The sequence below is a fragment of the Helianthus annuus genome, chromosome 5 (assembly GCF_002127325.2).
Source record: "Helianthus annuus cultivar XRQ/B chromosome 5, HanXRQr2.0-SUNRISE, whole genome shotgun sequence".
NCBI lineage: Eukaryota > Viridiplantae > Streptophyta > Magnoliopsida > Asterales > Asteraceae > Helianthus > Helianthus annuus.
In genome coordinates this window covers 86,846,940-86,919,028 of record NC_035437.2, presented here as the reverse complement: position 1 = coordinate 86,919,028, position 72,089 = coordinate 86,846,940, and the positions used below count along the sequence as shown (strand labels likewise).

General features: G+C 38.3%; 1 protein-coding gene and 1 long non-coding RNA gene across 9 annotated transcripts; both read right to left on the bottom strand.

Moving 5' to 3' along the window:
- Window positions 1-42,069: 42,069 nt before the first annotated feature.
- Window positions 42,070-44,615, bottom strand: LOC110910212. Its single transcript, XR_002575938.2, has 3 exons — window positions 44,445-44,615; window positions 43,911-44,192; window positions 42,070-42,635 (listed from the first exon to the last, which is right to left on the bottom strand). It is a non-coding gene; the product is annotated as an uncharacterized LOC110910212 (long non-coding RNA).
- Window positions 44,616-46,415: 1,800 nt separating this feature from the next.
- On the bottom strand, window positions 46,416-50,035 carry LOC110912330 (protein TIC 20-I, chloroplastic). Of its 8 annotated transcripts, none has more exons than XM_022157016.2 (3): window positions 49,901-50,035; window positions 49,535-49,700; window positions 46,416-47,204 (listed from the first exon to the last, which is right to left on the bottom strand). In XM_022157016.2, the coding sequence occupies exons 2-3, from the start codon at window positions 49,683-49,685 to the stop codon at window positions 46,570-46,572; spliced, it is 786 nt and encodes a 261-aa protein (XP_022012708.1). In that variant the 5' UTR covers window positions 49,686-49,700; window positions 49,901-50,035; the 3' UTR covers window positions 46,416-46,569. The 8 variants fall into 8 exon arrangements, with proteins under 8 accessions (XP_022012708.1, XP_022012713.1, XP_022012710.1 ...); XM_022157021.2 differs by having other exon boundaries at window positions 46,416-47,201; XM_022157018.2 differs by having other exon boundaries at window positions 49,535-49,697; window positions 49,901-50,026.
- Window positions 50,036-72,089: the final 22,054 nt, after the last annotated feature.

The window sequence follows — 72,089 nt, the reverse complement described above, 5'->3', positions numbered from 1 at the left end:
TTGATTTGTTCCGGGCTTGCTTCAATGCCCCTCTGGGTTACCATGTACCCTAAGAACTTTCCTGCCTTAACACCAAAATGGCATTTTGAAGGATTAAGTTTCATGTTGTAACTATCAAGGATATCGAATGCTTCTTCAAAGTCCCTTAGGTGATCCTCAGCTTTCTTTGACTTGACCACCATATCATCTATGTACACCTCCATAGTTTTTCCAATTTGATCCTTGAACATCATATTTACCAGCCTTTGATATGTTGCACCTGCATTTCTTAGTCCAAAAGGCATGGCAATATAACAATATAAACCGGTTGGGGTCATAAAGGCTGTATCCTCTTGGTCAGATGGTTCCATCTGGATTTGTTGGAATCCAGATGATGCATCCATAAAAGTTAACAGTTCATGCCCCGCTGTTGCATCCACCATAGAGTCAATGTGGGGTAACGGGAAAGGATCCTTGGCCGCTGAAAAGGATGTACCACAAATGTCTGATCCTCCGGATATGAAGTTAATCACTTGTGCGTTTGCCGGAGGTGCTGGAGCCTTTTCAGGGATCCTTTCAGGATCCTGGGTCCTTTGCTTTTTTTTTCCCAACAATTCTTTTAGATGCCCCTTGCTTAGCAGGTATCCAATTTCTTTTATTAAGGCTATGCAATCTTCAGTTAGATGCCCGAAATCCTCATGGTATGCACACCATTTGGACTTATCCTTAGTCCCGGATGGTTTATCATTCTTCCTGGGCCATCTAGCTTTTTCACCTAGATTCTGCATTGCAAGGATCAGTTCATGATTATCAACGGAAAAACAATATTCTGAGATTGGAGGATATTCTTCATCATCCTCTTCTTGGTCAACAGCATGCACATTCTTGTTCTCGTTTCTATGGTAGGATTTGAACTTGTTGCTTTTGAAGGAGGATCCTTGCTTATCTTGTTTTGAGGATCCTACTTGTCTTTCCTGGATCCTCTTGTCGTCCTCTAGCCGGATAAACCTGAGTGCTCGAGTTCTTACTTCATCTAAATTCCTGCATGGTGTCATAACAAGATCATCATAGAATAATGAATCCTTAAGCAGTCCCATTTTGAAGGCTTCAACGGCCGTAGCCATATCCAAGTTGGGAATGTCCAAGGATTCTTTACTAAATTTAGTTATATAATCCCTTAATGATTCGTTATGATTTTGAGTTATCCTGTACAAATCACTAGTTAATTTTTCAAATTTTCTACTACAAGAGAATTGGTTATTGAATAAATTAACTAAATTGGCAAATGAAGTAATAGAGTAAGGGGGAAGACTTAGCAGCCACTTAAGAGCTGATCCAGTAAGAGTAGATCCAAATCCTTTACATAGGCATGCTTCCTTCAATTTTTCTGGGATAGGATTGATCTCCATCCTCTCCCTGTATTGTGCTATATGCTCCTCCGGATCCGTTGTGCCATCATACAACTTCATGGTAGGGATATGGAACCTTTTGGGTACCTCTGCGTCACAAATTGGTGGTGCAAAACGGGATACCTTGTGGCTTCCATCCGCAATCTCTGGGATAGGCTTGACTACCCTTGGAACACTTGAGATCATGTCCTTTAGTTTCTGTAATTCCCTGGCCATAGCATGATTGGTACCTGTATCCTGCATGAATCCAAGGTTAGTAGTAGGATAATTATTTAAAGTGTTACCTCCCATTGGGTTCAAGTTAGGGAATCCATATTGCTGGGATTCTGGAACAACGGAGGGACCAGTGGAAGCAATGGTCTGCATTGGAATGAAGTCCCCTTGATGGACATCTAGACTTCCTGTTTGCAAACTTTTTAGGGATCCTGGCATCTGTAAGGATCCTGGTATCTGGGATGATCCTGGAACGAAGGAGGATCCTTGAACCTGGGATGATCCTGGAACAAAGGAGGATCCTTGAACCTGGGATGATCCTGGAACAAAGGAGGATCCTTGAACCTGGGATGATCCTGGAACAAAGGAGGGACCTTGGCCCTGGAATGATCCTGGAATAAAGTAGGATCCTGGAAACTGCTGTGTCTCCGGATAGGCTCCCGAATTCCTGAAGGATCCCATGTACTGAGGATAGGATCCTACGGGCTGAAAATGTGAGCCTGATGTCTGAGTCATTGCTGCCGAGTTGAGATGTGATCCTCTTGACTCCCCTATAATTTGCACGTCCGGGATCCCTGATGGCTGGGAAGTGATCATTGGAGTATCAAAGCTCAAGGATTTGGGCATCAGTGGAGAATGATCCTCTGCCGCTTTCTTTTGTCTTTTGAGATCTCCAATTTCCCTGAGGATCCTTTCGTTAGTTTCATCTTGCCGCTGCATACGATCCTTCATCTGCAAAATTAAAGCAAATACATCACTAGTACTGGGAATAGAAGAATTCATAGCAGAAGAAGATAGAGGTTTAGAGGAAGTGGGAGTTGATCTCTTCTCAGTATTTTTCTGAGATCCTGCCGGTGGAGGAGGCAAGGTGATCTGTGATGAAGTGACCGCAGACATCGCCGTGGACGTGTTCTTCAATGATGAAGCCATGTAACTCTCTGAAATGATTTCGAACAAAAGATTTTCTTATGAATGAAGCACCAATTGCCCCACGGTGGGCGCCAAACTGTTTTGGTCAAAAATCACACAAGGATAATGTAACCAAACTTTATGAAAACGGGGTATGATGCTTGGTTAATTATGAAAGTAAAGGATCACTTCTGTGATAAAGATGCAAAGACACGATGATTTATACGAGGAAAAAGCCCTTGATCAATGAATGATCTCCGGCATAAAAAACCTCGGGTGATGGCAACTACCGATCACCAACTTCCATATAACAAAAAAATATGATTACAACTTTGGATGATAATGAGCTGAGTACAAGGATCACTGAGTGTCTAAGTGTTTGAGAGTTGTGTCGTATGTCGTGTATGTTCTTCCGAATGAAGAAGAGTGGTATTTATACATGTGTAGGTGACCTATTTTAGGTAAAATGACTAACTATCAGCTCATTACCCCTTTAGAAATAAAGACAATCTAGCCTAAATTGCTGCCCATAAATCAAGCCTAGTTTCCATATCCTGTGCAACGTCTTTCTTCGATTAAGCTCTTGCCATATTTGTGGAGACGCGTTCCTGGATCATGATGTCTAGAGCATATCCTGCTAGATGTTCCTGCAAAACAATATTGTATTGAGTGGAAGTAGCCGTTAGTATGAGGATCACCATAATGTCCCATGATCCTGATCCTGAAGTTCTGCTGAGGATCACTGTCTGCCAAAGAAACAAGGATCACTGGTTAGGATCATGTGTAAGGATCACCTACAATAAAATCCAGCCCTAACACTGATGAATACAGAGCGTTCAGAATATAATGTAAGATGTCAACTTCTGATAGAGTATCTGATGAACTGTCCAATTTCAGGAGCTCTAACAAAAGAGAGAGAAGTACCAGAAAAGCTACTACAACAATTCGTTCACACCTTTGATAAAGTTGAAGAAAACCAAATCTCTGCTCATATATGGGAAAATGTTTTTGTAACATTAACTCCTGCAAGGGTAAGAGAATGGCTCGAACTACCTATTCTTGATAATTATGTTGAAGCACCGAGCAGAAAAGAGCTATTAAGTTTTATCATTGGGCTTGGTTACAAAAACAAGAAGATCAACAAAATTGGTTCAATCAGAAGAAATGAAATGCCAGCTATATGGCAAGTGATGATGGAAGTATTAAACAAATGTCTCACCTCAAAAATCGGAGGAACTGATCAGATCAATCAAGCTATTCTAACAATCATGTACGGACTCATAACTGGGTTCAAAATTGATTATGGGTTAGAAATTTTCAACCTGATCAAGAGGTCAATCATCACCAAAAATGGAAAAATAATCTCACATCTGCCATATCCGAGGTTAATTTCTATTTTCATTTCTGAAACATTTGCTGTAAGAGAAATAGAAATTCCAATTTTGGAGAATTTGTGGAGATCAAACACCATGAAGGCCTGGAGTTCTAATCAAGGATGGGAATCTGACAAAGATATCCCTGAATTACCAGAAAGCATGCTATGTCTCATTACACCAGATTCACAGTTCAGAATACAGCATGAAGCACTTCTGACCAAATCAGACTCTACAACAGAAAGAGCCAGCAGAGAAGTTTTCAAATGCTCTTCATCACTAGAAGGAGATGAAGAACAAAAGCCAAGATCATCCAAAGATGCTGGAGGAGAAGGAATTCTGATGATTACCAACTCACCAGAAAGTAAGTCAGATAATGCTGAAGATGATCAAATTCATGAAGGAAGAATTCATCCAGATTTTGATATGCTACAAGAGACAGCACAAGAACATTATGCAGAATCACATATTGCTGGAAGAATTCATGAAGATGCTGAAGATCATTATGAAGAAGCTCAATTTGATGGCACTGAAATTGAAGCAACTGAAGTAATACATCATGATGAATCTCATATCGCTGGTACATCTCTCTCAAGAACTATTTTATTTGATACTCACTCAAAACAAACAAAATCAGAAAGTTCAGTTAATGTTTCTTACAACTTAGAACATGAAAAAACTGATGTTGATAAAGAGGTTACTAGTGCTTTTAATCTCAACTCTGAATCAGAAAATGAGGAAGAGAATGAGATCTCAACAGATGGAGATCAGGAAACTGATCAAGGAAATCTGGAAAAAGGTAATGTGTTTACCTTAAAAACTTATGGAGAATCACATATTGATGTGATTCAAGGATATAAGGAAATCCAGAATGAGAGTATGTCACTCACCACTGGTGGAGATGATACTGGTAAACTTAAGGTTGCACCGAATTCTGGTAAAGCCAAAAGTGACCCTATCATTTCCAAAACAGCAGCAAAAGTGTTTGCAGCTGGAATGTTAGCAGGAACATCTGTTGTTCCGAATATCCCTGAAACACCCATGAATCAAGAAAATCTGGAAACTATGCTGGAAAATGTTTACAAAATCTGCAAAAGAAATCCAGTGGAAGAAAAACTTGATATGTTGCTGTCAGAAATACAAGGTCAAAGGGCTGATATGAAGACTTTGTCAGAATCAGTGGAAGCAATATAAAAACAAACTGATGATAACACTGAAGCACTAAAGTCTCTTCAGAAGATGAAAGAAAAGGCACCAGAATTCAACATCTCTGCATCAGAAATCCAAACGATTCTCACAGAAATAGAAAAGATCAAAGCACAATTTGCAAATGTGATGGAATCAAGGCAGTCAAGCAGTGGAAGCAGAGTTTTGGAAGAAGTTACTATTCTAAGGGCAAGTAACAACAGTATCACAGATGCCCTAGAGAAGCTGTCAAAAGAATGGGCTGAAATTCAGATGAAAGCTCAAACTGAATTCAACAAAGTTCAGAAAAACATGGCCAACAACTCAAAACTAGTAAGAGAAGTGCAACAACTAATGGAGAAGATGCAATTCAATATTGCAAGATTAGCCAAAGTGGATCCTCAAGAACTTATGAAAGAAATTCCTGTTGAAAGCCCACATCAAGAAGCTCCAAAGTCAACTCCTCAACAATCATCAACCACACCAATCACCAAAGCTGAAACCACAAAATGATGGGTCCACCTCCAAATATCCCAAAAGATGAAATGCTGAAAAGGTTAGCAAATGCAAAACCTCAAGTTATTACAAATTTGAAATTGCTAGCTGCTGTCCCAAATCCAACAGTATCTGATGACTCAGCAAAAAGTAAGTACATGAATATACAAACAATGAAGGAATAGGAACAAGAAGGTGATTCATTAGCAAAATCAAAGATTGGTAAGAGAAGTCTGTCATGGTTAAAGAGATTGCCAGGGATGTAATGACATTTCCTGAATACAATCTGGTGAGTTATTATTTAACAAAAGAAGATGAAATGTTAAGATCATTGTCTCCTGTCAGACTGGGTTTAAGAGAAGAAAGAATGAAAAGAGGGTCAGGTAGCATTCACAAACATAATGAGAATCCGGTAAAGAGAATTTTAAAGGTGGATGAAGTGAAAGTTGCAACTGATGATATTGGAGGAACTTATGTGCAAAACAGATACACACTTCAGAGAGAAAATGGGGATGAACAGAAGGTGACTGATGAAGAAATAGCTGACCAGTTGCATCCTTTAGACATTTTGTTTATGAAGGATCACTATGAAAAGGAAAAGAAGAATAACCAAGAGGTCAGAAGGGCATTAAATGGCATATCAAAGGTTGGAATATTGCTATTTGAAAGAATGGCTTTTTTCAGACTTTGATCTATGCATCAACTATGAACATGTGCACAACAAAAAAGGTGTATTTCAGATCACCAAAGACAAAAGTTCCCTCAGAAATATTGGAAGATGCAAGATCTAGAGACATCATTATGCAGACGAGCAAAGATGGAAAACAAGAATATGGTGTAATCTTCAGAGATTATGATAATAACAAAGCTGTGTTCAGAAGTGTTGACATATGTAAGTACTCAAATCAAACTCTGAGGTATATCTTGAAAACCATGAACAAAAGACAAGAACATCTTCAGAAGATAGAAAAGAACTTGGATGGAAGCAGAAAAGAAATTGAGCAAATGATTGAAGAATGGATCCAAGCAAGATAATGGTACAAAGACATGTATGTCAGCTGCAACAAATATATCTCCTACAAAAAGAAGACAAAGAAAGGAGATATGCATAAGAGAGTGAAACTGAATTAAAGAAACTTGCTTATTTTTTCATCTTTTATGTAATTTGTTTTTCAAAACTTTAGCAACTGGTTTAAATTTGTATATTAAGTTTCCACTGTTTGGAAATTTTATATTCATGAGGTAATTCATTTTCTTACAATACTTAGGGGGAAACTATTAGGAAACTTTATTTGTAAGTATTGAAGAAAATCTCAATCAACTGGATCTCTGAAGAGACAACAATCCTGAAGATCACAGCAAGAAGAAGAAGATCAGATAGGACAACTGAAATACAAAGTATATACTTCAAAGAATCACAAGTTGATCAAGAGTTGATTTGGATTATCAGAGAAGGTCATTTCTGATGGATCTGATGATATTTCTGATGAAATATCATCAGTTTCTGACGATTCTCATCATCAGACTTTCTGATGATTTGTTCACCAGAATTTCTGATGAAGTGGTTTATCAGAAATTCTGATGAAAGCCCCACTTGTCTAAAAATCACAACTCTATCCTGCCACCAATGACCGAAGCATGAAATTATTGGTTATCATGATTACAAATGCAACTTGAACGATGGATTCAATGAATATATCAAATTGCTACTTTACCCAGGACTTATTGCATGAATAAACAATTGTTTATTCATGTACACAGCCGTCTATAAATAGAAGGCTCGAGAGGCAGAAGATACTTAAGTTTGAAGCTTAGCATTCATATACAAACACCCAAACTCCACTGCTCTTCTCACCCACAGAATTCAAGATTCATTTGCATTAGATAATAATCTTACAATCACCTTGTTAAACTAATTTGTTTCAAAGTGATATAAACTTGATAATTCTGTAGGTCTTGTTTCTTGAAAGTCTGATTTCCATTTCCGCACATCTTTTTCACATATACTGAAATCACTTGCCATATTACGTAAAAAGAAGTTGTTAAGGCCTTACTGGGTCCAACAAAAACCATCAACACTTCAAAATTGGACTAGGTTTTATTGAATCTGGTCAGAAATTTCAAAAATGGTCCCAACACTTGTAAAACTTGATTTTTGGCACTTTTAAGCCCCGTTAACCCCATTTCAAAGGTATAAAATGATGTTAAAGTATAGGGAACTTAAAATATGCTCAAAAACATCTCGGATGTCGCTTCGTTTGGTCGTACGGTTGCGTTGTTCGGTTAACTACGACGGAAGTCGTAACGAACGCAAAAACGATCCAAATTAAGCGACGAATGGAATTTTATCATGCCAATCACTAAAATAAAATATTTTAATGATTACATAAATTTTTGGATGTCCGGGTATATTCAGAATGTAAGATATGCGCGAAAATGCAAACTTATGCACTTCTTGACGCTTTTAGTCCCTGCTGATCAAATAAGTTTATTTTTGCGCATCAAACACCTCAAATCCTATCTCTAAGCTATGTAAAGGATATTTAGGGCACATTTAACTTATGATCAAGTTCCGAAATGTTCGTTACAGTACAAATCGGCATACTTTCGCAGTTTGTCGAAATTAGTCCCTGTAAGCGAATAAACTTGATTTCGCCACACCAAACCCTCCAAAACTTATTTCTAAGTTATGTAAAGGTTATTTAAGGTATGTTAAACCTATTTCACTATTCCGGAGTGTTCGTTGCATTAAACTGGTTATATTTACGCATCAGTGCGCGTATAACCTTCCAGAAAGTGATTTAAAGCTTGAAATCAAACATGAATTGATATGTGCAAACGATACACATATTTTTACAAATCCCAAGTATGAAACAAAATATTTCATAAATTTGGTATTTGTTTGATGGTTGCAGAGGCACAGGTGTCAAACTCGTGTTCCTTTTTACTCTTGGAATAGATCAAAATATCGTCAATAAAGACTATGACGAATTTATCTAGATATGGTTTACAAACTCGGTTTATAAGGTCCATAAATACCGCGGGTGCGTTGGTTAACCCAAAGTGCATAACCAGGAACTCATAGTGACCGTACCGAGTTCGAAAGGCTGTTTTAGGGATATCTTCCTCTTGAACTTTCACTTGATGATAACCAGATCTAAGATCGATTTTGGAAAAGTAACAGGCTCCTTGCAACTGATCAAATAAATCATCGATTCGCGGAAGAGGATATCGATTCTTTATGGTAACCTTGTTCAGCTCTCGGTAGTCGATACACATCCGAAAGCTTCCATCCTTTTTCTTCACAAATAACACTGGTGCTCCCCAAGGTGAATAACTGGGACGGATAAAACCTCGGTCTAGCAGTTCTTGTAACTGAGATGATAGTTCTTGCATCTCTGAAGGTGCTAAACGGTAAGGTGCTTTGGCAATTGGAGCTGCTCCCGGTATTAAGTCGATACGGAATTCGACTTGCCGATTGGGTGGCAATCCGGGCAATTCATCAGGAAACACGTCTGGGTAATCACACACTATTGGGATATCCTTAATACGTTGTGTGACAACTCGAAACTTAGAACCTTTCGTTGTATCTCTATGTAACATGCTTGAACACTATGTGATTAGTTAACTTGTTGATTCAATGAATGACCTAAGTGAAATTATGTGATTATGCGTTATGCTTGTATGTATGAGTATGATTATGTGAATCGAGACACAAGGACACGACTCGAGACCATGCGGTCTCGAGTGAACAATGAAACAGTGGGCCGGATGGGCCACGCACCTCATTTTAACCCAACCGAAAGCCCTTTAGGGTGCACTACTTGGAACGGATATATAACCTTAGTAGATAGCCATGCTTGCCATTTCTTTGGACAACACACTCACTCTCACACACACTCTCCCACATTCTCTCACTAAAACCCTAGAGATCAAACTTCACATTTCCTCTCCTTCTTCTCGGATTCAATCGGCATCAACAAGGACTCGGTCAAGCTCATCACCAACACTCGGACACTCCATTTTATTCATCTTCTTTACCATCTCGGTGCCTTTCACAATCGGTTAGTGTTTCTAGATGCTCACTAGGTGTTTATGTGACTAATGATGCTACTTGCCTTGATGAAATAGCATGATGATGTTCTTAATGTGTATGGTGATGATAATCGGTTAACATGTTTTGAATTCGGATATATTGCATGATGGGTTAATGATATCTTGTATCTAAATGTGAGTTAAACCACTTATTGTTGATGTTCATGAAACCGGCTTGCATATATACTAGATAAGGTCATGTAATCGGTGTTATGTGATGGTTGAAACCATTAGATGAGTATGTTTAAGTGTTTTGATTGTTGTTCATGTTATGACTATGATTAATGCTAAAAACCCTAAAAATATGATGAACAAGTTTGATGATCAACATGAACATGACTTGAATATATGAAGAACAACATGAATGTGCTATGAATGTGTTATGAATATTTGAAATCTGATTGTTTGATCCATTTTAGTAAATTGTTAGACAAGAAAACATGTTTAAATGGATAGTACACAATTGTTGCATGAAATCAAATTTCCATTGGATAGTACAACTGTGCAGAATCAGCAGTTGCTGGGGGGTCGAGACCCCTGGTTCCGACTCGAGACCATGACCATGACAACTCGAGAACATAGATTGCGACACAGGTTGCGAGTCGAGAACCCCTAGTCTCGACTCGAGACCACACATGATCATCACACAAACATCATGACCCGAGACCATGCTTGCGAGTCCGGTTGCAACTCGAGACCAATACATGCATGACCCGAAACCACCTCGGTTGCGACTCGAGATCTTGTAAGCTACACTCGAGACCGCACAGTCTCGACTAGAGACCGCACAGTCTCGACTCGAGACCATATGCATGTACACACTATTTGGACTTCCACGCTGCTACGGGTTTGAGTATTTGGGCCGGACTTATGGGCTTCTTGTGTTACTATTGAATGCGTGTTTTGGGCTTGCGTGCTATTACGAGACCAACGGTTTGGGTCACACTTAGACTTTGGTTATTACATGAACGTTACTGTGGAACTTGTTGTGCACTGTTGATGAACTGCCATGCTAGACTTGTATGCCATGATCATTACTTGTGTCCAATGCATGTAGAACATACGTGCACTACTTGGTCTGAATCTGACATGAATGGTATCTATGTTAGGACGTAGTTGACCACTTACAACTTGATTGACTTTTCTGTGTATCTGCCGAGCAAACCAAGGTGAGTTCACACCCTCTACAAAGCATGGGATTCCCTGGGTTGGGAATAGGGTTAAGGAACGTAGATTCCTCGTCCTCCTTGGGTAGGACAGCAATGGTTCAGGAATGAAATTCCTCGTCCTCACGGGCAGATAACTCGTACTAGACCAAAACTCTATCACGAAGTCCCTCCTTTTATATCGACTTAATCGCCGAGCCAATGGCGAGCGGGTCATTAGTTAGATAGCGCTATTTAGGTCTGACAAACCTCACACCGTGCCGCAGAGGACGGGCGTGAACTAATGGATCCGGGGCACGTCAATGATGATAGACATTGACAGTTTCAGGGCACATAAACATGACTACAGTCAGCAGTCGATATGGTAACGAGTCTAGTGTATACATGGGGTAGCCCCCACGGCCGAAATGCCAGATAACTAACACGGGGTAGCCCCCACGGCTGGAATGCCAGAGTAACCGGGAATAAACAAGTCACGTTTTCAACTATGGGGTAACCCCCAAGGCAGGATGCCAGATTAAGGAAACTGTTTTCGAAACAAACTAAAACGAACACCCAACTGTGAACTCACTCAAATTGTTGTTGACTCGTTACTACATGCTTTGCAGGACCATAGGTACTTAGCTGGAGCTTGCACGGAGGAGAGTCGTTGTGGGACATGGATAGCTGCGTGCCATGTTAAACTTGGAAACAATTGAACTTATGTTTTGGTTTTAAATCTTATGCTTCCGCTTGCAACTTAAACTATGTTTTGTTTGAACACCAATTGTATTGGTTGGATTTTATAACTACTTATATGCCTGTTCAATATGATTGGTGGCTGGATCCTGGTCAGTCACTCCTCCAAGCGGTAGTACTCTGCATGTGGATTTTGGGGGTGTGACAGATTGGTATCAGAGCCATTGGTTATAGTGAACTTGGTTTTAATGAAGGAGAAACGTTTTTGTTAAAACCAGACTATAACCTGTACAGTGCTCAACGGTCCACAACGACGCTTCACTCCACATGCAAGGCTCGACATTCTAGGTGATATGATCTGTGTATATTGCCTACTTGTTAGTTACGTAGTACATTGCCCATGGTATGCTTGATTAGTATAGCTACTGTTGCTTGAACACGTGCGTGCTTACTCTATCCTATCATCGTACTTTCGCGAACCTCTCTCACTCATGTTTCCCTCTTGTATGAAGATCATGAGTGGACGCGTTAACATGACACAAGCCCAGTTGACGGCTTTGATTAACGAACGAGTTGCCGCAGCACTTGCAGCTGCATACGCAGGAGGTATATCCTGCAGTCCGAACTCATTCTAGGATCTTTAGGATCCTACTCTCGTGAACCAACCTTTGTGTTAAATTCTGTCTTTCTTTCACCTACCTTAGGTCAACATGCTCAGCCACCGGTGTGCACCTTTAAGACCTTTATGGACTGCCGACCCACTACTTTTAGCGGAACTGAAGGAGCAGTAGGTCTCCTCCACTGGTTTGAGAAACTAGAATCTGTGTTCGAAATGTGTGAATACCCTGAAGCGCGCAGGGTGAAGTATGCTACCGGTACTCTCGAGGGTTTAGCCCTCACGTGGTGGAACGCTCAAGTTCAAATGCTGGGGTTGGTTGCTGCCAACGCCACCCCATGGGAAACTTTCAAGGAAATGATCAGGGAGGAATACTGCAGTCGTGATGACATTCATAAACTGGAAGACGAGTTCTACAACCTCAAGATGACGGGGTCAGAAATTGAGGCGTATACTAAGAGATCGCATGAGCTCGCCTTATTGTGTCCTACTATGGTGGATCCTCCATATAAGCGAATTGAACTCTATCTCAAGGGCTTGGTGCCAGAAATCCAAAGTCATGTGACTTCAGCGAACCTGGCCACTATCCAGCAGGTTGTTCAGTTGGCTCACCGTCTTACTGATCAGGCGGTGGAGCAGAACAAGTTACCAAAGCGCATAGGTGCTGCAACTACTTCTGGTACTTCTAATGACAACAAACGGAAATGGGACGGAGCTTCAAGCAAGGGTTCAACTTCTGTGCAATCTCAGTCTCAGCAGAGAAAGACTGATGACTACAAGAGCCCCAGTCAGCAATCGTCTGGTGGTCAAAGTCATGGTGGGTACAAGGGGAATCACCCCAAATGCAATCGCTGCAACCTGCACCACAGTGGGCCATGCACCAGGGGCAACTGTCATCGGTGCAACAAGCCTGGTCACGCTGCAAAGGATTGCAGGAGCTTATACCCCGCCAATCAGAATCGTCAGCAAGCTCAACAGAATCAGCGGCAGCAACAGGGTAACAACAAGGGGTGCTTTCAGTGTGGAGCTGAAGGCCACTTCAAGAAAGATTGTCCCCAACTGAACCAGAACCAGAACCAGAACCAGAACAACAACAACAACAACAACCAGGGGAATGGTAACAATGGGAACCACAACAACAACAATGGTGCCAGGGGGCGGGTGTTCGTGATTGGCCAAGGTGAAGCAAGGAACGACCCCAACGTGGTGACGGGTAAGTTCCTTCTCGACGACTTTTATGTTACAGTTTTATTTGATTCGGGTGCCGATACTAGCTATGTGTCACTAGAAGTTAGTCAGATGCTTAAGTGTGTCCCAACACCCTTGAGCAACAAGCACACTGTAGAGCTAGCTAATGGTAAGAGTTTGGAGGCCTCACACGTAGTCAAAGGTTGCAAACTTATTCTCGCTAACCAGACCTTCTCTATTGACCTTATTCCTATCGTCTTGGGTAGTTTCGACGTTGTCATTGGGATGGATTGGTTATCCCAACACCGAGCAGACATCCTTTGCAACGAGAAGATTGTTCGTATTCCTGGTTCCGGTGATGAACCTCTCATAATTCGTGGCGACAAGAGAAGTGCTGTTGAGAACATCATCTCTCTCCTTAAGGCCCAGAAGTGCTTACGAAAGGGCCACACTGCAGTTTTGGCTCTCGTTACTGACACCTCAGAGAAGGAGAAGAAGATAGAAGATTTTCCGGTTGTACGTGACTATCCTGAGGTATTCCCTGAGGAATTACCTGGTCTTCCACCCCATCGCCAAGTCGAGTTTCAGATTGAACTAGCTCCTGGAGCTGCGCCTATAGCTCGTGCGCCTTATCGTCTAGCTCCATCAGAGTTGGAAGAACTCTCTACGCAACTACAAGAACTCTTGGATAAGGGTTTTATTCGTCCTAGCTCATCACCCTGGGGAGCTCCCGTGCTATTTGTGAAGAAGAAAGATGGTACCTTCAGAATGTGTATCGACTATCGTGAACTCAACAAGGTGACTGTGAAGAACCGTTATCCTCTACCACGTATTGACGACTTGTTCGACCAGTTGCAGGGGTCGAGCTACTATTCAAAGATCGATTTGAGATCGGGATATCACCAGCTGAGAGTTCGAGAAGAGGATGTCTCTAAGACAGCCTTTAGAACTCGTTATGGGCACTATGAGTTTTTGGTCATGCCGTTTGGGCTGACAAACGCACCCGCAGTTTTCATGGACTTGATGAACCGAGTGTGCAAGCCTTATTTGGACAAGTTCATTATAGTCTTCATCGACGACATCCTGATCTATTCTAAGAGTCAGGAGGAACACGAGCAGCATCTACGACTTATTCTGGAACTCCTTCGAACCGAACAGCTTTACGCAAAGTTCTCGAAATGCGACTTCTGGCTTCGTGAGGTCCATTTCCTAGGCCACCTGGTAAACAAGGATGGGATTCACGTTGATCCATCCAAGGTAGACTCTATTAAGAACTGGCCTGCACCTCGTACACCAAAGGAAATCCGCCAATTCTTGGGATTGGCAGGTTACTACAGGAGGTTCATTAAGGATTTTTCTAAGATCGCACAGCCTCTCACCTCGCTAACGCAGAAAGGCGTTGTTTATCGATGGGGAAATGCACAGGAGTTAGCCTTTCAGCACCTAAAGGATAGACTTTGTAGTGCACCTATCCTTTCACTGCCAGAGGGCACAGACGATTTTGTGGTTTACTGTGATGCATTAATTCAAGGTCTTGGATGTGTATTGATGCAACGAGATAAAGTCATAGCCTACGCCTCACGATAACTCAAAGTTCACGAGAAGAACTACACTACACACGATTTAGAGCTGGGAGCTGTTGTTTTCGCACTTAAGTTATGGCGACATTACCTGTACGGTACCCAGTGCGCCATCTACACCGACCACAGGAGCCTAGAGCACATATTCAAACAGAAAGAACTGAATATGCGACAACGACGGTGGGTCGAGCTACTGAATGACTACGAGTGCTCCATCAGGTATCACCCGGGCAAGGCCAATGTCGTGGCAGACGCCCTTAGTCGAAAGGACACCGCACCTAAGCGCGTGAGAGCTTTACAACTCACGATCCATTCTAGTCTCCCTTCTCAAATACGAGCTGCTCAGATGGAAGCACTGAAACCAGAAAACGTCAGGGCTGAAGCCCTACACGGGTCAAGACAACGCTTAGAACAGAAGGAAGACGGTGCTTACTACGTGACAGGACGCATTTGGGTTCCACTCTATGGCAACCTACGAGAACTTGTGATGGATGAGGCACACAAGTCCCGCTACTCGGTACACCCTGGTTCGGATAAGATGTACCACGATATTAAAACTACGTATTGGTGGCCTAGCATGAAGGCCCACATAGCAACTTACGTCAGCAAGTGTCTGACTTGTGCGAGAGTCAAGACAGAATATCAGAAACCCTCAGGCCTACTCCAGCAACCAGAGATACCACAATGGAAATGGGAGCAAATTTCCATGGATTTCGTTACTGGCCTACCTAGATCTCAGCGCGGAAACGATACTATTTGGGTGATCGTGGATCGACTCACAAAGTCTGCTCACTTCTTGGCTATCAAGGAAATGGATAAATTCTCCACTCTAGCGGAAATATACCTCAAGGAAGTTGTTTCGAGGCACGGGGTGCCCACCTCCATTATCTCCGATCGAGATGCACGTTTTACTTCAGAGCTGTGGCAAGCAATGCACAAGTCCTTTGGCTCACGTTTAGATATGAGCACAGCGTATCACCCTCAGACGGACGGGCAGTCCGAGCGCACTATCCAGACCTTAGAAGACATGCTTCGTGCATGTGTAATTGACTTTGGCAACAGCTGGGAAAAGCATCTGCCACTTGTGGAATTCTCGTACAATAACAGCTACCACACCAGCATTAAAGCTGCTCCGTTTGAGGCACTGTACGGGCGAAAATGCCGGTCACCTCTTTGTTGGGCAGAGGTGGGGGATAGTCAAATCACTGGTCCGGAACATGTGTGAGCGGATTGCTCAAATACGACAACGCATGGCGGCCGCTCGTGACCGTCAGAAAGCCTACGCCGATAAGGGCAGGAAACCACATGAACTCCAGGTTGGGGAGCGGGTACTACTCAAAGTTTCACCCTGGAAGGGTGTGGTTCGTTTTGGTTAACGAGGCAAACTTAACCCACGATACGTCGGACCATTCGAAATCATCGAGAAAATAGGCAAGGTGGCCTACAGACTAAACTTACCAGCAGAACTCGGTGCAGTTCACAGCGTTTTTCATGTGTCGAATCTGAAGAAGTGTCTGTCAGACGAGACCCACATAGTTCCTCTGAAGGAACTCACTATCGACGAACAGTTACGATTCGTCGAGGAACCGGTTGAAATCACGGACCAGGATGTTAAGGTCCTCAAGAGCACTAGAATACCTCTCGTTCGAGTTCGTTGGAACTCACGTCGCGGCCCAGAGTTCACCTGGGAGCGCGAAGATCAGATGAAACAGAAGTATCCCCAACTGTTCGCAAACGGTACGACCACTACTGAGGCTGAAGCTATGGAATTTCGGGACGAAATTCCAGATCAACGGGGGGAGGATGTGACACCCCAGGAAAACCGGGAAAACCATACAACTTAACTAGCTTCCTCAGTGAGTGCTTACCAAATTTCGGGATGAAATTTCTTTCAACTTGGGGATGATGTGACAACTCGAAACTTAGAACCTTTCGTTGTATCTCTATGTAACATGCTTGAACACTATGTGATTAGTTAACTTGTTGATTCAATGAATGACCTAAGTGAAATTATGTGATTATGCGTTATGCTTGTATGTATGAGTATGATTATGTGAACCGAGACACAAGGACACGACTCGAGACCATGCGGTCTCGAGTGAACAATGAAACAGTGGGCCGGATGGGCCACGCACCTCATTTTAACCCAACCGAAAGCCCTTTAGGGTGCACTACTTGGAACGGATATATAACCTTAGTAGATAGCCATGCTTGCCATTTCTTTGGACAACACACTCACTCTCACACACACTCTCCCACATTCTCTCACTAAAACCCTAGAGATCAAACTTCACATTTCCTCTCCTTCTTCTCGGATTCAATCGGCATCAACAAGGACTCGGTCAAGCTCATCACCAACACTCGGACACTCCATTTTATTCATCTTCTTTACCATCTCGGTGCCTTTCACAATCGGTTAGTGTTTCTAGATGCTCACTAGGTGTTTATGTGACTAATGATGCTACTTGCCTTGATGAAATAGCATGATGATGTTCTTAATGTGTATGGTGATGATAATCGGTTAACATGTTTTGAATTCGGATATATTGCATGATGGGTTAATGATATCTTGTATCTAAATGTGAGTTAAACCACTTATTGTTGATGTTCATGAAACCGGCTTGCGTATATACTAGATAAGGTCATGTAATCGGTGTTATGTGATGGTTGAAACCATTAGATGAGTATGTTTAAGTGTTTTGATTGTTGTTCATGTTATGACTATGATTAATGCTAAAAACCCTAAAAATATGATGAACAAGTTTGATGATCAACATGAACATGACTTGAATATATGAAGAACAACATGAATGTGCTATGAATGTGTTATGAATATTTGAAATCTGATTGTTTGATCCATTTTAGTAAATTGTTAGACAAGAAAACATGTTTAAATGGATAGTACACAATTGTTGCATGAAATCAAATTTCCATTGGATAGTACAACTGTGCAGAATCAGCAGTTGCTGGGGGGTCGAGACCCCTGGTTCCGACTCGAGACCATGACCATGACAACTCGAGAACATAGATTGCGACACAGGTTGCGAGTCGAGAACCCCTAGTCTCGACTCGAGACCACACATGATCATCACACAAACATCATGACCCGAGACCATGCTTGCGAGTCCGGTTGCAACTCGAGACCAATACATGCATGACCCGAAACCACCTCGGTTGCGACTCGAGATCTTGTAAGCTACACTCGAGACCGCACAGTCTCGACTAGAGACCGCACAGTCTCGACTCGAGACCATATGCATGTACACACTATTTGGACTTCCACGCTGCTACGGGTTTGAGTATTTGGGCCGGACTTATGGGCTTCTTGTGTTACTGTTGAATGCGTGTTTTGGGCTTGCGTGCTATTACGAGACCAACGGTTTGGGTCACACTTAGACTTTGGTTATTACATGAACGTTACTGTGGAACTTGTTGTGCACTGTTGATGAACTGCCATGCTAGACTTGTATGCCATGATCATTACTTGTGTCCAATGCATGTAGAACATACGTGCACTACTTGGTCTGAATCTGACATGAATGGTATCTATGTTAGGACGTAGTTGACCACTTACAACTTGATTGACTTTTCTGTGTATCTGCCGAGCAAACCAAGGTGAGTTCACACCCTCTACAAAGCATGGGATTCCCTGGGTTGGGAATAGGGTTAAGGAACGTAGATTCCTCGTCCTCCTTGGGTAGGACAGCAATGGTTCAGGAATGAAATTCCTCGTCCTCACGGGCAGATAACTCGTACTAGACCAAAACTCTATCACGAAGTCCCTCCTTTTATATCGACTTAATCGTCGGGCCAATGGCGAGCGGGTCATTAGTTAGATAGCGCTATTTAGGTCTGACAAACCTCACACCGTGCCGCAGAGGACGGGCGTGAACTAATGGATCTGGGGCACGTCAATGATGATAGACATTGACAGTTTCAGGGCACATAAACATGACTACAGTCAGCAGTCGATATGGTAACGAGTCTAGTGTATACATGGGGTAGCCCCCACGGCCGAAATGCCAGATAACTAACACGGGGTAGCCCCCACGGCTGGAATGCCAGAGTAACCGGGAATAAACAAGTCACGTTTTCAGCTATGGGGTAACCCCCACGGCAGGATGCCAGATTAAGGAAACTGTTTTTGAAACAAACTAAAATGAACACCCAACTGTGAACTCACTCAACTTGTTGTTGACTCGTTACTACATGCTTTGCAGGACCATAGGTACTTAGCTGGAGCTTGCACGGAGGAGAGTCGTTGTGGGACATGGATAGCTGCGTGCCATGTTAAACTTGGAAACAATTGAACTTATGTTTTGGTTTTAAATCTTATGCTTCCGCTTGCAACTTAAACTATGTTTTGTTTGAACACCAATTGTATTGGTTGGATTTTATAACTACTTATATGCCTGTTCAATATGATTGGTGGCTGGATCCTGGTCAGTCACTCCTCCAAGCGGTAGTACTCCGCAGGTGGATTTTGGGGGTGTGACACGTTGTTCTTCTGGTTTGGTCGTCATTACACTTGCTAAGAACATATCATATCCTTGACGTATACATTTCAACACTTTAAGGTGGGATATAAGGTTTAATATGGTACCAGACTTCTCTCCCTGGACCATAATAACTTCATCATTAGGAAAAGGGATCCTAACAATCTTTTGCTCACATATAATCTCCGCCTTGTACTTGGACAACCAGTCCATTCCCACTACTATATCGAAACTTCCGAGCTCTACCGGTAGTAGGTCAATAAGGAATTGGTGGTCGTTAAGAATTAAAGGACAATCACGAATGATTTGGTGACTAGTTATAGGTTTACCGTTAGCAAGTTCTATGGAGTAGTGACTTGTTAATTCAATAGCCGGCATATTTAATAGAGGTAAGAAATTAATGGAAACGTAGCTCCTATCTGCGCCCGTATCAAACAGTACTGAAGCATACTGATCGGAAATGAGAAAGGTACTTGTCACCACATTCGGATCCTGGCGTGCATCACCCGATCCGATCACAAAAACGCGTCCTCTGGCTTGGTTTGAAGTAGAAGTTTGTCCCTGGTCCATTTTTACCATCTGACCTTGGTTGAGTTTAGGAGAATTTATTTTAAAGTGTTCCGTACTACCACATTTGAAACAAGTACGGGGGTAGGTCAACTGCGGTTTCGGGTGTTGTTGTAATTGTTTTTGTTGGGTTGGTTAAGATCTTGGCGGTTGAAAACGGATGGGTTGGTAAGAACGAGTTGAGGTATCAGTAAAGGCTCTACAACTTCTTGCGTAATGCCCTGTCTTCTGACATTTATTACAGACCACGGTTCGGCATTCACCCGAATGGTGAAATCCATATTTCTTGCACTTTGGTAACGTCCCTTTATAATTATCTGCTCTTGCATCTATAGTAGTCATGGCATAGGCTTGGGGTGTCGCTCGGGTGCGTTTATTTTGTTGGGTTCCTTGGGGTTTCCAATCATATTCGGTTCTCTTCGTACTAGATGTTTCTCCAGGCATTTTCAGAATGTTCCTTCTAACCATGCCAAACGTGATTGTGCCAGACCTGGACACAACATATTCCATTGTGAGATGTTCCACGGAATTTATAATACTGCGGACCTCTGGGGCTAAACCCCATATGTATCGCTCAATACGTTTCGACTCCGGTCAGACCATATCAGGTAGTAATCGAGCCAGAGTGTTGAAATGATTGGTGTAACCAACGTGGTCTGCCCCTTGCATTTGTAAATTCCAGAATTCGTGTTCCAACTTCTGGATTTCGTTCTTCAGGCAGTAGTGTTCCATAAGCATCGTCTTAAGTTCGTCCCACGTCAGGTGATCAATTGCTTCCTGTCCACGTGTTTGGACTATTGTATTCCACCAGTTTAAAGCTTCATCCACGAAGGTGGATGTCGCATACTTGACAATAGAGTCCGCCGGACAATTACTGATATTGATGACAACTTGTGTTTTCTCTATCCAACGTACAATTCTAGTCGGTCCTTCGATGCCATTAAATTCCATAGGTTTACCCTCCATGAACTGATTGTAACTGCATCCCTGCCGTACGTTCTTCGGGGCGACCGGAATAACATTGGGATCAAGTTGGCGATTAGGTAAGTTTGCAGTCACACCGGCGGTAACTTGGGCTACAATAGTTGGGATCACCGCTTGTGATTGTTGGGTTATCAACTGTGCGATATCAGCCTCAGTCAAGTTGTTTGCACGTTTTGGTTCCATTTCTGTTAGCATAGAATACATATAGGTTGGCACACAGATCGAGTATATAATTCATAACATCACATATTTCAGTCATTGCATTGCATTCATAAACACGTATAAACAAAATTTAACAACATATGCATATATATATATATAAGTGCCGCTGTACAATGTCAAAATTTGCACGTAGACTTAATCCACTAGGGATCAGTGCTTATAACATGCTGGTCAAAACGTGTCACTATCGTGACGTACAAGCAAGATAAAACATCTAATACTGAAGCAGAAAGAGTAACACATCAACACCTTGACATAGGCATCTAGTGCCTAGTGCTTGATGTGATGTCAAAAGACATGTTTAAAAAAGTAACCGTGTCTCTACACGCGTCTCCAGAAAGTTAACCACACAAACCCTATCGTCAACAGTGCGGTAGCTCCTCCATAAAACCATAATAATGCCTGATCACGTCCTTAACGGAACTCGGTATATGTCTGTCTGTCCTGGACCCTCATCATCACCTTCTGGATAACTATAATGTGATCACACAAGGCGCTACGATGATGTGCTTCCTCTTTCACTGCCACGGTGAGTGCTACCAACTGCTCAATCACATATCCAATCCAACTCCTACTCTTCGGTGACTCAGGGGGCTCCACTTGAGGTGCTGGGATACCCCAAACTGGCGAAGGGGAATCCTCTACGGGCTGTGAAGGCCCACCCGGCTCATATGTATGGTAGGGTGAGGAAAGTGTGGATTCGTGCATCGGATCAATGAACCTAGCGGTGACTCTCGGTCGTAATCCTTCTGAGGGAGGGGCAAGTGGTGACGTGGGAGGAGTAAAAACTGGTCCTGGCATCAGCACCCTCCTGTGCGCCGTCTGTCTAAGTCTAATAGCAGGGGGAGTGGGTGTATCTGATAGGGCAGGTGAGATACGAGCTGCTGGAATGTCGGGAGTATGGGACCTACTAACCCTGGGAACGGGAGTGAGAGATCGTCGAATAATAATAGGGGTAGGGCTCCTCCTGGCCATGCCTGGGTAGTAATAAGGGTCTGAGGTATGACTATATTCCACCGTAGCGGGCTGGTCATGCGGCGGAGAACGATATGAACTCGTGACCTCAATCCTCTGTCGTGTAGGAAGTCTCGGGGGTAACTATCACAGCGATATCCGGACTGATCGGCCTCATCACTGGGTAGCTCATATGGAACTACAGTGTCCTCCTACTCCGACTCTGTCACTTCAGCCTCAGCATTCGGATCCATCGAAGGATCCTTCTCGTAACTCTGACTAGGGACAGTCGACATCCTACGCGACAGAGGATGCTGAATGCTGAGGCTGAAGTGACAGAGTCGGAGCAGGAGGACACTGTAGTTCCATATGAGTTACGAAAAGGATGTCGTAACTCATGATCCGAATGCTGAGGCTGAAGTGACAGAGTCGGAGCAGGAGGACACTGTAGTTCCATATGAGCTACCCAGTGATGAGGCCGATCAGTCTGGATATCGCTGTGATAGTTACCCCCCGAGACTTCCTACACGACAGAGGATTGAGGTCACGAGTTCATATCGTTCTCCGCCGCATGACCAGCCCGCTACGGTGGAATATAGTCATACCTCAGACCCTTATTACTACCCAGGCATGGCCAGGAGGAGCCCTACCCCTATTATTATTCGACGATCTCTCACTCCCGTTCCCAGGGTTAGTAGGTCCCATACTCCCGACATTCCAGCAGCTCGTATCTCACCTGCCCTATCAGATACACCCACACCCCTGCTATTAGACTTAGACAGACGGCACGTAGGAGGGTGCCGATGCCAGGACCAGTTTTTACTCCTCCTACGTCACCACTTGCCCTTCCCTCAGCAGGATTACGACCGAGAGTCACCACTAGGTTCATTGATCCGATGCACGAATCCACACTTTCCTCACCCTACCATACATATGAGCCAGGTGGGCCTTCACAGCATGTAGAGGATTCCCCTCCGCCAGTTTGGGGTATCCCAGCACCTTAAGCGGAGCCCCCTGAGTCACCGAGGAGTAAGAGTTGGATTGGATATGTGATTGAGCAGTTGGTAGCACTCACCGTGGCAGTGACAGAAAAAGCACGTCATCGTAGCGCCTTGTATGATTGCATTACAGTTACCCAGCAGGCGATGATGAGGGTCCAGGACAGACAGACATATACTGACTTCCGTCAAGGACGTAATCAGGCATTATTATGGTTTTATGGAGGAGCTATCGCACTGTTGGCGATAGGGTTTGTGTGGTTGGCTTTCTGGAGACGCGTGTAGAGACACGGTTACTTTTGTACATATGTCTTTTGACATCACATCAAGCACTAGGCACTAGATGCCTATGTCGAGGTGTTGATGTGTTACTCTTTTTGCTTCAGTATTAGATATTTTATCTTGCTTGTACGTCACGGTAGTGACACGTTTTAACCAGCATGTTATAAGCACTGATCCCTAGTGGATTAAGTCTACGTGCAAATTTTGACATTGTACAACGGCACTTATATATATATGCATATGATGTTAAATTTTGTTTATACGTGTTTATGAATGCAATACAATGACTGAAATATGTGATGTTATGAATTATATACTCGATCTGTGTGCCAACCTATATATATTCTATGCTAACAGAAATGGCACCCAAACGTGCACACAACTTGACTGAGGCTGATAGCGCACAGTTGATAACCCAACAATTACAGGCGGTGATCCCAACTATTGTAGCCCAAGTTACCGCCGGTGTGACTGCAAACTTACCTAATCGCCAACCTGATCCTAATGTTATTCCGGACGCCCCGAATAACGTACGGCAGGGATGCAGTTACAAACAGTTCATGGAGGGTAAACCTATGGAATTTAATGGCATCAAAGGACTGACTGGAATTGTACGTTGGATAGAGAAAACACAAGTTGTCATCAATATCAGTAATTGTCCGGCGGACTCTATAGTCAAGTATGCGATATCCACCTTCGTGGATGAAGCTTTAAACTGGTGGAATACAATAGTCCAAACACGTGGACAGGAAGCAATTGATCACCTGACGTGGGACGAACTTAAGACGATGCTTATGGAACACTACTGGCCGAAGAACGAAATCCAGAAGTTGGAACACGAATTATGGAATTTACAAATGCAAGGGGTAGACCACGTTGGTTACACCAATCGTTTCAACACTCTGGCTCGATTACTACCTGATATGGTCCGACCCGAGTCGAAACGTATTGAGCGATACATATGGGGTTTAGCCCCAGAGGTCCGCAGTATTATAAACTCCGTGGAACATCTCACAATGGAAAGTGTTGTGTCCAGGTCTAGCACAATCACGTTTGACATGGTTAGAAGGAACATTCTGAAAATGCATGGAGAAACATCTGGTACGAAGAGAACTGAATATGATTGGAAACCCCAAGGAACCCAACAAAATAAACGCAGCCGAGCGACACCCCAAGCCTATGCCATGACTACTAAAGATGCAAGAGCAGATAATTATAAAGGGACGTTACCAAAGTGCAAGAAATGTGGATTTCACCATTCGGGTGAATGCTGAACCGTGGTCTGTAATAAATGTCAGAAGACGGGGCATTACGCAAGAAGTTGTAGAGCCTTTACTGATACCTCAACCCGTTCTTACCAACCCACCCGTTTTCAACCGCCAAGATCTCAACCAACCCAACAAAAACAATTACAACAACCCCAGAAACCGCAGTTGACCTACCCCCGTACTTGTTTCGATTGTGGTAGTACGGAACACTTTAAAATAAATTGTCCTAAACTCAACCAAGGTCAGACGAGAAAAATGAACCAGGGACAAGCTTCTACTTCAAACCAAGCCAGAGGACGCGTTTTTGTGATCGGATCGGGTGATGCACGCCAAGATCCGAATGTGGTGACAGGTACCTTTCTCATTTCCGATCAGCATGCTTCAGTACTGTTTGATACGGGCGCAGATAGGAGCTACGTTTCCATTAATTTCTTACCCCTATTAAATATGCCGGCTATTGAATTAACAAGTCCCTACTCCATAGAACTTGCTAACGGTAAACCTATAACTAGTCACCAAATCATTCGTGATTGTCCTTTAATTCTTAACGACCACCAATTCCTTATTGACCTACTACTGGTAGAGCTTGGAAGTTTCGATATAGTAGTGGGAATGGACTGGTTGTCCAAGTACAAGGCGGAGATTATATGTGAGCAAAAGATTGTTAGGATCCCTTTTCCTAATGATGAAGTTATTATGGTCCAGGGAGAGAAGTCTGGTACCATATTAAACCTTATATCCCACCTTAAAGTGTTGAAATGTATACGTTAAGGATATAATGTGTTTTTAGCAAGTGTAATGACGACCGAACCAGAAGAACAACGTATTAAGGATATCCCAATAGTGTGTGATTACCCAGACGTGTTTCCCGATGAATTGCTCGGATTGCCACCCAATCGGCAAGTCGATTTCCGTATCGACTTAATACCGGGAGCAGCTCCAATTGCCAAAGCACCTTACCGTTTAGCACCTTCAGAGATGCAAGAACTATCATCTCAGTTACAAGAACTGCTAGACCGAGGTTTTATCCGTCCCAGTTATTCACCTTGGGGAGCACCGGTGTTATTTGTGAAGAAAAAGGATGGAAGCTTTCGGATGTGTATCGACTACCGGGAGCTGAACAAGGTTACCATATAGAATCGATATCCCCTTCCGGGAATCGATGATTTATTTGTTCAGTTGCAAGGAGCCTGTTACTTTTCCAAAATCGATCTTAGATCTGGTTATCATCAAGTGAAAGTTCAAGAGGAAGATATCCCTAAAACAGCCTTTCGAACTCGGTACGGTCACTATGAGTTCCTGGTTATGCCCTTTGGGTTAACCAACGCACCCGCGGTATTTATGGACCTCATGAACCGAGTTTGTAAACCATATCTAGATAAATTCGTCATTGTCTTTATTGATGATATTTTGATCTATTCCAAGAGTAAAAAGGAACACGAGCACCATCTACGAGCCATACTAGAGATATTGAGGAAAGAGAAGTTGTACGCCAAGCTTTCAAAGTGTGACTTCTGGTTACAAGCGGTGCAATTTTTAGGACATGTGGTAGATCAACAAGGGATTCATGTTGACCCTAGTAAGATCGAAGCTATTAAGAATTGGCAAGCGCCTAAGTCTCCGAAAGAGATACGCCAATTCTTGGGATTGGCTGGATATTACCGTCGCTTTATTGAAAACTTTTCCTGCATTGCTCAACCCTTAACTGCCTTGACACAGAAAGATCGAAAGTACGAATGGGGCGAAGAACAAGAAACAGCTTTTCAGCTGTTAAAACAAAAGTTATGTGAGGCGCCAATTTTGACTTTGCCAGAGGGCAATGATGACTTTGTAGTGTATTGCGACGCATCTCGACGTGGTTTAGGATGCGTATTGATGCAGAGAAACAAGGTTATTGCATATGCTTCCAGATAATTGAAAGTGTATGAAAAGAACCATACAACGCATGATTTAGAGTTGGGCGCAGTGATTTTTGCACTTAAGATCTGGAGGCATTACTTGTACGGTACGAAATGTACAATTTATACAGATCACAAGAGCCTCCAACATATATTCGGTCAAAAGGAACTAAATATGAGACAATGCAGATGGGTGGAGCTATTAAACGATTACGACTATGAAATAAAATACCATCCAAGTAAGGCTAACGTAGTAGCCGATGCCTTGAGTAGAAAAGACCGAGTAAAGCCACTCAGAGTGCGAGCTCTTGGGATGATTGTTCAAACCAGTCTTAAAGAGCAGATTCGTAATGCTCAAATGGAAGCTTTGGAGGAAGGCCAACTAAATAGCGAAAACTTACACGGAAATGAAGGGAATTTTGTGAGGAAACCGGATGAAGTGTTGTATTTCAAAAATAGGGTATGGATTCCTACTCTCCATGACCTATATCAACTAGTTATGGATGAGGCTCATAAATCTAAGTACTCTATTCACCCCGGTACAAACAAGATGTACCACGACCTTAAGGAATTTTATTGGTGGCCATGTATGAAAAAGGACATAGCAGAGTACGTGAGCAAATGCTTGACTTGTGCTCGGGTAAAGGCAGAATACCAGAAACCCTCGGGAATGTTACAGCGACCCGAAATACCTCAATGGAAATGGGAGCAAATCACGATGGATTTCGTGACCCACCTTCCAAAAACACCCCGAGGTCATGATGCGATTTGGGTAGTAGTAGATAGACTAACCAAATCGGCGCACTTTATTCCGATTCGTACTACCTACAACACCGAGAAATTGGCCGAGATCTACACGAATGAAATTGTGGCTAGACACGGGATACCAGTTGCAATCATTTCAGACCATGATAGTCAATTCAATTCACACTATTGGCAACGGTTACAAGAAGCTTTGGGGTCTAGAATAGACCTGAGTACGTCTTACCATCCCCAAACCGATGGCCAATCAGAACGAACTATCCAGACATTGGAGGATCTGCTTCGTGCTTGCACCCTAGACTTTGGAGGAAGTTGGGATAAGCACCTTCCCCTCATTGAATTCTCTTACAATAACAGCTATCATAGTAGCATACAAGCTGCACCGTACGAAGCACTATATGGCCGGAAATGCAGATCGCCACTTTGTTGGGCTGAAGTGGGCGATACTCAACTCACGGGTTCTGAACTAATTAAAGAGACGACAGACAAGGTGCATAAGATCCAAAGTAGACTGAAAGCGGCCCGAGATCAGCAGAAAAGTTACGTCGATGTTCGCAGGAAACCATTGTCGTTTGAAGTAGGTGACCAAGTACTGTTAAAAGTGTCACCGTGGAAAGGAGTGATTAGGTTTGGCAAGGCAGGAAAGTTGGCATACATTGGGCCGTATGAAATTATTGTTAAGGTTGGATCTGTAGCATACCGACTGAAATTACCAGACGAACTGAGCACAATTCACTATGTCTTCCACGTATCCAACTTAAAGAAATGTCTCACGGATGAAGCAGCTATTATACCATTAGAAGATGTGCACATTGATGACAAACTCCACTTTGTAGAGGAACCGGTAGAAATAGTAGACGGGAAGACCAAACAACTACGTTATAACAAAATCTCGCTGGTGAAAGTCCGGTGGAACTCGAAGCAAGGACCTGAGTATAGAAGGATGAGTTCCGCCGAAAATACCCACATCTCTTCCCTAACTAGACGAATTGAATTTCAGGGACGAAATTTCTAAACCAGGGGAGACTGTGACACCCATGACGAAACCAGGTACACCCTAAACGGTCCAAAACTGTAAAGCACACTTAACACTTTAATTGCGCGAAAACCCTAAAAACATGTGTGACTTATATGCTTGATTAACTGATATCTGTTATGTCTCGGAGGCATCCGAGAACACGTTATGACTGACATGACACTAATAAGGGCCAACAGTGCGAAGTTGGTGTCCTTAGTCTTGAAACACGTGTTAAACGGGAGTGTTCCGTTTAACAACGCTTTAAACCTTTGACATTGATTATTAGGTTATCGGTAGCATCATTTAAGATTTCGAGTTCCAAGAACAACTTAGTTTTGTGCCTTAGACTGTGACAAAAACGAAGCAGCTTCCCGGTTGGGGAAACGCTTTCGTTTCAGGAATAACATAAGGCAATCAAAAGTGCAAGGAACGATCGATCAAGCTTAAAAACACTTAAACCACTCTAATACGAGTCTTTTATGACTAAAACGTAACTGGTTTCGGATTTCAAGACGGTTATGCATGATTTTTAAAACCGAGTCTTTTGACACTAAGTACGCGCAAAACAGAGTCCTTCACGCAAATCGAGAACGCGCCCGGGACCCGTAAACGAACCTAAACACTCAACGGAAGATAAACACCATCTTTTAGCGCACTATACGAAGCACGAGGTGGCCCTAGGGGGGCCCACCCAAACCGCCACCACCCCATATATATATATATATATATATATATATATATATATATATATATATATATATATATATATATATATATATATATATATATATATATATATATATATATATTTCATTTTTTTTTCTTTTAATTTTCACACAAAAATCCTCCAAAATTCTGCTTCTTTCTCCTAAAACCCAGCTGATCTAACAAGAACAAGCCTCAAATTAAAGGTATCAACCTTAATTTTTATGGTTTTAAGCTTGGTTTCTTGATTAAACATGGTTTAGGCCATGAAAACCCTTTTTAATCCATGATTTTTGGAAGTTTAAACATGTTTATGGGCTGAATATGAACACCATATGGATTTCCTGGTGTTATATGGCAGCCATGGTTAAAAATCTTTGGGGTTTGATACCCTAATCAATACCTATTCGACAGAAATCGCTTAACTAGTCGATTAACCGAAAAACAATGAAATAAGGCTTGATTGATCTAAGTTCTAGCATATTTGGATTTTACTTGATGTGTAGGTACTGAATATAGCCCACACATACTTCTGGACTCACAAGGAACACTTGGAATCGAAGCTTGCGCTAGGTATAACATCCGAAAACCGAATCTAGGATAGGCAGAATTTTGTTTTGGCTATAACTTGGTCCGTGATACATGGATTGAGCTGACATTTGGTGTGGTGATGAAGGGTAGTGTCAGCAAGGTTCACGTAAAATTTTAGAATTTTTGGAATTTTCTACGATTTTTGGTAAAATTTTGACTGTTTTACCAAAAGAATTCGGGAAACAAATACTAAACGGATTCAATAAATCACCAAATTTTACAGAGACACTAAGGAACGTATGAGGAATGTTATGGGAAAATTCGGAGTCCATTGGTTGAATTTTGATTTGGGTTAAAAATCCGCGTTTTTGAGAATTGTCGGTAGCCGGAAACGCACCGAAACGAAATCGGAAAAATCTTAAAATTTTTGGAGCTGTTTTTGGAAACATAAGGGATGTCCAGGAATTTTTTGGGAATTTTTGGATCAATGATGGTAATTAATGTTAATTATGTGGTTAAATATAGTTTTATAAATAATTTATTTAGACAAGTAAAATGCCAAAATAAATTCCCAGAATTTTTTCCCATAATCTACTGATTTTTACTGAGTCATATAAAAATTTACAGATTTTTATTCGAAGTCTACTTTAAATGGGAATTTTTGGGATTAAAAATGGGTTATTTTAAATCAATTTCGGCAGTTTACCGTATAACGAACCGGCCGGAACGGGAACTGACCCAACCCGAAAAATACTATAATTGAAACACGGGGAGTATTTTGGGAAATTCCAGGGCGGATTGGACACTCGGGGTGTGTCCAATACCAGTTCGGGAAATCCCCGACGATGGAAACGGGAACTCAAAATTGGGCAACCTGAACTCCCCAAACACCCAAACTCCCTTAATGAAAAGTTAATCATTCTTAAATAACAACATATCGGCACTATTGGTATTCAGGTACCATTTTCCGAACATGTTAAACTACTGACGTTGGCTGACACGCGAATCGATGCCCGGAAGCCAAACTGAAACTAATACTACCCTGACATCCATCACCATACCAGTATTGTATAGGCTCAATATGGAGTGAAAACTCCTGACAGAATCCAAGTTATACCTGTTACCCTATTTGAAACCATTAAATCTTGTGCCCAAAATTTGTCGTACACAAATTTGTAGTAGATAAAAGTTAAGTACACCATGTGCTAGTAAATTGAATTCAACAATTTCATTGCAAAGTTTGTCTACGGCAAAAGATGACTTCCAAAGTTTGTAGACAAAAGATGCCTTACATAGTATTTTGTAATCATTCATTTTGATTATAAATTTTGTCGTAGAACTATTATTATTTTTGGTTGTTGTATGTAGACTAAACCAAATATTTACAAGACTTGTAGTATCTTGTTGATTAAAGCAAATGATTTTAGAATCATTTGTTTTGAATTGTGGAATGAATCCTTTGAATATAGAATTCATAAGTTTAAATTTACGAAATTCATTCATTTGTAGTCATTACTACAATTTTTGATTGAGTAAATCATTTAATTTCGATAGTTGTTAATCGATTGTTGTTTGTATATGTTTATAAAACAGATGTTTATTAAAATGCTTAAGGAGAGATTATTGTAAATATTTCGAAGTAATTTAAGAGTTGGAATAAAATATACCTTTCTTCTTTATCCTGCTAAGTAAATCTTTAATTTGATTTTTCCAAGTGACCAACCCAACCAATTCTTCCCTACGGCCTTCTGCCTAAACGGTACTCTTGTGGCTTCAGGGCTCCAAGTTTTGCAAAATATTAAAGATGAACATATTGGATAAAGGAAACTGATATTTTTATTCATAACTGTTCTTTCCTAGGGAAGAACTTCTTGATATTTACATAACACTCTCCTTTAGCAAGGAGTCTACTCGCTTATACACATTCTAGGTACAAAAGGAAAGTTGGAAAGGAAAGGATACGAAGGATGGGATGCCTAAACTTAGAGAATTCAACTTCTTTATATAGTAGAAGTGAATTTTACAAAAGACCATGATAGCCCTTAATCAATCGTCATGGATGACGTTTATTTAGTCGACAAACCCATGTGTTGGGTCCAGTTCTCGAGTGTCTTCGTCTAAAGAATAGCTGCTTTTTTCAGCAGAGGCTTTGTTTTCTTCTGAAGAAGATGCTTCACAATATTCGCACTGATGTTTTTCAATTGTGCGTTGTAACTTTTTGCAAAGTTGTTTTTTAGTGACGGGGCCTGCTTCTATTTTATTGAAAATAATGCGTTGCTCCATCCTTTCTAGAACTTCTTTTTCATGTAGAGGTAAAGGAGTTCCACTATAGCTAGTAATTATGCAGTTGGTGCTGCAATAATTTACCTTATTAAAGCTTCCTGCTTTAATTTTTATAGGTTGTTTAGGATTTGTATAAATCCTTTTGTTCTGATATCAAACCATTTTTCATAGTCTTCATAATCTTCATTCATAACCCTTGAAGGGTTGACCGTTCTTGTTTTGGCAATACCAATTTCTAAATGATGGTACCAGTCAGGGAGTGTAGAACTACATTTGATGAAGATATTTGCATCTCTTGCAGCGGCAATTTTCTTTCGAAAATGTTTAATAGCTTTCTTCACTCCTTCAGATAAATTACTTATTTCAAGTAAATTAGGAGAAGGGTAAATGAACTTCGCTAATCCAGCAGAAAATGCTAGATAAACTAGTTCTGTGCTTGCACCTGGACAAAAGATAATAAGACTTTTAGTAGCCCTGTCTTCTGTGTAAATATGTTCGGATTCGAAATCGTTTTGGCTTAGGGCTCTAGCCTTTGACCAAATTGTTCTGAATTCGTCTAAAGATATAATATCTTTTTCTTCTTTCTCTTCTTTTATTGTTGATTTTGAGAAAGTGTTCTTGAATTCAATGACCCTTTCTTTTTTCTTGGGCTTCAAAGGTTCAGAAAAATAGTTACCTTTAAAGGTATTTCTTTTTTCCCGAAGTTTGCTGAATATCAGGTGGCTTCTTGTTGGGCTTGTAACAATGACCCATATTTTTTGAAGGGATAGTCAGTTTTGTCAACATAATTCTTGACTATAGACCAGTCTTCATAAATTCCCCTGTGTTCACCATCAAAGATAACATAAAATCTTGAGTTGAGATTTTCTGTTGTTTGAGTGACTTGAGAGTAACTTGGTCTAAGAGAGACCTTTTCAGTTTTTGGCAAACTGTCCGCCATCAACGGATTTAATATGTCTTTACCAGAGCCGTTTGCTTCTGGGCTAGATGAAGATTTTAGTTCTTCATTCACTATATTTTTACTTTTTTTCCAAAGCAACAGGAATAAACGGATATGATTTTTCTTTACCCTTTGCCGTTTGAAAGGGAATAGATTCAGATTGTTTCCTTGCGGATTCCTGCTCTGAATTAGCAGTTGTTTCTAGACTTTCGTCATATAGAGCTATTTGATCTTGAATAGCTTTTAATTCTATCAAAAGAATTTTTTCTTTTAGGCGTAAAGCCTTTATATTCTCCGTATCTTTTTTAAGAAAAGTTCTCGATGTGGTGAAAGTGATGGGTCATGCCGTTTGAAAGATTTGTAAGTCCTTATATAGGCATGAGAAGGCTTTTAAGGTAGGCATACAAAGCCATTTGAAGTACGTAATTGCTTACGTATTTTGAAATTCTCGTGATTGCTATTTGTAAGTCCTTATATAGGCATGAGAAGGCTTTTAAGGTAGGCATACAAAGCCATTTGAAGTACGTAATTGCTTACGTATTTTGAAATTCTCGTGTCAAGCAATCAGCTAGCACGTTTTTGGCCCCCTCAAGATGCTCAATGTCGAAAGAATATCTTGAAAACCACATTTGCCATCTGACAAGACGGCCTTGTTTGTTATCTCCCGAAATTTTTGTTTTCAGAAAATAAGTAAAATTTTTATTATCTGTCCGGACTAAAAATTTTACAGGAGTAAGATAAATAGAAAATTTAGAAATAGTGTTTTTTACCGCAAGTAATTCTTTTTCATTACTTTGGTAATTTCTTTCGGCCTGTTTAAAGCTTCCAGAAGTATACTTACATATTTCTTCTTTTTCGGTTGTTCTGGCTTTCAAAACTCCTCCCCAATAATCATGAGAAGCGTCTGTTTCTATAATTAAGAATTCATTTTTTTTTTGATGATAAAGTTTTGGAAAACTGGTTAAGTTTTTCTTTATCTTTTTGATATAATCTGTATCAGATTGTTTCCATTCCCATACATAATCATTTTTTAGTTTTACCTGTAAAGGTTTTCTAAGTTCTGCGAGTCTAGGAATATAGCTCTCAGCATGAGTTAGAATACCTAAAAATCTTTGAAGATGATTTTTATCTTCTAAAGTATCTGGGAATTTATGTAAATTTTCCAAAATATGTTTTTGAGGACAATGAATCCCTTGATCTATTTCAAGACCCAAAAAGTTTATATTTGTTTTAAAAAGATTAGCTTTCTTTTTTGATAAAATAATTCCATATTTTTCAATTGTTTTTAAAACTGATAAAACATGAAAATAATGTTTATCTTTAGAGTTTGAGAAAACTATAATATCGTCGACATAGACGGTATAGTAATTTTCTAAACCTCTTAAAGCATTTTGCATATGTCTTTGAAATATGCTCGGTGCTTGTTTTAATCCAAAAGGAACTACCCTTCATTGATAATGACCATCTGGACATGTGAAAGCGGTTAGTAACTGAGATTCTTCATCCAACAGTACCTGTCAAAAACCATTTTTGCAGTCGAAACTAGAAAAATAGGTTTTTCCTCTTAAGAGAGTTAATATTTCCTGCATACAAGGAAGATTATGGCTGTCACCTTTAGTGGCTGTATTAATTGCCTTATAATTTACAACCATAGGCTTCTTTCCTCTTCTTTTTTCAGCTTCATTTTCTACTAAGAATGCTGGAGACATGTGAGGTGATTTACTAGGAATAATTAATTTTAAATCAAGTAATTACTTAATTTGTTTATTAAATTCTTCTCTGTCCTGTGGACTGTATTTCATAGGCTTTACCCTAATAACAGTTTTAGGATCTATAAGCTCTATTGATGCTTTCATCCATTTTTTGGATTTTTCAGGATCAATAGGATTTTCTGAACAAACCTTTTCAAGTAGTTCTTCAATTTTTTGAAACTTTTGTATTTCAAGTAAAATTATTCTTTCTGGTTTTATAGCCTCTTGGACTATATTGGTTCCAGGAATTTGTTTTATCTTTGAATCTTTTTTCATGGATTCAAAAAAATTTGGTTTTCCAATTTGAAAAGCCTTTGTAACCTTTTTAATCAAAATCATTTCTTGATTAAGATGAAAAGATACTCTGTATAACCATCGAGTGAAAGGTCCATATAGTTGACAGAAATTATTTCCAAGAAGTAAATCCATACCGGAATCTTGTAGATAGATAGTAGGAATGGTAAATGGTTCTCCAGAAATGTAGATTATAAGGTTTCTACACACCTTATCTAGTTTAATGATTTCTTTGTTGGCAATAATTGCCTTAATATCTTTGGGAGCGTTTTCCCATAGATCATCAGGAACTAAATGTTTGCTTGCTAAACAAAGACTTACCCCTGTATCTACATAACAGTGTAGAGAAATTGTTTTATATCCTTTGAAAAAGGTTTTTCCTTTGATATAAATTGAATTTGGATTAGTTATATTTGCTAACTCAAAATAATGAGTCTGTCTCTGATTCTCATTCTTAATATCTTTGGGAGCGTTTTCCCATAGATCATCAGGAACTAAATGTTTGCTTGCTAAACAAAGACTTACCCCTGTATCTACATAACAGTGTAGAGAAATTGTTTTATATCCTTTGAAAAAGGTTTTTCTTTGATATAAATTGAATTTGGATTAGTTATATTTGCTAACTCAAAATAATGAGTCTGTCTCTGATTCTCATTCTCATCATCCCCCCATTAAAAGAGTGGTTAGAATTCATTCCGAATCTTATGTTGAAGGTTCAGAGGATGACAAGTTGTCTAATATTTCTAATGTATATACTTGTGTATAGCCATCAAAAATATTTTCAGAAGGAAAATATCCCTCAATTTCAGTGTCCAAAATAAATTTTAATTTTTCTGGAAATTTTTGTCTGTTGGGACATTCGTTGGCATAATGTCCTTCTTCAGAACATATCCAGCAACGACATTTTTTCTTTCCTTGAGAACAGACCTTAGCTTTATCTTTTGAAAAATATTTTCCCGGTAAAAATTTTCTTTTCTTGGTTTTCCAAAAATTTTCTTTTCTTTCAAACGACATATAAAAATAAATATAAAACAAAAACTAAAAAACGTTTTTGGAAAACCAAGAAAAGAAAATTTTTACCGGGAAAATATTTTTCTAAAGAAAAACCTAAGGTCTGTCCTCAAGGAAAGAAAAAATGTCGTTGCTGGATATGTTCTGAAGAAGGACATTATGCCAACGAATGTCCCAACAGACAAAAATTTCTAGAAAAATTAAAATTTATTTTGGACGCTGAAATTGAGGGATATTTTCCTTCTGAAAACATTTTTGATGGCTATACATAAGTATGTACATTAGAAATATTAGACAACTTGTCATCCTCTGAACTTTCAACAGAAGATTCAGAATGAATTCTAACCACTCTTTTAATGGGGGATGATGAGAATGAGAATCAGAGACAAGACTCATTATTTTTAGTTAGCAAATATAACTAATCCAAATTCAATTTATATCAAAGGAAAAATCTTTTTCAAAGGATATAAAACAATTTCTCTACACTGTTATGTAGATACAGGGGCAAGTCTTTGTTTAGCAAGCAAACATGTAATTCCTGATGATCTATGGGAAAACGCTCCCAAAGATATTAAGGCAATTATTGCCAACAAAGAAATCATTAAACTAGATAAGGTGTGTAGAAACCTTATAATCTACATTTCTGGAGAACCATTTACCATTCCTACTATCTATCAACAAGATTCAGGTATGGATTTACTTCTTAGAAATAATTTTTGTCAACTATATGGACCTTTCACTCGATGGTTAGACAGAGTATCTTTTCATCTTAATCAAGAAATGATTTTGATTAAAAAGGTTACAAAGGCTTTTCAAATTGAAAAACCAAATTTTTTTGAATCATGAAAAAAGATTCAAAGATAAAACAAATTCCTGGAACCAATATAGTCCAAGAGGCTAAAAAACCAGAAAGAATAATTTTACTTGAAATACAAAAGTTTCAAAAAATTGAAGAACTACTTGAAAAGGTTTGTTCAGAAAATCCTATTGATCCTGAAAAATCCAAAAAATGGATGAAAGTATCAATAGAGCTTATAGATCCTAAAACTGTTATTAGGGTAAAGCCTATGAAATACAGTCCACAGGACAGAGAAGAATTTAATAAACAAATTAAGTAATTACTTGATTTAAAATTAATTATTCCTAGTAAATCACCTCACATGTCTCCAGCATTCTTAGTAGAAAATGAAGCTGAAAAAAGAAGAGGAAAGAAGCCTATGGTTGTAAATTATAAGGCAATTAATACAGCCACTAAAGGTGACAGCCATAATCTTCCTTGTATGCAGGAAATATTAACTCTCTTAAGAGGAAAAACTTATTTTTCTAGTTTCGACTGAAAAAATGGTTTTTGGCAGGTACTGTTAGATGCAGAATCTCAGTTACTAACCGCTTTCACATGTCCAGATGGTCATTATCAATGGAGGGTAGTTCCTTTTGGATTAAAATAAGCACCAAGCATATTTCAAAGACATATGCAAAATGCTTTAAGAGGTTTAGAAAATTACTGTACTGTCTATGTCGACGATATTATAGTTTTCTCAAACTCTGAAGATAAACATTATTTTCATGTTTTATCAGTTTTAAAAACAATTGAGAGTTAATTGCCAAAATCGTCCCTAAGGTTTGGGCAGGTTTGCCATTTTCGTCCAAAATGACAGTTTTGTACCAAATTGCCCCCAACGTTTGTAACTTTTTGCCATTTTCATCCAAACCACTAACTTAGTTTATTTTTTCTGTTAAGTTGAGGATATTTGGAGGAAACTGGCAAATATAAAACCACAGGGACGATTTTGGCAATTTACTCAAACTTTTTTAAAAACGTTTGTAACTTTTTGCCATTTTCATCCAAACCACTAACTTAGTTTATTTTTTCTGTTAAGTTGAGGATATTTGGAGGAAACTGGCAAATATAAAACCACAGGGACGATTTTGGCAATTTACTCAAACTTTTTTAAATTTCTTTTATTTAATTAATTTTGTTACATATATAATAAAAAAAATATACATGCAATTTTTATATGAAAAAAATAATAGCTTTGTCACATAATTTTTATAAATTTTCATTCAACCACTAACTAAGTTAATTTTTCTATTAAGGCAAAGGATGTTTACAAACTCAGACAGAAATTAATTTCTATTTTTTATAAGATCAGTTTAATAAAAATAAAATCTACTTAAACCTTTAAATTTTGTAAAACTAAAATGCTGGTGACCTTATTGAAAAAGGTCAAATAAAAAAATCTTATCATATGTACCAAGTTTGTAATTTATCTTCTATTATTTTAAATTCGCTCCTAACTACTATTTTAAATTCGCTCCTAAGGAAAAACAGAAGCCAGTGCCCCCCCCCCCCCCCTATCAAACAACGTATCGTTACCAAATGTTAAAATTACCCACCAAATTGTAATTATAACGCTATGAACCAAAAGTTTCTTTACTCAAGCCACTCAGAATAAGTATTAATTAGTTACCCTCATAACCTTAATTAAATAAATATTTTATTTCTAGCAACATATTCATAGGTGCTCAACATATTTAAAAAATATATAACGTTTTACAATTTTTTTCTATCTCTACAACTGATAAATACTAAAAGTTGTAATCGATTGTTATGTGTTGCACACCAATGACGTTTTCTCTTTATAAAATTGATTTATATAAAGAAGCTGTAAATTAATTTCTGTCTTAATTTATAAAATATGAAACATCTTTCACCTTAACAGAAAAAATAAACTGAGTTAGTGATTTGGATGAAAATTTATAAAAATTATGTGACAAAACTATTAATTTTTTTTCTAAAAACTCCATGTATATTCTTTTTTATTATATATGTAACAAAAATAATTAAATAAAAGAAATTACAAAGGCTTTGAGTAATTTGCCAAAATCGTCCCTGTGGTTTTATATTTGCCAGTTTCATCCAAATATCCTCAACTTAACAGAAAAAATAAACTAAGTTAGTTGTTTGGATGAAAATGTCAAAAAGTTACAAACGTTGGGGGGCAATTTGGTACAAAAGTGTCATTTTGGACGAAAATGGCAAATATGCCCAAACCTCAAGAACGATTTTGGCAATTAACTCAACAATTGAAAAATATGGAATTATTTTATCAAAAAAGAAAGCTAATCTTTTTAAAACAAAGATAAACTTTTTGGGTCTTGAAATAGATCAAGGGACTCATTGTCCTCAAAAACATATTTTGGAAAATTTACATAAATTCCCCGATACTTTAGAAGATAAAAAACATCTTCAAAGATTTTTAGGTATTCTAACTTATGCTAAGAGCTATATTCCTAGACTCGCGGAACTTAGAAAACATTTACAGGTAAAACTAAAAAAGGATTATATATGGGAATGGAAACAATTCGATACAGATTATATCAAAAAGATAAAAAAAAACTTAACCAGTTTTCCAAAACTTTATCTTCCAAAAGAAAATGAATTCTTAATTATAGAAACAGACGCTTCTCATGATTATTGGGGAGGAGTTTTGAAGGCCAGAACAACCGAAAAAGAAGAAATATGTAAGTATACTTCAGGAAGCTTTAAACAGGCCGAAAGAAATTACCACAGTAATGAAAAAGAATTACTTGCGGTAAAACACACTATTTCTAAATTTTCTATTTATCTTACTCCTGTAAAATTTTTAGTCAAGACAGATAATAAAAATTTTACTTATTTTCTGAAAACAAAAATTTCGGGAGATAACAAACAAGGCTGTCTTGTCAGATGGCAAATGTGATTTTCAAGATATTCTTTCGACATTGAGCATCTTGAGGGGGGCAAAAACGTGCTAGCTGATTGCTTGACACGAGAATTTCAAAATACGTAAGCAATTACGTACTTCAAATGGCTTTGTATGCCTACCTTAAAAGCCTTCTCATGCCTATATAAGGACTTACAAATCTTTCAAACGGCATGACCCATCACTTTCACCACATCAAGAACTTTTCTTAAAAAAAATAGGGAGAATATAAAGGCTTTATGCCTAAAAGAAAAAATTCTTTTGATAGAATTAAAAGCTAGTCAAGATCAAATAGCTCTCTATGACGAAAGTCTAGAAACAACTGCTAATTCAGAGCAGGAATCCGCAAGGAAACAATCTGAATCTATTCCCTTTCAAACGGCAAAGGGTAAAGGAAAATCAAATCCGTTTACTCCTGTTGCTTTGGAAAAAAGCAAAAATAGAGTGAATGAAGATTTAAAATCTTCATCTAGCCCAAAAGCAAATGGCTCTGGTAAAGGCATATCAAATCCGTTGATGGCTGACAGTTTGCCAAAAACTGAAAAGGTCTCTCTCAGACCAAGTTACTCTTAAGTCACTCAAACAGCAGAAAATCTCAACTCAAGATTTTATGTTATCTTTGATGGTAAACACAGAAGAATTTATGAAGACTGGTCTATAGTCAAGAATTATGTTGACAAAACTGACTATCCCTTCAAAAAAATATGGGTCATTGTTACAAGCCCAACAAGAAGCCACCCGATATTCAGCAAACTTTGGGAAAAAAGAAATACCTTTAAAGGTAACTATTTTTTCTGAACCTTTGAAGCCCAAGAAAAAAGAAAGGGTCATTGAATTCAGGAACACTTTCTCAAAAACCAACAATAAAAGAAGAGAAAGAAGAAATAGATATTATATCTTTAGACGAATTCAGAACAATTTGGTCAAAGGCTAGAGCCCTAAGCCAAAACGATTTCGAATCCGAACATATTTACACAGAATACAGGGCTACTAAAAGTCTTATTATCTTTTGTCCAGGTGCAAGCACAGAACTAGTTTCTCTAGCATTTTCTGCTGGATTAGCGAAGTTCATTTACCCTTCTCCTAATTTACTTGAAATAAGTAATTTATCTGAAGGAGTGAAGAAAGCTATTAAACATTTTCGAAAGAAAATTGCCGCTGCAAGAGATGCAAATATCTTCATCAAGTGTAGTTCTACACTCCCTGACTGGTATCAAGGAAATTCCTTTCCAAGTTACCATCATTTAGAAATTGGTATTGCCAAAACAAGAACTGTCAACCCTTCAAGGGTTATGAATGAAGATTATGAAGACTATGAAAAATGGTTTGATATTAGAACAAAAGGATTTATATACAAATCCTAAGCAACCTACAAAAATTTAAAGCAGGAAGCTTTAATAAGGTAAATTATTGCAGCACCAACTGCATAATTACTAGCTATAGTGGAACTCCTTTACCTCTACATGAAAAAGAAGTTCTAGAAAGGATGGAGCAACGCATTATTTTCAATAAAATAGAAGCAGACCCCGTCACTAAAAAACAGCTTTGCAAAAAGTTACAACGCACAATTGAAAAACATCAGTGCGAATATTGTGAAGCATCTTCTTCAGAAGAAAACAAAGCCTCTGCTGAAAAAAGCAGCTATTCTTCGGACGAAGACACTCAAGAACTGGACCCAATACATAGGTTTGTCGACTAAATAAACGTCATCCATGACGATGGATTAAGCGCTATAATGGTCTTTTGTAAAATTCACTTCTACTATATAAAGAAGTTGAATTCTCTAAGTTTAGGCATCCCATCATTCGTATCCTTTCCTTTCCAACTTTTCTTTTGTACCTAGAATGTGTATAAGCGAGTAGACTCCTTGCTAAAGGAGAGTGTTATGTAAATATCAAGAAGTTCTTCCCTAGGGAAGAACAGTTATGAATAAAAATATCAGTTTCCTTTATCCAATATGTTCATCTTTAATATTTTGCAAAACCTGGAGCCCTGAAGCCACAAGAGTACCGTTTAGGCAGAAGACCGTAAGGAAGAATTGGTTGGGTTGGTCACTTGGAAAAATCAAATTAAAGATTTACTTAGCCGGATAAAGAAGAAAGGTATATTTTATTCTAACTGTTAAATTACTTCGAAATATTTACAATAATCTCTCCTTAAGCATTTTAATAAACATCTGTTTTATAAACATATACAAACAACAATCGATTAACAACTATCGAAATTAAATGATTTACTCAATCAAAAATTGTAGTAATGACTACAAATGAATGAATTTCGTAAATTTAAACTTATGAATTCTATATTCAAAGGATTGATTCCACAATTCAAAACAAATGATTCTAGAATCGTTTGCTTTAATCAACAAGATACTACAAGTCTTGTAAACATTTGGTTTAGTCTATATACAACAACCAAAAACAATAATAGTTCTACGACAAAATTTATAATCAAAATGAATAATTACAAAATACTATGTAAGGCATCTTTTGTCTACAAACTTTGGAAGGCATCTTTTGCCGTAGACAAACTTTGCAATGAAATTGTTAAATTCAATTTACTAGCACATGGTGTACTTAACTTTTGTCTACTACAAATTTGTGTACGACAAATTTTGGGCACAAGATTTAATGGTTTCAGATAGTAATTTATTTGTCATCCAATTTACCGTAGTAATTTACCGCAGTACCATTTCGCAAGTGGTATCAGAGCCGGTTGCTCTTTTTTAAAATGGTATTCCCGTACCATTGTCCGAACATGTTAAACTACTGACATTGGCTGACACGCGAGCCGGTGCCCGGAAGCCAAACTGAAACTAATACTACCCTGACATCCATCACCATACCAGTATTGTATAGGCTCAATCTGCAGTGAAAACTCCTGACAGAATCCAAGTTATACTTGTTACCGACTTAGATACTGACGTAAGCCCATATTTGCATAGGTGATTCTGGAAGTTGACTCAGTTGCTTGTTTACATCCTGTGTGAAACTACGACATACACTGTGAGTTTTACTTCCCCGTTTTCAAACTGTTTTCCTGTTTTACATGGGGTGAAATGCATGTTACATACATTCATAGGTGCACATATATACATGATATAACGTGAATTATCTTAGTAAACACTAGTACATGAAAAGTCCCCACAGACCCAAGTGATTAACCGTAGGCCGGTGAATGTGTAAATAGTACTATTGGTCCGACAAACCCAATTGCGATGGCCAGGAACGCCATATGATACATACGCAATTGTACATGTTCGAGCATAGGCTATGGGGTACTAGCCATAGCTACACAGGGGCAGTGACGTGGTGGTGGACCACGGGGTTAAGTTGACAGTCAAGGCTTCACTTGTGGGCTCGGTATATATTCAATCAAATGTGCCAAACTTGAACTATAATCTCATCTGTTTAATACAAACTAAAACAGTGAAACTCACCAACTATGTTTAGCTGACGTTTTTCCAAATTGTAACATGTTTTTCAGGCAAAACAAAGGACGAATAAGCTTATAGGAGTTCCATGTTTTGAGTATGGACAATACGTGAATAGAGGCATAGCTACTAGTACCAGATTACTTGTGGGAAAACTTAGTTGTAACTTACGTGTGGTTGCGTTAATAAATAATGTAAACGAAACACGTTGGTAATTGTATAATATAACATCTTTATGAGCAATGTGTCTGTTCCATGTGTCTGTTGCTCCCCGCGTGCGCTTCCGCTGCGAGTCGGGGTGTGACAGAATCGGATACTGAGAAACCACTCATAACAGCTTTGAGTGGTGATCTTTAGAGTCTAGAGTCGGACTGATTGGTGACGCTTGTATCTCGATACAAGTTTAGAATTTCCCTACGAATCGATCGAATGGTGTTTTTGTATCTCTATCAACTTGTAGCCTATGTGTTTCAATTGCATTCTAAATATCCTAACCGATACAAGTTTAGAATTTCCCTACGAATCGATCGAATGGTGTTTTTGTATCTCTATCAACTTGTAGCCTATGTGTTTCAATTGCATTCTAAATATCCTAACTGATGCGTACTTTGATTTCTATCAAGATACTTGACAATATACATTTTTAGACTTTAAACGGAACATACGCATACGCTAGTGGCTGTTTTGAACCAAATAATATCGTGTGTAAATATGTTTCACATTTGAAATAGGTAGACGGAAGAAATGAATATAAAAGGTACTTGATTTCAAGTATGTACGTAAAGGAATTACCAACGAACTTAATGCAGTTATATGTTTGAGATACTAAATTAATTTTCAAGAACCCCATACTATACAAACAGTAGAGTAAGATTCCGCACCTTAGACCATCCGGTATGGTTCCAAAGGGACCATCCGCCACGTCACCGCCAAGTGGGATAGGCCACGTTATCCGGTATGTAGAGGTGTGTGTGTGGGAGAGTGGGTCGTCGCCAGCGTCGGAATCTGGACGGAGGAGACGGAGCAGGGGGGTGAGACGGAGCAGGGGTGGGGCGGGGGGACGAGCCCCGTACCCAATGGTCTTAGACGATTGCAATGTTCCAAAAGCAATACCCTAATCGATTGTAGCAATGCCGACCAAGTTCATGAACATCCATAATAATCTACATACGAGTTACCGTTAAGACTTATACTTAGATTTTGGTATTTGCTGAATTTAAATTGTGTATCAATCACTTACTTTCAGCTGTTCATTATCTTAAAGCTTTAGGAAATTAATACTATTTAAAACCTTATTTCGACTATTATAACAAATCTTCTAGAGTTATAAATTCGTTTATAAATCGTTTAAACACACATTTAACTACTTTAAAGTAACTGTAACTTTAATGTGTAGTACATAAATAATAAATTACCTTGCTGGTACATCATCTTCTTCAACAGTTCGCTGAAAATCGTTTTTAGCAGTCGAAGTGTTATCAAACGTGAAATACCATCAACCGTTGTTAACTAACTGGAAGTGTTTTCCGGAGATGAAATGGTGAGTTTGAGAGACTTCTTTATCACCGAGTTGCCTTTCGTATGATTTTGACTCGAAAGGAACATAACTATGAAGTACGTGGATTCTATGTATATCTAGTTGGCAAGAATAAATCGGACTGTAGACACACTCTCGACGTGGCAAGCCCATGAGTAGGCACGTTTCAGTTCTCCGGCTACGTGGCTTTCAGGCCAATCTTCTGCCATAGATGTTTGTTTGATTTTTTTTTGAATGTTTTCATCAAATACCCTCATATTTAATATAAAACTTTATGTGATAAATCTTTGTTTGATTTGTTTTTATTTATATATTTATTTTTTTTAAAGGCATTTATATATTTAATTAATTAATTTCCTCTTTACACTTTTGGTTGTATTTTTTCATAATATGTTTCAGTCCCTGAGGTTTATATCTAATTTCAGTTTTAGTCCTCATTTGAAAAATGTCAACAGTTCAGCCCCAGTCTCTGACGTATTCAATTGCTCACAATCAAAACCCTGACACTAACAGACTGTTTGTATTTTAGTGAAAAAACGAAAATACCCCTAAAGTTTACTTACTATTTCAGTCTCCGAACGTATATTTCATATTTTTCTCTCCATATTCAAAACTCTTTCCTAATCTAGTAATTAACCATCAATTATCCTTAATTACTCAGCAATATTATGTTACTAACATCAATAACAATCCGTATCAAGACCTGTAAACAGAATTAAACTTCCTTTGAAATGGGTTTGACCATTAGAACTTCAAATGGGTTTGACTTTTAGAACCTGAGTTGGGATTAACTATTAGAACTTCAAGTGGGATTGAACTTTGCAATTCATATATCTTTTATTTTCATCATTGACAATAATACCCTTCATTTAACATGTCTGACTTAACTGGTTTTTAATTTTTGAACTGATGTGACACATTTCCAGTATGTTAGGAAGAAACAGGTGCATTTTTTAAAATTGAACTGAAATGGCAAAAATGAACAAACCACATAGACGAAAATGATAGTTAACTTTTTAATATTATTTTGAGTAAATTGTCATTTTAGTCCCTGAGTATTGGTCCAATTTGCCATTTTAGTCCAAATAGTTTTTTTTTTCTCCCTTGGGCCTCTGACTTTTCCATTCTCTTGCCATTTTGATCACATTGCCTAACTCAGTCTAAAAATCTGGTTATAACCAGAGGTATTTTTGGCATAACTGTTGTATAGTGATAACCAGGGGTAGTTTACAACGTAATTTATAAACTTCATAATAATTTATTGCCAAAAATACCCCTGATTATAACTTGGTTTTTAGACCGAGTTAGGTAAAGTGATCAAAATGGCAAGAAAATGGAAAAGTCAAGGACCCAGAGGAGAAAAAAAAAACTATTTAGACTAAAATGACAATTTGAACAAAATCTCAGAGATTAAAATAGCAATTTACTCTTTTATTTTCCTCAATGACTTGTGATCATTATTTTTTTCTAACTACACGGTTATGTTAACTTTTTCAGTAAAAAAAATTATTGAAAACGAAGTTGAATTAAAATTAGATTACTTTTTAGATCATTAACTATACCGAGAAACGCAAACTTCGATTTGAACTGAATGAACAAATTTGAATTCAGGTTTTGGATAATAGAATTGTTCTTTTGTGAATCATTTTAAATTAAATCTATGAACTTCGAAACGACACAGAATCAGTGATTTAATATAACCCGAAAATCGACAAACCCCTGTGATTACAAATTATTATGACACAAAAAAAAAAAAAAAAAAAACTAATGATTAGATTGGTAAACTATGTATTGCTTCGGGCTGATATTTCCTGGTCATTAAACAGTTTTAACTTTCAACTTTCAGACATATCTGAAACACATAAATCTAAAAATAACTTTTTCAACATGTAATCTGTGTCTGATAACATCACCACTAAACATTAAACTAAGATGTGATTTGAATGTACCAAAAACACTCATAAACCATTGCTTACATGAATGAAAAGAAGCAATCTGGCACCTTATTCATACGGGATTTGAATATACGCGGCATCAGAAACAAACGGGACATCAGCATACATCCCAACAAGACAACACCGAATGCACTCCAAAACCGTGAAAAGGAAAGCAAACGCAAAAGCCGTCCAAAAATGCATTCCAACCTTACCCCAATACCAGGCGCGTGGAAGCCAGCGCCACACAGTTCCCGTCACCTGCAGAGCGATTTCCAGTAACATCCCCGTCACCACATGGAATCTAAAAAAGTGGGGCCACTCTTTTCTTCTAACAACCGCCAGGTAAGCAACTATGAAATATGCGATTAAGAACCAGCTTGGCAAACCCCCTAGAGCACTTAAGAAAGGGTAAGTGAGGAACTCGAAACTTTCCAAGAAAGGGTGGAGGTGATAGGCGGTTTCTGCATACATCCATGTTTCATGAAGCGGCATTAGGTAGGGTAAGCATGCTAAAGTTCTCCAATACCATCGCGGTTTTTTCTCCATTGGGGGGTATTTGTAACTGAATGCACCAGCATCCTTTGATGCTCTTGGGGATACACGTCTTCGAGATGATGTGGGCGGTGTTTTGTGTGTGAATAGACCTAAATGCCCATAGAGTGGAGATGAGGTAGCAGATAGATGAACAAGTGGACCTCCTGCTATCAACAATGACCAAAAAACGTAAGTAATAAATCTTGCATTGATCATACAGCCATAGATAAAATATAGTAGCCGTAGTGGTTGAAACATGCTAGGTTGACTAAAGGAAACAATTTTTAAGTTCTTAGTTTACTTCTACTAAAAACTACATGATCATGGACTTACCAAGAGAGTTACAAACAGAAAAGCAAAACCAAAATACGCGTGTAAAGCCTAAGTTACACACATACATGTTTGTTCACGATTTTCTTCATGAAAGCACACCATATCTTCAAATATGTTTGTCCCGAGCATGACCCCCCATCTATCTATCCTAGTTGTATATATAAGGGGAGAAATGTTGGCAGGTTGAATTAAATGAACCCGAACATGACCCCATCTATTTATCCACATCAAAGACATAAACCCTAACCCACACACACTTAAAAAATGAGACCCATCTATCTAAACAAGTCAAACAGGTTGACTGGTTATTAATGGGTTGTAGTCAAGTTGTAAACAGGTTGGCGGGTTGGGTTGTAAATGGGTTGTAAGCATTGCTTTTAAAGGCGCGAGGCACTTCGATGTGTTTTTATCCCAAAAGCCGATGCACAATGCGAGACATTAGTTTTGAAAAACTTACTAAATTATTTATTGTGATAATATTTTGACTTTTTAACTTCATGCCCTGCTTGCGGTATGCACATATAATGTATATATGTGTGGCGGGGGCAAAAGTGAAAGTGCACTAATTTTAATTTTATTTTACTAATTTTGTGAAAATAACGTTAAAAAGCTGAGGACGGTTAATCATGCATCATGTGGTGGCGTTGATAGCTAAATGACAAAAGGGTACATGCACTAATCGGTCTTTGTCCCGATTGCTGAGTGTTATGTGCCTTATGTCCAAGGCTTGATGCAAAACTACTATCGAGCCGGGGGTCTCACCGGAAGCAGCCTCTCTATTCCCTACGGGGTAGAGGTAAGGTTGTCTACATCTTACCCTCCTCAGACCCAATCTTTGCTTTGCTATTGGTGGGTGGGATTTACTTAGTATGATGATGATGATGATGATTTTAACTTGTTAACTTAAACACTAAAATATAAGATATTCCCATCATCTCTGACAAAGTTGTAATAATAGGGATTAATCGCCGATTAATCGCTAATATGTACTCTACCAATTCGATTCCACATAATCGGACCATAAAATCGGTAATCGGTCAAAGGCAGTCGAAATTGGTCCTAATTGGACCATAAAATCCGACTTCCACCCTCATATTCTCCGAAGCATTTGACCTAATATGTTAATATTTGAATATTTAAGTGCTTGATTTGTTATTTTTAAGTTTAATTGTTTATATTTGAATTTGAACTACACTATGTGAACTCTGAAGTATTATACTCATATTGATGTGTGTGTATAAGGTTGAAAAGTTACATAGAAAATTCCAATCCAATTAATCCCTAGTCGGTACTAGGGCTGCAAATGAACCAAATGTTTGGCGAACAATTCGTTTGTGCTCGTTCGTTTAATAAATGAACGAACACTAACAATAAATTTGGTTCGTTTAATAAATGAACGAACACTAACAATAAATTTGGTTCGTTTAGTTAAACAAACGAACATGAACAGAGGCCGAGTTCGGTTATTTTCGTTTATGGTTGTTTATGTTCAATAGTTTATTAGGGTTTTAACAATTATATGTTGTTTGATACATCAAAATTGCCACTAAGGTATTATTATTTACTAAGTAATAAACTATTTAATCATCTTTATCAAGATTATGTCAAGTATGTTTGGATGATTAGGTTAGTATATCTAGCCATCTTGGGTGGTTCTAAGTCATGTCTCTGATGACAGAATTGTGTTAGTTTTTGTTAATGAACATTTTTTTGTATTCGTTTGCGTTCATGAACGTTCGTTTGTGTTCGAACTTCGACTGTGTTCATGAACGTTCGTTTGCATTCGCATATATCCAACACCTAAAATTCACAAACAAACACGAACATATTCATTTCCTTAATGAACAAACACAAATAGAAAATCTCGGTCAGTAAGTTTTCGTAAACAAATATTTTCCTTAACAAACGAACACGAACAAGGCCTTGTTCTTGTTCGTGTTCGTCAGATTCGTTTGCAGCCCTACCGCCTGATGGATGCATTTTTAAACGAAGGTCTGCATCGAGTTGTAAATAACTGGACTTATGAGATAGGCTCGCTTCATTTACATTTGACTTATAAGATCATTAACAAACTTGTGTATGATCTGATAAGTCCAATGTAAAACAAAATGAGGCACTGGATTATAATATTTAGCACAATAAACTAGCTTGAGACTAGACAAACCATGGGGAGATAAAGATCTCAGCTCCTGATGAAAGTTGAACGAACTCCTGACGCGCGGATGAAGAACGCGGTCAGACATCGACTTCAACGGCTTGGTCTTACAGGCCTTGTACTGCCCCAAATGTGTTGCATAACCACCATTCAAAATCATATTGGCCCAAACCTACTACACATCGTAAAATTCAATTGCCATTAGGGCTCAGAGAGATGATTTTGACAAGGAACAAAACTATAAAGTATGAAGATACAATTGAGGACACGAACAACAGAACTAAATTCTCAAATTTAAGGATTCAACGAAGACCTAAATCTAGGGCAGTATTTATCTAAGAAATATACGAGTTAAGAAATGATAGAAGAAGTTACTTGTTGATTGTTCTTCACCTGGACGGCGATCGCAAATGACGGTAGTAGACGGCCAGTCTCCGAGAACAAGTTATCACCAGGGTTTTACCTACACAAGATAATGTCATACAGATTTCTTTTTTATTTCTTTTATTTTATTTTATTTTATTTTATTCTTTTACGAAAAAACACCCCGTTACTTCAATACAACTTTCCGTGCAAGACTACCGTTAAACCGTACTTTTTACAATGAAGCATTGGAGCAATGTTTTAAAAACCAGTATTTAATCATATTGAATTGGACTAAAAAATAATTCAACCGATTAAACCAGGCTAACTAATTAACTCTACAATACCAACATGAATGCCAACCAACAAGTTGCTGGAATGAATAAATGTCAGAAAAATATTAAAAACTACACATTATAAATCACATTCGAAAGAATACCCCCAAAATAGATTAAAACCCACACAAAATATGCCGGTATCAAAATTTAATAGTGACACGTGTTTTCACACATGTCAAGACCTCCCAACAATCATAATACACTATATACACATGGAGTCCTACTATATATATACATGATTACTAATAACTACTAAGTAATATTATATACCAGTTCAAAAGAGTGAAACCAGTAGCAGCACAATGGTTTACCTGAGATATTGAATCAAACTAGAAGCCACGAAGTGGTGAAGACGAAGGGATGGAAGTGATGAAGAGTTGAAGACAAAGGAATGAAATGATGAATGATGCATCGATTGCACCGTGTACCAAGGAAGATTGATATGTGCTAGCTTATGGAGTAAACAAATGGGCCTAATGAAACTGGAAAAAAATAACCCAAAATTTACCTTGGGCCGGTACCGGTTTACTGGTTCAAACCGGTATTTCGCATCCTGCCGGCGGTACGAATCGCATGCCATTTCCAGGTTTTACCGGGGTGTTTCGTATCGGCTTAGCATCCGGAATCCGGTATTACCGGTATAACCGGTCGGTACGAACGGGTTTTTAAAACATTGGTTTTAAGTTTTAAATCCTAAAGTTGGTGGGTGTGGTATAAAGCCTCTAGTGGTTTTATCACGGCACATCAGCGCCATGTCACATAGGGGCTTTAAAGCCCCTCCCTTTAACTTGAATGCAATGGTTTAAAGTCTCTTTAAAACCTAGGGTGCAAACGAGCCGAGCTACTCGCGAGCTAGACTCGAAAAAAAGCTCGAACGAGCCGAGCTTAAACGAGCTCGAGCCCGAGCCTAAAAACAAGCTCGTTTAGTAAACGAGCCCGAGCTTCGCTTATCAAGCTCGAGCCGGTTCGCGAGCCTAAACTAGCTTTCTGTTTATATATTTTTATTAACATATTAAACATATATTTATATAATAATTACCATTTATATAAATATAAAAAATAACTAAATTATATATATAATAATAATTATAATTAATATAAATTAATTAATAAATACTAAACGAGCCGAGCTCGAGCTTGAAAGATTACCTTCGAGCCGAGCTCGAGCTTTATAAATAAAGGTCGAATCGAGCCGAGCTCGAGCTTTCATATGTTAAACAAGCTCAAGCTCGTTTGCACCCCTAACCCTTATTAAACAAAATACAAAAAATAAAGAGCAAAAGATTTGATTGGTTGAAAAAAATGAAAATGTGTGATTGTTAGAAAAAGACAGACTCTACTCACCTCACTAGTCATGCCTGTTAGACCATGTGTAGTGGTTAAACACTATAATGCCCCCACCATGGGGCGTTTTGCGCCATGTGGCGTCCTAGTCAGCAAGGGGGCATTATAGCAAAAATGGTGCAGTGGGTATAATGCCCCATTCAATCATTTGAAAAAAAAATAAAAAAAAATAATAAAGCAAAGAGGCTCCCATTGGCCACATCCCTCTTAGTCAAACATGGCAGGAAACATGGCAGGTTCTTGGAAGCCTCCCATTGGCTTATAGCATTTAACCCTTTGACCCATCCATATTATTCAAATTAAAACGCCCAGCATGAATTTCGATTTAGCGTGATTTTTAAAACGCTCGGCTTCAAAATTTTTTAGTTATAACGCCCAAAACGCCCGGTGTAGTGGGGGGAGGGGCGTTTTGGGGCGTTTTTTTTCAATTTTTTTTAAAAATCACGCCCCACTACACATGGTCTTAGTGGGCTAACTAAGTCACCTTTGGTGCCCCCCTTAAATCAAGTGTAATGGTGTTTGGGGCACGAGCCGTTAAAAAGGGTGATGTGGCTTTCCCTTCACACCCCACTACACATATCCAGTAAATTAAAGGTCCAAACTCTAAGGAATGGGTTATAGTGTATTTACGCTAAAAAATATGAGTTGTTACAATCCCTCGAATACGAAATTGGGAGCGAAATTCAAGCCCTAAAATCTCTCATTTATTGATTCCGAATCAACACACAATCAATCCATAACCTTTCGTTGATTGCTTCCGATTCAATGCACAGGGATCCGATCATGGCGAAAACAAAAGACAAAGGTAAACTTCAATGCGTATCTTATTTGTTTTTTATTTCGAATCATAACAGTCCAAAATTGAGCATTCTTCCTAACTAAAAATTAGTTGAACGGGAGAGACAGAGCAAAGGAAACAACTACAAGCAAAGAAGATGAATCCATGTGTGTATGTATTCCGTAATTAGTGTTTTGATAACGTGTGTATGTGGTTCTATAACATGCGTCTAATATTTGTATAACGTGTGTGTCTGATAATATTATAATGTGTGTCTCTTATTTCTATAATGTGCGTCTGATAACTTGTATAACGTATGTCTGTTGATATTGACCTATTTTGTAAATTGTTTTTCATGTAGAGGTGCTCCCTGACTCAGATGATGACTTTGAACCACCAGTGAAGAAGTTGAAATTGCATAAAACTAATAAGAAGCAGAAAATAGTCAATAGAAAACAAATAGTTAATAAACAAGAGCCACTTATGAAGGAGCCTATACCTTTTATTGAATATCACCACACATCACTAAAGCTAAGGTCAACACCTTCAGTTTTCATGGAAGGCAGAAGAAAATTTACACCTCGACAAGTTGCTGATGTAAAGAGCATGGGATTTGGCTCTGTTTCGGATATGGAAATTAACAATATATCCACACATTTAGGATATAGGTTGTTGGTAAATTATGATGAGGTTCTAAATGTGTTGAACTTAGGAAATCATACAATCCAAATAACAACAGACCGAGTGCATAAAGTTTTTGGAATTCCAAAGAGTACTAATCTAGTAGTTGAAAAGAATAAGCCGAGAAAATGCTTCGCGGCCACTATAGATGAATTCAAGAATCAGTGGCCCATCAATAGGGTTACTCATTGGATGGTTTCAAATGCCATAGAAAGACAAAGAAAGGGTGGGGGGTTGTTTAAGCTAAACTTCCTAGTCTACTGGGACACGATATTTGTTGAGATCACAAAGTCAACGACTATTAATCAACATTTTTGCTTGCAATTGAAAACGATGAAGACATAGCACAACTAAATTAGTGCTCTTATTTAGTTGTCTCTAAAAAGGACCAAAGAGGGTTGGAAACAGGTCGATGCACAATACGTGGGGTCGATCGCCTTTCTCACGGTATGTTTTTCTACATATTTTATTATATAAAACTACAACATATATTCTAACATGAATATTGGATCTATATTGTGAACATCTATTGTACACATATGAGTACAATAAAAGGCATCACATCTTCAATCGTGCCATTGAAACACCAGTAGTACGGTATATCACATCTGGCATGATGGATAAGATGGAAGAGTATTTATTCAATAATGGGCCTATGACCGATATTGAAAATGGAGATAATGATAAAAGAAAATCCAGTAATAAAAGAAATCTTTGAATCAATCAAAGGACATGTACCACAACAAGATCACCAAAATGTTGTAGTAGTAAAAGAAATCTTTAAACCCACTTATATTTCTAATTTGTAAACTGTTGAAGAGTGTGTATTTAGGAAAACGTTAATACTGCAGAAGATACTAACTTTTTGTTACGCATGTTATTATTATTAATCATGCATGTTATAAATACAGAAGGTGGAGATAAGAATGAAGGAGATGGGGATAAGAATGACGAATGTGGGGACAAAACAAAAGTGTTGAACCAGGACGGGTGTATATCAGACACTTATATTGCTAAAATGCAAAGCGTTGAAGAAGGTGTATGTCACATGTGACAACCTACATTTTTCGAGATTAAATCGTTAATTTGGCTCGTTCGTTTTAACTACGTTATTTATACCACGCAAGTTATAGCAATCCGTTAGATAAAACTTATCGTCCAAATAGCTTAATATATGTATTTCATGGTATATAATTCTAAACGGGAACTTAACCCAACCCGAACTATATGGGCACCCACCCCGGAACCCGTTAGTGTGCATGCGAACCAAGCCTACATACCTCACCTTGCTATCGAACCACACTCCTTATCAGCCTAAACCGCCACCCCTCGCTCCATTGGTGTGCAGCCCAAAACCAAAACCCTTATTTAAGTGGGCTCAACCCATTTCACTAAGAAACCCCAAACCGCCCCACCCTCTCGTACTCTCGGCCCAACTCCAAGCATTAGCCCAAGCCCATGCTTTGTTTTTATGTTGTGCGCATACATGTATTTTGTGCGTGCAATCAGTTGGTGAAAAAAGAGAATAGAAAACAAACCCTAATCTTGCTCCTCTCCCTTGCGCACGGCAACAGAACCCCCCCCCCCCCACTGTCGCTCCTCCATTCCCTCGCTATCTCTCTCTCCCTCTCATTACACTCTAAGGTTAATTTGTGTTTTCGGTAGATTCGGTTCGATATGCTGGTATAAACATAGCTGCGTTTTTGTGTAACTTGAACTCTTGATGTATTATGATGTGTATTTGTGGTCTAGGGTTATTAAGATACATGTTTGGTTGGTGTTGTTTTGGCTGAATCATTTTATACATGGCTGCGTTTTTAGTATGTCTTGATGATCATGTTGATATTAGGGTTAACTTGATAATTAGTATGCATAAGATTCTCGTAGGATGTTCGTTTTTACCGTTTGGATATGCATGTATACATGAGCGTTGGCTGCGTTTGTGATGATGTTTAGGATGTTATACACCTAGGGTTTTCTGTGGTTTGAATATGCTAGGTGTTATTTGATGGATTAACTGGTTAGTAATCGATATAACAAAGTGTCATGGTCGTTTAAACTCGTTCTAGTATTATAAAGTCAAAAACAGAAAGCTGATTTACATTTACACCCAACTTCAGTTGGCTGTAAACAGGTCGTTATATATCGAAAAACTGATTTTCTGAAGTCTAAAACGTACTTTTTTGAAAAACGCTTCAAATGGCGCTGGAATCGCATTTTTCTGAGGTCGTTTACTATTTTTAAAGGGCTGTTTTGTACAGCAGCAAAAGTTGCGTTTTTTTCTGCAGAAAATTCATGTTACGCTTTTCATTATAACTTGTAAACTGGATAGAGTTAGGCTGTAAATTTCGTACAGTAGCTGGGCACGGATGTTGCCGAAAATCTCCTGCTGGAATTTCACCAATCGGGCAGACGATGATTTTTAAATAAATTGTTCCGTAGACTGCAGTTAGAAAGTGACGAATCTGACTGCAACCTAGTAAATGATTTTTGATAAATAATTGGTAGTGAATTAAGTCCTGAGATTTTTACACAAGGTGACGCGGATCATTTAGAACGTTCTGTAAATTATTTAGAATTTTTGGAATAAGACAACTATTTTATAAAAATACCCGAAAACAGCGCAGTTCTGGACGTCAAAGCTGAAACGTAATAAGTTGTTATGTGCGTATCTAAGTGTTGTTTGTGCTATCTGAGAATGGTCAAACTTGTTTGATGTCAACGAAATTGTTATGTGAATTATTGTGCTGTGATCACAAGAAATTATATGTGCAATAGGTATATGTATGTAAGTTGTCAACGTGATTGCATGATACGTGTTTAGATACATGTATGAGTTTTGTGCCTTACTTGAACACACTAATAAACTAAATGGTAATCGTATTAGGACGTGATTGACCTACCTTGACTCCTAACCATTTTAAGAGACCAACCGAGCAATCGAAGGTGAGTTCACACTTTTCTTAAAAGCATGGGGTTCCCGGTGGTTTGGGAATGGGTTAAACAACTATCCCTCTTGGGTGGGATGCAACCTGCGTATTCTCCTTGGGTAGAATACGTACTATTCGTCCTCCTTGGGAAGGGCGACAACCGTTATAATACATGTCTTAAGCTTACTAGACAACAACTCTATCTTAAAGTCCCTGTATATTTTATATCGACTTAATCGTCAGGCCAATGGCGAAAATCTCCCGCTGGAATTTCACCAATCGGGCAGACGATGATTTTTAAATAAATTGTTCCGTGGACTGCAGTCAGAAAGTGACGAATCTGACTGCAGCCTAGTAAATGATTTTTGATAAATAATTGGCAGTGAATTAAGTCCTGAGATTTTTACACAAGGTGACGCGGACCATTTAGAACGTTCTGTAAATTATTTAGAATTTTTGGAATAAGACAACTATTTTATAAAAATACCCGAAAACAGCCCAGTTCTGGACGTCAAAGCTGAAACGTAATAAGTTGTTATGTGCGTATCTAAGTGTTGTTTGTGCTATCTGAGAATGGTCAAACTTGTTTGATGTCAACGAAATTATTATGTGAATTATTGTGCTGTGATCACAAGAAATTATATGTGCAATAGGTATATGTATGTAAGTTGTCAACGTGATTGCATGATACGTGTTTAGATACGTGTATGAGTTTTTGTGCCTTACTTGAACACACTAATAAACTAAATGGTAATCGTATTAGGACGTGATTGACCTACCTTGACTCCTAACCATTTTAAGAGACCAACCGAGCAATCGAAAGTGAGTTCACACTTTTCTTAAAAGCATGTGGTTCCCGGTGGTTTGGGAATGGGTTAAACAACTATCCCTCTTGGGTGGGATGCAACCTGCGTATTCTCCTTGGGTAGAATACGTACTATTCATCCTCCTTGGGAAGGGCGACAACCGTTATAATACATGTCTTAAGCTTACTAGACAACAACTCTATCTTAAAGTCCCTGCATATTTTATATCGACTTAATCGTCGGGCCAATGGCGAACGGGTTATTAGTTAAATAGCGCTATTAGGTCTGACAAGCCTCACACCGTGCCGCAGAGGACGGTCATGGACTAATATACTTGGGCACTTAGTCAATGATGATAGACATTGACTCGGAGCACTCAACATAACTTCAGTCAGTAGTCGGTATGGTACGGGTCTAGTGGTTTTAAACAGTGGGGTAGCTCCCCATGGCATGTTTTTATAAAGAACAAGGAACTTAACAACTTATGGTTTTTGGAACAACATTAAAACGGACAACCAACTGTGAACTCGCCAACTTTTTGTTGACACACTACTGCATGCTTTGCATGTCGTTAGGTACATGGCTGGAGCTTGCACGAGGAGTAGACGTTGTGGCAAGGAATCCAATTGTTGGGTTCCTAATAATAAATATTATGCTTTTGAACTATTAATGGGTTTTAAACTTTATGCTTCCGTTAACACTTAAACTTGGTTTTGGAATATTGTTTTGTGAACACTAGACGTTTGGATTGTGATGGTTTTACTTTACTTTATTTACTGTTCAGTATGATTGGTGGTATGATCTTGGTCAGTTACACTCCTCGCGGTATTACTCCGCTTGTGGATTTTTGGGGGTGTGACATCACACCCCCAAAATACCACATGCGGAATCCACCGCGAGGCGTATGACGTACTAGGATCTAGACACTAATCACATTGAACTAACAGTAGAATAATAATCACAAGATCGGAATCAGTGTGAAAAGTGCATTTCAAAACATTTAGTTCAAACCAATAATCGTTCAGCGGAAGCATAAATCATTGTTTAACCAATTCAACAATCGTTTTGTAAAGAAAACACAAACAAACATCAAATGACTTTGTGAATAACACGACCCATGACGACACCGACTTCCCGGACTACAAGTTCCAATTCGATGCATCTAACGACCTGCAAGCATGCAGAAAAAGTGTATCAGCATAAAGCTGGCGAGTTCACAGTTTTGTTTAACGCAAAGTTGGTAAATGTTTAGTTTAAAGACATGCCAATAATAAACTCGATACCGAGGTGACGTCTATTTGTTTGCCCTCAACAATGCCTATCAACATTGGCCGTGTGGTTAAGCTCATTAGTTCACACCCGTCCTACCAGGTACGGTGTGAAGTTTGTCAGGCCTAATAACGCTATCAACTAATACCCCGTTGCCTCCCAGGCAACTAGCTTGGTAGTAAGTATGGACTTTCGTGATAGAGTTGAGTTTATTAACTAACATCGAAATTAAATCACAACAGTTTTGAAAAGTATTCCTCCCAGGAATAATTGTTTGTTTGTTTGATTGCCCCCCGCGACGCATGCTTGTGAAAGAGTATTGAACTCGCCTTAGTTTGCTCGGTATGTTAACGTTTCTTTATGCGTTAAGTGTTAAGTCCGTTACACGTGACCTAATGCACGTTAAACGTAAGTATGTGTTCAAGTTGGGTTTTGCAATACCCTAAATGTGGCCAAACAATAGATGTGTATTGATCACAACTTGATAAGTTTAACATACAATACGTACAGTGGATTCTCTAGTTATTCCCTAATTGATGACAATAGTTGTGATTTGAGAAACACAGACATCACACATGAACTCAGTTCAACAAATAATCATGCACATAGGTTCGGAGCATTTATACAGTTCTATCCATAAGTCCGAACAATTAACATCTCTATCATACTTGAATACATCACATGTATATAGAAATCTCATTCTATAACTAAGTTCAGACCTCTATCTAATTACATAAACACAGAACATATACCATTATTAAAACATATAAATCATGATTTCATACATTCCAAATCCTGACCGCACATTAAAACATAAACTCTGAAAACCCCATTCATGAAAATAAATCCGGACATTTGCATATAATAACTAAATTCTGACATTTATCAAAACTAAACCCTTCATTATAATGGTGGGCATTTATACATAAATTCGGAACATGGTGGTATAAGTCCTGAACATCTAGTTAAAGTGCGGACCCAATGTGTAAATCCTGAACATTCTAACCTGTTATGTTTATTCGGACCCTTATAATCCTTATGTTTAATTCCAGTAAACTCTGAATACAACATAATTCGGACTGCATATATGATAACCAAACTCGGACCATCTAGGTCTCACAAGTTCGGACCCCTCTTCACATGATAAGTTCTGATCCCTCTTCACATATTAAATTCGGACATTAAGTTCATATAATACATCCAGTTTAGATTTTATAAGCCAAATTTAGACCTTGTACTCCCAATTAAATAAACCCTGAAGTCCATATTGTATACTCGGCCCACTATATTCAATAAACCCTGAATCCTTACTTTTAAAAATTCGGACCATACATTAACATATGTAACCATGACTATGCGAATTATATATATATATATATATACCCTCTTCTAAACTCGGACTCAAGGTGATTCAACTATTCCCAATGAGTTCGAGTACACGCTTTGGCCTAATAGACTATGCTCTCACCGTGATACGGCTACCAGCATTCATCCTTCCAGTTACTACGTGACTCAAGTCATTATAATAGTCGAGACTTTGGTGAGATTTGTAAAATCAAAGTAGGGAGTGAAACATGTCATCAAGATGTGGGTTTCACACCTAACTTAATAACTTCGCTCCTAACTGTGGTTAAACAACCACGAGATAGAAAGGGAGATTTCCGTCGAGATATGGATATCACTCCTAACTCAATGAAAGATTCTCGTGCTGAGAGTAAATCCGCGGGGTGAGTAATCTTATCGAGAGTTCTTGGTTTTCATACCTATTCTCAACACAATCACTCGTTTGTGTTATGCGAGCGTTTTCCAAAACGTGTGTATTGTGTTAGCCTTAGGAAAGGCGTGTAATACGCATTTTGCCTTAGGAAAGGCTTCCCCTTCGTACGAAACTGTAATATGTGGGTTCGTACGAAGATGTAGTATAGTAGGTTCGAACGAGAGTATAACAGTATGTGGGTTCGTACGAAGCCCCAAGTGGGTTCGTACGAATGGTCTATTTTGGTACTTAGACTATAGACTAGGTCTGTTCTCCATGACTCGACCTAATTCCCTATAGTTATGGCTCTGATACCAATCTGTCACACCCCAACAGATGGCGGAATCATCGGGGCGCGACACTAGGCGAACCAGGTTGCTCAAGCGAATCCATAACAACTATTCATTACCAATATTTTAAAGGTTCATCATCCCATACTAACGAACAAATATTCAACAAACAGTTATTACAGATAACGAGTTCTCAAAAACAAACATGACCCGACAACCTAGATTTTTATTATATGAGTTTCTATACTTCCTATCTTGTTTACAGCATAACAATCCATCAACCTGTCACATACGTTAAAATAAAACTCAATACATAAAGTAAAGGTGAGTACACAAGTTTGCATAGATATAGTATAAAAAGCGTTTACGCATAACCAGCATGTAACACGTAACGGGCAAAACATGTAAACTACCAACAATGATACAACCTAACCACGTGACTGCGAGTAGAGTATGCGCGACACATGTTCACCGAAGCGAACATGTGAAGTAAAGTATGTGATCCTTAGCAACCCCTGACAAATCAGGTGCTGAGTTCAAACTACAGTACTATCGTTGCTAAAGGCGGTCGGGCAAGTAATCACTGTATAAGCATAGTAACATGCATTCAACAAATCACGTATAGCATGCGGGAGCGGTTAGCATTGAAATGTATTTGCGTTGTGTGTTGTGTTTGATAAAGAATGTATGTAACACCCAAAAGTGCTTAAACGAAAAGGGGTCCAAGTATACTCACACTGCGTGTTTAACAGATAAACACGGCTTGGTTGGATTGATGGGAACGTCGGATCAGCCTGCGTACGAGAACAGAAGCATAAGTCTTCCAAGTGCTGATACGGTCGAAATCAGAGTGTCGGGTGGATTAAAAGCGAGTTAAGTGTTCAACAGTCTATCCGGACAGATGGACATGGTCTATCCGGGCGAATGGCTTAGTTTATCTGGACGGATGGGCTTAGTCAATCCGGACGGATGGGCTCAGTCCATCCGGACGGATGGGTATTGTCCATTCGGGTAGATGGGTTATTTGTCCATTCGGCGGATAGGCTATTTGTCCATTCGGCGGATAGGCTATTTGTCCATTTGGCAGATAGGCTATGTTATCGGAAAGAAAACAATCTGGTGTGAAGTTGATGTTCTGAAACAGAAAGAAAAGGACTCGGAGTGGTAGCAAAGTCTATCCGGACGGATGGACATGGTCCATTCGGACGGATGGGCTGTGTTTGTTTGTGAACCAACAAAATTTTGTTAACGTTTTGTTTAAAAACGTTTTGAACAGATGCGATAACAGGACCAAATCAATCAAGAAACATCAAGTCCAGTCCATTCGTGTGACAACTGTCAAAATTTTGGGTATCCGTATAATTATTAAATAAGGATTGGTGCTTAATGACTGTGCCGAATTACAATTAATGACTTGAATTGCTTTATGATTATTGCCATATACATACATGTGCATCACATATTGCTCAATGTTATATCATTATTGCATAAGAACTTTATTGACTTAAATGATGCACGAAACACAGTTAGTACAGTTATTAGACAAACCGGGAAAATGCTGACGGAGTTCAGTGAATAGACAGACATTGTACTGAAACATAGAATGAGCCAGAAACCAAGTATTACACTAGTATAGTGTGTAGGAAAGTAAGGCTCACAAAACTGCCTCACTAGTGATAGTTTAAGTGCCGGAAAGTCCTAAAACTCACACAAACTGCAGAATTCTGCAGTTTATCAGCAAATTCAGCATTTAAACACATTAAAATCATGCAGAAATATGGTTAAATGGTCCTGAATGCTTTCCTAAGTGTCGTGAATCAAAACTGTCATAAAAGGGGTACATAAAGCACACTAAACTACATAGTTTAGCACCTTAACGAACCGGTAACCAACCGAACAACCGGACACTACCCGAAACACCAAATTTTGACTAGAAGCACTGTTTTAACATTACCAAGCTAGTTATGGTCCCCGAACATCATAACACATCATAAATATCTAGTAACTAGAATAACTAACTAGATACTTACATTTTTACCCTAAACTAACTAATATTTACAAACCTAGCCTACTACCCCCCCCCCTACCTAGTAATCGGCCAACATGGCCCCCACCTCAAAGATTTTATAAGATTATAAAACTAGATCTTGTTTATAATTTTTTAAACATATGGACCAAAGGAAATTGTGTCTTATTGGATTATAAGTAAACATGAGAGTTCTTGAACTTCATTTCTCACAACACACATCACACCACATCTTCTTCCTCCTCCCTCCATGCTCACGGCCACACATCACCACCACACTATCTCCATTTTCACTTCCATTCCATCCATTCCCAAGTGATATTAAGGTGTAAGGAGCTAAGTTAGGAAGCTTGGAGCTTTCGGAAGTTCAAAGACCTCTTTCATTTGCTTTTATCCACTTGTTTTCTTCACTTGATCATCCCTAGCCTTGTGCTAGTGGTAAGAACCTTGATCTTGCTATTTTACATCTTATATTAGTGGTTAAAAGATGTTATATAATGTTGATCATGAAGAACACTAAGAATCACAAGAAGTAAACATGAACATAAGCTTAAAATATGAAGAAATCTTGATGAATATGAGTTGATTTGCTTGTTGATTGTTGTTTGTTCATGTATATGATGTAGATCATCATATGATCTTGCTAGATCATGATTAAAAACATAATCTAGCAAGATGAGAAAATAGACATGTTGTAGGATGATAGATCATCCACACATAAAGCATGAACTTGAAAGACCATAATGTTTTCTTGAAAAATAAAGATCAAAGTAAGTTGTTAATCATGTAGATCTAAAGATTCATGGATGGTTTTTCAAAGGAACCAAGTTAAAAGTATAAGTTTTATTTGATCTTGGTTCTTACAAAAATAAACCCCATTTTTAAAGGTTAAATAAGTGTAGAAACACTTATGTAACAAGAAAAGTTTAAGAAGAAACATTTTTAAAAAATATGATTTGAAGTTGTAAAGATCTATATTCTTTAAAAATGATGTTTTTAAAGAATTAATCACACTTTAAAGGATAACAAGGCTTACTAATAACACTAGTAAGTTACTACAAATTTTTACAAATATTCAAGTTCATGAAGTAGTAGTTTATACTTGTTTTTGGCAAAGTTGGTAAGTAAAGGTTGTTTATTGTTGATTGTGGATTGACTGTGTTGATTTTTACAAAAGAAAATGATATGCTTGAAAGCATGGAAACCTCCATTTTTAGGGGAAACTATGGCAAAATTTTCCAAAACTTTAAACACTTAGAAAAATACTTATAAACATGCACTTACAAGTGTATTTTCAACCATAAATTGTTACATAAACTTTGTCATAATTTTTGTTACAAAAATTATAATTATTGGAGGTTGGTTTTTATAAATAAAAGAGACTAAATATGTATTTAGGAAAATATATATTTAGAAGACACCATGTGTGTGATTATTTGTATACTTTGTGTATTAGTTATATCATTTTAGGACTTGAAATAATATAACACATCCAAATTACAAGAATTACCATCCAAAATATTACCAAAATTCCAAGGAATAAATATACACATTTCACACAAAATATTGGTGAAACCGAACTAAGGAATATAACTTACAGAATATTCCGGAAATATTATTCACAAGTATATTTTGGTAGATGATATTTTGGACACCAAGGAAACGAAAATATGATTTTTACAATTACTACAAGAATATATCATATTTTTGACAAAGGAAAAATATATTATTTTTGGCAAGCATAAATATATATTTTTCTTGAAATTTTTAGAAGATATATTGTTTTTGAAAGAAATATATATTTTCTTAAACACCCATGAAATACAATATTTTTGGGGTGAAAGATTTACTTTCTCAAACAAATATGAAATATATCGTTTTTGGAGAAAAATAAGTTTATATATATTTTCCAAGTTAGACTTGAAAATATATTATTTTTGGAACTTATGAGAAAATACAAATATTTTTGCCAAAGAAAAATTATAAATAATTTTTCTAAATAATAGTTACTACAATATATACTTTGGAAATATATATTGGTGAACTTTTATTAAGGATAATAGTCCGGAAAATTTAATACGAAATTAAGTATAAATAATACTTAATGAATACAATAAAAATACGTATTCTCGTACGTATGAATACACACCGGAATACGACCCCAAAACATGGCAAAAATATACAAAAACAAGAATACGAATACACCCATCCTTGGGAAGGATATACATGTATAAACACTTGAAAAGTATTAAGTTAATATATATTGTTTTAACAATTATTCCAAAAAATTAGTAAATTTAATTTAAGTTAAAATATTTATTATTTCAACAAATAATTATGTAACATGGAATAATATCGAAGATACAAAGAACGTAACTCAAAGACACTAATACTAAATCAAGGGACGACCTGCTCGTCTAATAGACCATAGTACGTTGTAGCTAGTCGTGTTTATCCGAAGAAGCTTGAGTTATGGTGATTCGAACACGCAAGACTATGAGTTCATGTCCCCATTTTCTTTTAACTATTTTCGGTTTTATAACTTCGGGGGTGAAGTACATGTTTCAACTGTTTACAAACATTTATACATGGTATGATTAGCTAAGGAAAGGTACTGCTAGATCATGTGAGTGGTGGGTATGACGCTTAAGGCTATTAATCCTCGTTGTAGGACCGAGGGATATGAGTGATAGATATATTTGGGTGTAGCGAGCCCACACCCATGTGGACCAGGGTGGCCCATGAGGTGACTATGTCGTATTCCCGGAGATAAATTTTCTAGGTTTGAGTTTTCCTGCATCACTTCACACATATCAATGGCCTTGCAAACCATTGGTGATCTGTTTTCCTTGTTGCTTTCATACCAGGATTTACAAACATACGTTCATTCTTTCAATGATTACAAAGGTTTATTCATGCACACAAACACACACATGAACTCGCTCAACTTTTGTTGATGTTTTCAAACTACATGTATTTCAGGGATTTAGGTGGATCTGGCGGGCGTTTGGATGTTTTCAAGTTATGTTGGGAATAAAAGATGTCATCCAGTGTCTAAGGATATGGATGGTGTGTCTCATCCTGGATAAGACACACCTTTTCAAGTCTGCTTTATCTAATGTCTTTTGTCGAGTCTTTGTGAACTCTTAAACAAGTTGCATGGTTTGTACTCAAATTTGAAGTCTATGTTTCAAGACAATGTTGTTATGTTTTTAAGCTATTTTAATGGATGAACATCTTTGATTTTATCATATAGTGGTTTGGTATAATTGAATGCAATGATATTAAGTAAGTCACACCAAATCAAGCTTCCGCAAAAGTCATGGTGTGACAGTTTGGTATCAGAGCTTCGGTTGTAGCGAACTAGGATTCCTTCTCGAGTCTAGACTACAATCATTAGGGCTCTCACGAAAATGTTTTTACAACATATTTTCATTGCATACACGAAACGCCCAGATCCAGGGAAACAAACATTTTTACAAACAAAAAGACACGAAGCACATTTCAAGGTTTATGTTTATGGTTCAGTCTGAGAGACTGGGTGGTTCAGTCTGAGAGACTGGGAGGTTTAGTCTGGGAGACTAGGTGGTTTAGTCTGGGAGACTAAGTGGTTTACTCTAAGAGACTAGGTGGTTTAGTTTGGGAATCTGGGTAGTTCAGTCTGGGACACTAGGTGGTTTAGTCTGGGAGACTGGGTAGTTCAGTCTGGGAGACTGGGTGGTTTAGTCTGGGAGATTAGGAAGGATACGTGATTGCATGTTTGCATTGTCATTGATTGCATGTTTAATGTTGATAGTTAATATGTGTGCATATATTATGATTGTTATGTTACAGACACCATGACATCATCCGAGGGCGGATTATCCGACACTGACGACCCTGTGGCTATTGGCCCAGGGGCAAGCAAGCCAGAGATCTTTACTTTCGATACAGAGAGTGACCCGGAGTTGATGTCCAACAACGATGACGATTTTCAGCCATTCGCGCCGCCCGACTTGGGAGATGATTTACCAACTACTGATGGCATTCCAGACGAGGATCCTTTTGTTATTCCCATTCCTGTCCATGATCATCTTATCATCGATCATCCCGATGGTGAGCATGTCATGGCACCGATCCTCGCCCATGTTCCTTTAGTGGCCATTCCTCTCGAGGATTAGCCTCTCGACGATTTGATTGATATTGACGTTGATTTGTTTGTTGATGATCCTTTTGATGATGCCCATGGTGACGAAAAGCTAGACGAGGACGTCGTTGCTATTCCACTTTTTGAGATCCCTGTTGTTGAGACTTCCCCTGACACTAGTTTACATTCTGTCCCAGATTCCTTTGAGTCTGTGACTTCTTCCACCTTGTAGGCAGTTGGATTACGACGCTATGCCACTGATTCTGATGATAATACGGCCATATCAGCTGCACTATCTCCTCCACACGACTTTGAGCTTGATCTTGAGCCAGATTTTGTTCCTGTTGATCAGTCTGATGATGCACCAACTGATCCTGAGCCTTTATTTGATCATGACCCTATTCCTTTTGGCATACCTGACATTGCACCCCTCATACCTGATCCAGTTCCTGCACCCCTTGACTCTCCTATTATTGAGCCAGTCACTCCTCCATTAGCACCTGCACCCGCTGAAGTTGCTCCTTCTCATTCTGTGGAGCCTGAAGACCATCGTGCTGATTTGCCAATCGCTTTCTAACAGGATATATGTGACAACCGGCAAAATTTTCAGGTTAATCCGTACGACGTAATCACTATTTATTTATTAAATTACATGCATTTAGACTAAATTATATGATTACTTAGGTCCATAAAGTCTAGCAATGTCCGGGTGAATGCATGGGTTCGCTTTTGATGTCGTTTGGTATCGTCTTATCATGTAGCGATAAGAGTATATATATAGCGAATATTTAAGTATGATAATTATTCGGTTCATTGTATAAGAGTTATTTTAAACGTGTTTTAACATCTAGATTGTAGTTTTTCACCAACAAGGTGTTATTATGGGATGTTTGTTTTGGTCTAGTGACATTAGACAAGATTAGGGTGTTACTAAAACTCTAATCACCTTAGTTAATCTAATTTCCTAAATATCTAGTATACTATTTTGTTTTTTTGCAAGTAACAAAAGTCAACAAATTTCACCCACCCACATACCCATTCACGATCACCCTACTCCCTCCCATACCCACTTTACTTGTTTGAAAACTTTGTACAAAAGCATGGTATATGATGATTTGTTTATTTGCACAATAATTGAATAGCTTATATACCACCAAGTTTCATACACACCTTTTTTTTATATACCACCAAATCGGCTCCACCAATGAACCCACCAAGAGCCATTTTCTTTCACCACTTATACTAAAAACACATTAGAAATCCCATAAATGTTGAGGTGTTAAAGATTTAGGTGTAAATTTGGAGCTACACCTCAATATACAACCTTCATCAATCTTCTCCTTGCTTGTTTGTGGTATGAACACACTCTTCTAAACTCCATTTTTTCTACACTAGTTACAAGCTCATATGCAAGTTATTTCACCTTGTTGTTGGAATGTTTTTTTTTTTAGTTTCCAAACCAAGCTAACTAACGCCTAAAAATGGACTTGTTTTTATGATTTATTTGGTGGGTTATGTTAATCTCACTATATGGTTAGTTCTAGATACTAAAAAAAAAAAAACTATATGCTTACTAGAACTAAACGGGTGTATGTCATAATATATGAAGTAAACTGAATGTGTTTTTTTTTAGTTTTAAACTTCTAAAGATGTATGTATACATGATTTTTATTTGAAAGATAGTATATGTTGTACATTGAAAAAAAAAATTGTGCTTAAAATATTAGTATTTTTGTCATAAAAAATGCTTGTTTATAGATGGATAGAAGTTTTAGAGCAAGGAAAATGACTAATTTTAAAATATAGTTGATATGGTTATTTTGATTAGTAAAACTAATAGGCCATGGAGTCTTGTGTCAAAAGAATGATTTCACATAAAATTTAAAGTTTCAGAACTTTAAATATAATTTGAGTGAAAACCTAGATGTTTGTATTGTTTATCTAAAATAGTGGTGATTTTAATAACGCAAAGGCTAATATGTATATATTTGATGAAATAGTGGGTTTTGAGTCCCAGAATTCATTATGCTACTTTATATATATTAAGTATATTTGAGAAGTTACCAACTCTATACAATTATACGCACATATTTTTTTTAGGTAATTTTGTCTATTTTGTAAGTGTGCCTATTCTTGCTGAGTATATATTTATCGAGAAATAAATATACACATACCTAGGCTGGTTTTCACTTAAATGATGACAATAAATCATTTCTCTAAAAAAAAAATAAACATATCAATTTATGAATATATATTTATTTACCGCGTGAGATGTGTTACTACGCGGATTTTTGTATAAATTTTAGAAGTGAATGTTAATCACCAACGGGTGGTCGAATTTAACACTTTTTCTCAGCAAAAACATTCCAAACGAGTCTAGTAAGTTGGGTGAAAAACTTGCATGAGAGACGTTATTCCTAGACCTTAAGGTATCCTTTATGTTTTAGGACACAAGTATATTGTTTTGCATACGTATCGGACAATTGGTTTGCTAGCATACGCATGGAACGCAATTGGTGAGTTCATAACCCACACTTTTTACTGTTTTACATTTTTATAAATGTTTTTGGGGGTGGAAAGACATGCAAGTTTTTGCAAAAGAAAACACTATTTCGATGAACGAAAACACATATTTATAAACCATGTTGCAAATGATTTTCAACGAACTTGAATGGTTTACGAACGATTATACTAAACATACCGGTTTTACAAAACATGCATGATTTTCATGACTAGTGACGAGAATGTCCTAGTTACAACAACGGGACTGGGTTGGCCTGCGTACAAAAAACGAGACAACTCAGTGAGTTCATGTCCCCCTTTTCTTTTAACGTTTTGGTTTACAACTTTCGGGGGGAAATACATGTCAAACATAGGTATGATTAAGTTATGGAATGAACTCTTAGATCATGTGAGCATAGGCTGAAACTGAGGTGCCATTTATCCTTTTGAGGACCAAGGAACAAAGGTTAGATCTAATGGGTACGGGCGAGCCCCACTCACGGTCCATGGGTGACCACTTAGAGTGCTGTTGTGTCCAGCGTCGAGAGTTCGACACTTAAATTGCCTACGCGGGTTGAGTACCTCCTATGTCGTCGCATATATTAATGTCCTCGCGAAACATTAATGATCAACATGTTCATAGACGCTTACATACCAACTTACAACACTATAACTTTCAAATGTTTTTAATATTCATTTGACGCAAACTCATATTACATGTATTTACAAACTTTGATCATGTTTTCAACTTATGTACAAGTAAGAGGACATGTTGGTCCTGCTTACAAATACTCTTTTGGGCTTGGCACATTATCTCTCGTACAATGCACAAAGATTTTTCGTTGCCTAGACTCACATTTTTCATATATCATGCCGAGAAATGATTTTATTATATTTTCTCAATAACTTTTAAACCGGTTATCAAAAAGATTTATTTAAAATCTTTTCAAAACAAACTATGAACTCGCTCAACTTTATGTTGACTTTTTCGCATGTTCTTTCTCAGGTTGCATTTTTAAAACTAAGGAACGGTTGGAATAGGAGAAGCCATGGAAATTCGAGTACCTAGCAGGCGTTCACTGTTTAGAAGTCTTAGCCTTTTGCTTCCGCTGTGCAATGAAGATACCGGTCCAGTCACGCCAAGCTCTGATATTTCAGGGTGTGACAGATTGGTATCAGAGCTATAGGTTTCAGCGAATTAGGTTTCTGTAGAGATACCTAGGCTCTAACCTCACTTTCCTCCGGGGACTTAGATTATTAAGACTCGAACCCATACAGAACGCCTAGGACTCGAATATGGGTTTCCAACCGTTGCTGAAAACAATGAGTCAACTGTTTTGAATTTTTAACATACACAAGTGTTGTGTTGAGACACGGTTCATGAAACAAATTCATACATTAAGCAAAACTTTGAGAGTTTTGAATAACATGCATTTAGGACCTTTGGGAACCTATGTCGAAACTCATTAAAGGTCCTCGCTTAGAAACCGTGACTAACAACTCGGGCAAACGCCATTATATTATATTGTCTATGCTATTTTAATTACCCGAGCAGGTAACCTACGTAGAACGAAACGCTATTGCGCAACTATACGTGAAACTTAAACTAAACGTCAGCGGACATCGAAGTATATCACACACGACTTTCGAGGCAAGGCCTTTGGAAAACACGATTGGGCCCGGCAACAACGATGCTAATCCCGTCAGCGGGAGAACTAGTGATCGAAACGCGACAAATTGCCAAGTGATCCTGCAAGCAACACGAATCATGCTGAGGTACGTTGAAACAAGATTTCGTAACGATCGATACTTAGTCTAAAGAGACTCGCAACTATTAGCGCTGCAAAAGAAGTCACATGTCTTCGCATTCCCCCTACTTCATTCATGGCGATTATGCTACGTACAACATTCTATGGTAATGTCACATAACAACCAATCATCACGTGAACTTCCAGGTAAAGTCCTTAAATTTCTTTTGTTGAAATTTCGACTTCTTGCATATAGTGAGTAGATTTTTGCATTTCTACTCCCCCTAATGATCGTTGCACCACAAAAATTTTCTTTCATGATAGCGAACACTCATTGCTTATTTCTTGACAAATTCGTACGCTACACATGCATTGTTTGCAACGCATGTGGTTTCACTTCGAATGGTTGTTTTGTCAACATCTCATATATTATTTCGCTATACTAAATCTTTGCATTGTATTCTGGATGACCCGTATTATTGCAAAATGTTGACTCCTTGGTATCGAGTCAACGGTTTTCTTTGAAAACTCATTTTCTTTTCAAGTTACATACATGGTTCGTCTGCTGTAACCATGTCGAAACTTTCCTATTGATACAAGAATTCATTGTTGGATTGTGTTTCAACCAAGTTCAATTGATTGAACTTGCTCGTAATATATATTCGATTCAAGATTCCATATGGTGGATTGAGGCCATCATATTCGAAATAATCCGAATAAGCACTTCATTGCTTCGAACCATTATAGGCTTATTTGGTCTTCGACTTCATTGAATCATTTCTTTGATCACGACCACCTTGTGGTGGGTTTTTTTTTACAAGTTTGAAGCTTGCGCTAATCTCGTTGCTCACCTCATGTACGGATTTAATTATTTATTTATTTGTTTATTGATATTAAATCCGCTTTGTTGATTTATCATATTAAAGCAATCTTAACACAATCGTGTGTTAAGATAATGGTACGCAAATTCATGTCATATTTCGGTGTACCTCTTAACAATTCTTTCACCATCGAGCGAACATTTTGTGATATTTATTGCTTTTCATCTTCGCTCGAAAACATTGTTTATTTGTTTCGTTTTCAATCGAAAATCCTATGAGAATTGTTTGAAACAGATATTCAGATTTACTTTGTTGAACCTTTCATCTGATTTCAAACACGGTGAACTTGTTTGATCACCGCTATTATTGAATTGTTTCAATCACTATGACACCTTGTGGTGTCGGTATTAACTCGTAGCTTAGGCTAAACATGATAAATCGTTTCATGCAAAACACGGTGATACTTGTTTGATCACCGTTATTATCGGTTTTTTTTCATTCACTCTGACACCTAGTGGCGTCAGTATACACTTGTAGCTTGGGCTAATCTTAATCGATCGTTTCATGCAAAACTACGTATGCTTTTTGTTTGACTAATCACTTAAGTAGTCTTAATGCAACTATGTATTAAGACGATGGTAAACCAGGTTTGGTTGTATTTCATTTCGGTGTATCCTTGCAACTCGTTAACGTCAACACGTTGATTTGATTCATTTATTGGTTCGATAGTTGACAAATCATTTTCATGTTTCTATTTCAATGAATTTGCTGATTCCGTGTTTCATT

Excerpts from the sequence above, each read along its gene's own strand:
- LOC110912330 (XM_022157016.2), bottom strand. The coding sequence starts at position 49,685 with ATGATTTTGAATGGTGGTTATGCAACACATTTGGGGCAGTACAAGGCC. Across the intron at positions 47,205-49,534 it reads GAGATCTTTATCTCCCCATG|CAGGAGGTCCACTTGTTCAT; the intron begins GTTTGTCTAGTC and ends CATTGTTGATAG.